Source organism: Littorina saxatilis, linkage group LG9, assembly GCF_037325665.1.
Source record: "Littorina saxatilis isolate snail1 linkage group LG9, US_GU_Lsax_2.0, whole genome shotgun sequence".
NCBI lineage: Eukaryota > Metazoa > Mollusca > Gastropoda > Littorinimorpha > Littorinidae > Littorina > Littorina saxatilis.
This window is the reverse complement of record NC_090253.1, coordinates 39,404,232-39,476,320: the sequence shown is the minus strand read 5'-3', so window position 1 is coordinate 39,476,320 and position 72,089 is coordinate 39,404,232. Positions and strand designations below refer to the sequence as shown.

General features: G+C 41.2%; 1 protein-coding gene and 3 long non-coding RNA genes across 4 annotated transcripts; 1 reads left to right on the top strand and 3 right to left on the bottom strand.

Annotated features, from left to right (window-relative positions):
• Positions 1-4,594: 4,594 nt before the first annotated feature.
• Positions 4,595-6,925, bottom strand: LOC138976037 (uncharacterized). Its single transcript, XR_011458851.1, has 2 exons — positions 6,511-6,925; positions 4,595-5,985 (listed from the first exon to the last, which is right to left on the bottom strand). It is a non-coding gene; the product is annotated as an uncharacterized lncRNA (long non-coding RNA).
• LOC138976038 (uncharacterized) lies at positions 6,804-9,469 on the top strand. Its single transcript, XR_011458852.1, has 3 exons — positions 6,804-6,943; positions 7,514-7,616; positions 8,782-9,469. It is a non-coding gene; the product is annotated as an uncharacterized lncRNA (long non-coding RNA).
• A 17,625-nt stretch (positions 9,470-27,094) lies between these two features.
• Positions 27,095-62,229, bottom strand: LOC138976036 (rasGAP-activating-like protein 1). The gene is made up of 18 exons (XM_070348828.1): positions 61,937-62,229; positions 50,638-50,705; positions 49,882-50,017; positions 48,981-49,062; positions 48,028-48,168; positions 46,232-46,332; positions 44,977-45,094; positions 43,127-43,283; positions 37,948-38,012; positions 36,846-36,955; positions 35,822-36,011; positions 34,965-35,102; positions 34,252-34,393; positions 33,204-33,379; positions 31,086-31,223; positions 29,943-30,078; positions 29,326-29,446; positions 27,095-28,077 (listed from the first exon to the last, which is right to left on the bottom strand). The coding sequence occupies exons 1-18, from the start codon at positions 61,990-61,992 to the stop codon at positions 27,909-27,911; spliced, it is 2,244 nt and encodes a 747-aa protein (XP_070204929.1). The 5' UTR covers positions 61,993-62,229; the 3' UTR covers positions 27,095-27,908.
• On the bottom strand, positions 41,049-43,053 carry LOC138976035 (uncharacterized). Its single transcript, XR_011458850.1, has 3 exons — positions 42,874-43,053; positions 41,591-41,727; positions 41,049-41,203 (listed from the first exon to the last, which is right to left on the bottom strand). It is a non-coding gene; the product is annotated as an uncharacterized lncRNA (long non-coding RNA).
• Positions 62,230-72,089: the final 9,860 nt, after the last annotated feature.

Sequence of the window (72,089 nt, the reverse complement as noted above, 5' to 3'; positions counted from 1 at the left end):
GGAGCAGTAAATCCGGGTGGAGCCGGAAAGCACCAGACGAGACCGCGAAACGCGGAAGCGCCGAATGCGAGGACGGAGGCCGGAAGCCCGAATGCCCTAAAAGGCAACGTCCGGTCAACCCCGGAAACGACCACAGCGGGTGCGTACGTCAGAGGACCTATGCTTCCAGCGAGTGCCGGAAGCGCAGCGCCAGAAACGGCTACCGCCATTGCTCCGCCACACAATGGTCTTCGAGGAAGCCAGGGTGTGACTGAACAGAGGACGAATGCCCGGGGGGCAACGTCCGGTCAACCCCGGAAACGACCACAGCGGGTGCGTACGTCAGAGGACCTATGCTTCCAGCGAGTGCCGGAAGCGCAGCGCCAGAAACGGCTACCGCCATTGCTCCGCCACACAATGGTCTTCGAGGAAGCCAGGGTGTGACTGAACAGAGGACGAATGCCCGGGGGGCAACGTCCGGTCAACCCCGGAAACGACCACAGCGGGTGCGTACGTCAGAGGACCTATGCTTCCAGCGAGTGCCGGAAGCGCAGCGCCGGAAACGGCTACCGCCACTGCTCCGCCACACAATGGTCTTCGAGGAAACCAGGGTGCGACTGAACAGAGGACGAATGCCCGGGGGGCAACGTCCGGTCAACCCCGGAAACGACCACAGCGGGTGCGCACATCGGGGGACTTGGTCAACCCCGGAAACGACCACAGCGGGTGCGTACATCGGGGGACCTATGCTTCCGGCGAGTGCCGGAAGCGCAGCAGTCGGAAACGGCTAGACAACTCCGGAAACGACCCCAGCGGGTGCGTACGTCGGAGAAGTAGCCGGAACCAACTGCCGCCATTGCTCAGCCACACAATGGTCTTCAGTGAAGCCAGGGTGCGACTGAACAGGGGTTTGCGGGTCGTGAACCCGCCGAAAAGAGCTGTGTCCCAGCAGGGACTGTCCGACGGCCTCACGAGGGCCTGTGGACCAGCTCGACTTACTTGAATCGCCAACCACAGCGGTAGAAGACGAAGAAGCAAAACATCCGCCCTAGACAACGTCTCGGCCGGAAGCGTCAAAGAAGCCAACAAGGTGACGTCGCCCACAGACAGCGGGACCAACGGAAGACGCAGGCTTGGAACGCGAAAATTTCTTCACAAAGATAAGCAGACACCTGCAACACCTGATCTGCTAACGGCAGAGAAGGCGAGGAGAAGAAACAGGACATACAACAGTATATAACTGCCCCACAAAGTGTTTGTTCGAGGCAGAAAGAGTAACGAACAAAACATAACAAACATGTTAAATCCGAAACCACGACCAGTCCTACGGACTGGTAGATACCTGCTAAAGCCTAGCCAAGTAAACCACTGTCAGCAAAGCTGATACACAAAATGGCGGCCAAGCGATAAGTTACTGGACAAAATTTAGAAGTCCAAAACGGACGAAAATTAAGCAATAACAAAAATTCCTGTCAAAGTAATGACGAAATATGAAATGGCTTACCAACTAACAAAGCAGAAGGCAAAAACGCAGGTAAAGTAAGGAGAACCTCACCATAACATAGGCCTAGCCACATAAAAAAGCTGTCAGGAAAGCTGAGCAACCGAAAGTGGCGGCCACAAGATAAGTTACTGAAACGCATTTAGGAGTCCAAACGGACAAAAAGTCAGCAACTATAGATAAATTCCTGTCAAACCAAAGACAAGAAGGAACAAGCTTACCAACTAAACAAAGCAGCAAGCAAGTAAGAAGGTAAAATTACGTTTACCTCCAAAATACATCGGCCTAGCCACAAAAATCTGTCAACTCATGCTGACAACAAAAATGGCGGCCAACAGTAGTCACTGAAATATCACAGGTCCAAACACGGACGAAAATCAGCAACTACAACAAATTTCCTGTCAAAATAATGACCAAAATGGAAAGAGCTCACCAACTACGAAGCAGGAGGCAAGATAGACGGTAACGTGGCCGGTGGGTGTCAAAACAACACCAAACAGCGCAGCCACAGGGGAGCCCAAAAATCAACAACCTGCTCCCTCGAAAGCTGTAAGGTCGAATGATATGAGCCACGTGTTCAGTAGCAGTAGTGACATGGCATGCACGATGGGAGGTAACTCCCCGGGTGTATGGTCATTACCATGGCTACGTTTACACTTTTGTGGTTGGGGTTGCTTCCCTTAGACGGTTAGCCTTTTCAGAACCTAGCATCTCCGATTGTGTCAATGCTACATGTGATTCGGAGTAGGAATATGTAATTTAATTGGTGTTTAACGTCGTTTTCAACCACGAAGGTTATATCGCGACGGGGAAAGGGGGAGATGTGATAGAGCCACTTGTCAATTGTTTCTTGTTCACAAAAGCACTAATCAAAAATTTGCTCCAGGGGCTTGCAACGTAGTACAATATAATTTACCTTACTGGGAGAATGCAAGTTTCCAGTACAAAGGACTTAACATTTCTTACATACTGCTTGACTAAAATCTTTACAAAAATGGACTATATTCTATACAAGAAACACTTAACAAGGGAAAAAGGAGAAACAGAATCCGTTAGTCGCCTCTTACGACATGCTGGGGAGCATCGGGTAAATTCTTCCCCCTAACCCGCGGGGGGCCTCTCCCAGCTCATGAGAAATTAATACTTGAACAAATGAGACAGAAAGACCAACAAAATAGTTCACAATCACATTCAAAGAAATTACAGATCCTCTAGTTTTGGGGTGACTTAAATCAATCTCTTGGCAGGGCCTTCAAAATACTTCACATTCAAAGAAATTACATATCCTCTGATTGCCTTAATTTCACACAGGAAGCAGACTCTTTTCTACCCATTGCGGCTAAATTACATACATTTTGGGGTGACTTGAATCATTCTCGCGGCAGGGGAAAAAAATCAAACTTGTTCAAGTTAAAGTCAAGCCTCACAATTTTAGTACTGTAGTTATTAACATGTATCACAATTTTTCACAGCATAATAACACTCAAAGAATTCAGACATCACATATATACCAGCGGTGACATTTTCGTCGAGAAGAAGAATCTTTAAGACTTAGGCCAAAAAAAAAAAAAGGTCTGTTTACGGTAACATAGGCCAAAAAAATAGGGTCGGTAGGTCGGGATTTTTTTTTTATTATTTTTTTTTCTCTCCAAAAAACCATATTTTTACGTTATTTTGCTTTTTTTTCCTTTTCTTTTTTTTCCCCAAATGCCAAAAAAAAGTCTAGGGTCGCGCGAAAAAAATAGAGTCGGTCAGGTTACCGTAAACAGACTATTTTTTTTTTCCTTAAAAGTGAAGGGGTGGGTGCATAAAGCAGAGGCAGGAGATGATATTCGTTAATGTGTACCACGAAGGACAATATTTGTCAGTTTAACAAGAGAAGATTGATGCATATTTTATCGGGGTTAATTATTGCAGCTGCACAAAACAAAACACAAAACGCTCACAAACAAAGATGGAAAAAGACACTTCTGGTGGAAACAGGGAGGTCATAGGTCATGTTTCTGTGATGAATACACAAATTCTTTAACAGAAGAGTGTTTAAAAACTGCACCAAAAGCTAAGAAGGGACCCAGCCAGCACCCCGATATCGGTCCGATATCGGACCGATATCGGATACGATATCGGGTCGATATCGGATTCCGATATCGGTCCGATATCGGATTGCAAATCGGGTCGATATCGGACCGATATCGGATTACGACATTGGTCCGATATTGGTCCGATACTGGTCCGATATAGAGAATCGGTATCGGCCTCATATCAGATCCCGATATCGGCGCGATATCAAATCCCGATGTCAGATTGCAAATTGGGTTGATAACGGGTCAATATCGGATTACGACATTGGTCCGATATTGGTCCGATATTTAGAGAATCGATATCAGATCCCGATAGCGGACCGATATCGGATTGCAAATTCGGTCGATATCGGACCGATATCGGATTACGACATCGGACCGATATCGACCCGATATCGGTCCGATATAGAGAATCGGTATCGGCCTCATATCAGATCCCGATATCGGCGCGATATCAAATCCCGATGTCAGATTGCAAATTGGGTTGATACCGGGTCGATATCGGATTACGACATTGGTCCGATATCGGTCCGATATCGGTACGATATAGAGAATCGATATCGGATCCCGATATCAGATCCCGATATCAGATTGCAAATCAGGTCGATATCAGTTTGATATCGGATCCCGATATTGGACCGATATCGGATCCCGATATCGGACCGATATCGGATTGCAAATCGGGACGATATCGGGTCGATATCGGATTCCGACATTGGACTATTATTGGTCCGATATCGGTACGATATAGAGAATTGATATCGGCCTAACATCGGGAACCAATAATGGACCGATATCGGGAACCGATAAGGGTGGTGCCCTTCTATGGTGCCCTGGTGGTGCCCTTCCGTCAATTCCTTTAAGTTTCAGCTTTGCAACCATACTTCCCCCGGAACCTGAAAACTTTGGTTTCCTGGAAGCTGCCCGCAGAGTCGATGAAGCAAAACCAGCGAATAGTTGGCATTAATTATCTGATCATCTTTGAACCTCTGACTTTACTTCTTGACTAATGAAAACATGCTTCATGCTTGGCAATTGCTTTCGCACTTGTTCGTCTTTGACCTGCACTAAAACTTGCTGTAATCCGTAAATATTAGATTTCTGGCCCAAGAACAGAAGAAAATTTAAAAGGAGACAGAAATGATAAGATGAAGTAGTTGATAAACATTGTCACACAAGTACAAATGAAAGTGAGTCAATAAACATTGTCACACAAGTACAAATGAAAGTGAGTCAAAGGCAGAATGAGAATAATTTAATAACCAACTGTATCATTGAAAACACATAAGTTACCAATCCAACATAAACAAATTACAACTATCAATTAAAATTCAACAGTTAATACAATTAATAACTGACCTTGTGATAAGATAACTCATCCACTCTGCTGCCAAAGGACGGGCTTGAACCCATGACTCACAGCATTGCAGAGCAGACCACTATAACCAATGGGTCCCCACCGAATAATTATGGAGTGTCACGATTCATGTGACCCATCAAAGTCAAAGTATTTAATTCCATAAGGCGATAGCCCCCTTGGAATAAGGAAATAACAATAACTTCACAAAACGCATGAATCAAATTAACACAAAGGAGACGGGAAAATCGTCGCAAACGGATAACCAGTTATGAAATCAATTATAACTAAATAAGTCTTTCGATTTGCAACAAACAACGGACTGGTCACGCAACGGTTCTGTCCAGTCATGATAATCAAAACAAATGATTGTTACGCTCCAATTCTTCACAAGGGTGGGGAACGGGAAATGTTCAGACCATCTCTTTTATCCTCACGGTGCTTTCCTCGCTCATCCTCTGAAACATATCAGCTAGGTTAGACCATTGATGTTCTTTGTCTCCGTCATATCTGGCATCGTCTGTCACCTTCCGCCTATCAGCGTCACTCGCAACAACATCACTCCGCACCATACAGCCTGAATCTGACACTGTCAGCTGCGATTGAAAGTTGGAGACACACAACGTAGCACCACCGACGCACTTTTTCATGGCCGCCTTTGTCGAACATCAAAAACGCAGTATCGCCATTGTTCAGTCGCCACAACAGTCGGTATTGAACGATGTCAGCCCATTCTCCGACATAATTGCACATAGCATTTGTTCCAAAACAGTAGGCCTAGGGAATCCTTGCAGAGGCATTATGTCATATATATATGTAGAGGCATTATATCATGTAGAGACAAAATGAAGAGAGAGTGAATCCGAGAGGCGTGTTCCTTGCTGGCTGTCAGCACATTAGCACTAATTTTATTTACCATCTTCATCTTAGTCCTCGTCCTCGTTTTCTGTGTTGATCTTCGACATCCTCCCACCATGTAGACGATCCGACAATCCTGTCAACCACTTCGCAAGCACCTGTTCGAATTGCTTGTTGTCGGTTTGAATATGGCGCTTCCTCACGGCCAGCTGCAGTAAAAAGATTAACCGTTATGAGTATGACGCAACAAGATGATCATATAAAATGTTGACATTGTATGAACATGTTTGTGCTTTCATAAGGAGACATGCTGTCTGCAAAACCTCCCTCACCTTTCATTTGTTCTTCACCATTTCTTCCATCACTGGCAGATTTATTTGTCTACATTCAATGTGTGTGTGTGTGTGTGTGTGTGTGTGTGTGTGTGTGTGTGTGTGTGTGTGTAGAGAGGTATTTTTATAAATCTGAAAGAATAAAAACTGTTTATTATGCACAACAGAACCATAAAAGGATTCTTAGTTAAAATCACCATTTTATTTTTACAACAACAATAAAGAAAATCAGCAACCACCTAAACACACACAGTGACACAAACACATACAGTGACACACACACACACCTAAGAAACAAACACACTTTTTAGTCTCATATATTCCAAGAGAAAAAAATACATCAAGTCTCAATAATTAGCAATTTTACTATCTTCCAAGTTCATAGGCATAGGCGATACTCACTCAACGTTTTACGTGATGCATGATGATCGACTGTTTGGAACACTCTTGAAACCAGTCCAGTTCTGTCTTCCTCCTTCTGTCTTAGTATTGGACTGTCCAGTCAGGATCGTTTCTGATGTTGTATAACATAGTGCTCTAGCAACTGCCTGTTTTCAATCTTCCCAACGCATTTCGCCATTTGTTTACTCAGTAACTGCCGGACAAGTAATTCTGAGTGACCTCCCGTGATCGCCAAGGGACATTACTCTCGGACTTTTCTCTGTCGAATCGAACTCAAGAAAGTTTGTACTGTATTTTTACCGTTTTTAACACTCCTGCAACTTCAAAGCCAGTGTGTCTGCTGATATAAGATAACATGCTGCACTTCAGCATATATCAGGACTACACAATACAGATCTTATGACGCTGAGCGAATGGCAAATGGAACTTTCAGGTAATGTTACTTCACTGTGTGACTTGTGTTGTAAATTTTTTCATAATCATATATTCATAAGTTCAGAATCCGTTGGCATTGTGATTGTTGACTTATTTTTGATACGAGTCACCAATATCAAAGCAATATCATGCATAACGATTGGAAAGGTGAATTTATCTCTCTTTCTCTTTCTTTCCTGCCTTCTGTCTTTCTAGATTGATTTCTAGTTTCTTGCTCTGTCTGTCTTTCTCAGTTTCAGTCTCTCTGTCTGTTTCTCTCTCCCTGTCTGTCTGTCTGTCTCTCTCTCTCTCTCTCTCTCTCTCTCTCTCTCTCTCTCTCTCTGATATTTTATTTCTCTCTGTCAATCTGATAATTGCCACACATTTTCACACTGTGTGTGACACACATTTGTTCAATCTCACAGCTTCTGGTCTAATCATTATCCATTACTGTACAGTAACAAACATTTATAAGAGATCTCAGAGAGTTATTTTCGAAAATCGTCTTTTCAAAGACACTTAAAACAAGTTTTGATTGACCACTATTCTCTACTGTAATGCAACTCACACATCAATGCTTTCATTGCAGGGTGGGAGGAATTACCATGAGGATACCAGAAAGCATTCACACTACAGGGATGTAAACTACAAGTTACAACCCTGACAAGTGACATTCTGGCTTTTGAGGCCAAGTAAGTGTGTGTATGTGTGTGTATGTGTGTGTGTGTGTGTGTGTTTGCAGGTAAAATCCACGTTAACGCTTGATGAATGTTCCAGCAGTCATATTATATTTATAACTGAAAATCATTTATGAGACTGAGAGAAGGCAGTGTTGTTGTCAGGCTTCGGTCTGGGGTCATTAATACATGCTTATGACGCATTGTTCTAAATCTTGGCTGGTCAACCATCACATCAATTTCGACATAAAGAACTATAAGAGGTCTTCTGACAAAACAATTTGTTGTAGCCGGGACATCTGGACCTATACATATTTTTAGTCCAGGTCCAACTGACATATTATTGTCTTACTCTTACTCAGTCTTAGTCTTGGAAAAAACTTCGGGAAGGTGTTCTGTGTGTGTTGGGGGGAGGGGGGGGGGGGTTGTTATCCATGCCAGGCAGCATTGACTAAGAGCATTTCATTCAAACACAGAAGAATCAGGGTTCGTACAGAGTCCTTGAACCCTGGAAAACTCCTTGAAAATTGGAAAACCTTTTCCAGGCCTTGAAAAGTGCTTGAAAATAGAGTTTTGTTAAATAGTCATTGAAAAGTACTTGATTTTTCCAAATTGTTGCCTATACATTTCGTCAGCAGCTTGTCTTATTTAAAACAAAATGCAACCCCCTTTTTTTTCGTCAAATACAGTACACACATTTTGGGAGAATAAAAGATCGAGTGAAAACGAAAGCAGACGAACTAACTATTACTAGTCACCCGTAGTTGCTTCCCTTCCCGGAAGTTGGCAAGGGAAACAACTACGGAATGACTAATAGTTTGCAGACTTGAAAAACTGAAGGTAAGCTTGGTGCTTTGCATTAATTTGGGGAAAATCATGTCCTTGAAAAGCATTTTTTGGTCCTGGAAATGTCCTTGAAAACTCATTGAATTGTATCAGCTCTGCCCTGCAGGAACCCTGAAAATGCTATCAAAGTTAGCATATATATATATATATACACACAAGTAAATTCAACAAATATTGGCATAATGCAAAGACAATGTAAACCTTATTTACCTTCAGTTCTATATTTAGCAAAGAGCATTAACAAAGAAGACATAATTATAGTGTTTACACTGAAGTTCTCAAATCACACTGAATTCTTTATGTTTTAAGATTGTTGCATTCTCTGTCTTTGCAGATGTCATAGCATTTGGAGCAGATCTTCAAAGTCTCCTATTGCAGACATGCCATCGTCTGCACTGGTTGTATCAACAACTTTTTCCAAGGCTGGTGCTGCAGATTTAACAAGTATATATATCGTCTGCTGCAAACTCAACATTAACAACTTCTCTGTCTGCTCCTGCTTCGAATTCAACAATTCTTGTTGTCTGGTGCTGCTGCAAAGTGAATGACTTCTTCGTTTGCTGCTGCAGGTTTAACAAGCATATCGTCTGCTGCAAATTCAACAACTTCTTTGTCTGCAGATGACGCTACAAATTCAACAACTTCTGTGTCTGCTCCTGCTTCAAATTCAACAATTCTTTTTATCTGCTGCTGCAAAGTGAATGACTTCTTCCTCTGCTGGTGGTGTTGCAAATAACCTCATCTTTCCTTGTGTCTCTGGCATCATTCGGATACATGTACAAGATACCTAGCTGTGCGAAGACTATTTTTTTTAAACCCAAAAGATAGAATAGAATTGGTAAATTTCTAGGTACAGAACCTAAAAGTGGGATACATGTATCCAAACTCACTTCCAGAAACTTTAGAACTGATTCAACTTCCGACATTTTTATCATGGTTTTATGGTGTGTGTTTTTTTAAATGTACAGTATATATATCATGGAAATGATGAATAAATGTTTAGAACATATTCTCACAACATATTTCTAATGGTTTTATTTATTTGTCTTTTGTTTTGTTTCATGTTAGCATGCACACTTCCTTCTTCTTCTTCTTCTGGATTCGTGGGATGAAACTCCCACGTACACTCGTGTTTTTGCACGAGTGGAATTTTACGTGTATGACCGTTTTTATGTGTGGTTCTTTTTATGTTTGCACTCAACATAAAAAACACACGTGTGAATAACTTGAATCTAACCATTATATTGTGCTTTTTATTTGGTAAAATTGACATTAGCCGTAAACGAAAATTAACTTTAATTTAACTAAGTTTATATTATGGTTTTGTTTTAATGAACGTTAATTTAATGTTAATTTAACGTTAAATTAACGTAAAAACTAAACGTTTATCTCATGAGCAAACTTGGAATCCAATATCGGACCGATATCGGGCAGATATGGGATATCTTGGTCTGAGGGAGAAAAAAAATTCTAATAAAAAGTTTAATTATAGTTTTATTTTGGTTCTTTGTATCGGACCTATATCCAATATTGGCCCAATGTCGTAATCCTATATCGACCCGATTTGAAATCCGATATCGGGATCCGATATCGACCCGATATCGTATCCCGATATCGGTCCGATATCGGGGTGCTGGCTGGATATCTCGGACCAAGATATCCGATATCTGCCTGATATCGGTCGGATATTGGATTCCAAGTTTGCTCATCAGATTAACGTTAAATTAACGTCAACTTTATTGGCCCAATGTCGGAATCCAATATCGGTCCGATATCGACCCGATATCGTATCCGATATTGGTCTGATATCGTGCCAATATTGGTGTGATGGATGGGATTGTATTGGCGATGATGTGAAAACTTGGAATCCAATATCGGACCGATATGAGAATATCTTGGTCCGAGGAAAAAAAAAAAAATCTCAATAAAAAATTTAATTATAGTTTTATTTTGGTTCTTTTTATTTTTGCACTCAACGTAAAAAAACACATGTTTAAATAACGTTAATCTAACCATTATATTATGCTTTTTATTTGGTAAAACTGACATTAGCCGTAAACAAAATTAACTTTAATTTAACGTTATATCCGATATCGGTCCGATATCGGTCCGATATCGGATTCCAAGTTTGCTCATCAGATTAACATTAAATTAATGTTAACTTAATTAACGTAAAAAGTTAACATTAATTTAACGTTAATCTGATGAGCAAACTTGGAATCCGATATCGGTCCGATATCGGTCCGATATCGGATTCCAAGTTTGCTCATCAGATTAACATTGAATTAATGTTAACTTAATTAACGTAAAAAGTTAACATTAATTTAATGTTAATCTGATGAGCAAACTTGGAATCCGATATCGGTCCGATATCGGATTTGACCGGATATCTCGGACCAAGATATCCGATATCGGTCCGATATCGGTCCGATATCGGATTCCAAGTTTGCTCATCAGATTAACATTAAATTAATGTTAACTTAATTAACGTAAAAAGTTAACATTAATTTAACGTTAATCTGATGAGCAAACTTGGAATCCAATATCGGACCGATATCGGACCGATATCGGATATCTTGGTCCGAGATATCCGGTCAAATCCGATATCGGACCGATATCGACCCGATATCGTGTGCTGACTGGGGAGTCAAGACAAGAGAAGATAAGGTACAATTCACAATAGACGATGTTTGGAAATAACTCTGTCGGGTTTGTATGGGTTGTCAAAGAGTGAATACCTTTTTTCGGGGACAAATAAATCCACACACGCTCCTTGTCCACGTGTTTCAGACAAACCCCTCTCTATAGTGATTGGCCCAGGGGCGGGGATGTAGCTCAGTCGGTAGCGCGCTGGATTTGTATCCAGTTGGCCGCTGTCAGCGTGAGTTCGTCCCCACGTTCGGCGAGAGATTTATTTCTCTGAGTCAACTTTGTGTGCAGACTCTCCTCGGTGTCCGAACACCCCCGTGTGTACACGCAAGCACAAGACCAAGTGCGCACGAAAAAGATCCTGTAATCCATGTCAGAGTTCGGTGGGTTATAGAAACACGAAAATAACCAGCATGCTTCCCCCGAAAGCGGCGTATGGCTGCCTAAATGGCGGGGTAAAAACGGTCATACACGTAAAATTCCACTCGTGCAAAAAACACACGTAGTGTACGTGGGAGTTTCAGCCCACGAACGCAGAAGAAGAAGAAGTGATTGACCCGAGCAGTGTTTTTCCCTGTAAAAGCAAGGGTATTTAGTCTTTCACAACCCATGCAAACCCGACAGAGTTATTTGTTTGTTTGTTTGTTTGTTTATTTGTTGCTTAACGTCCAGCCGACTACGCAGAGCCATATCAGGACGAGGAAGGGGGGGATGAAGGGGGCCACTTGTCAAGCGATTCCTGTTTACAAATGCACTAACCCATTACTTGTGTCCCAGCAGGCTTTAGTAAAACTAAATTAATACCTACTGGAAGATTACCAGTTTCCAGTGTGTTAAAATAGGCTTAACCTATCTACTGCTGGACTTACATCAGAACACTAACAGATTAAACTATACATGAATCGCGAGACAAGCGGCAAGAGAAGAGATTTTTGGAAAAAATACAGGTGAATGAGCAAGAAGGCAGAAAAAAGAAAAGAATTCATGAAGAAAAAGAGAGCATGACAGGAAAGAGGAACCAAAAATCTACCTAACAGCAAACTAGAAAGCTCCTGCGGTTCCAAAAACAGGAGGGGCTTTTAATTTCATAACCGCAGTGCCCCACTGCGGGAGACAGAGTTATTTTCGGAATCTGTCTATTGTCACTTTGTAAAATGAAAGGCGCCACGTGCGAAGCTGTTTCTCTCCAACCACCACTTCCCCTACCCCCCATCCAATAGACCTTTTTTTGAAATAACTCTGTCCGGTTTGAATGGGTTTTGGAAGAGTGGCCTTTTCTTGCAAAACCTCTGCCAAATATTGGAGGGGCCAATCACTAGCAATTAAGGGGTGTGTGTGAAACACGTGGATGGGAGCTCCCACACTCCCGTCACAAGTCAAGTGATTGGCCCCTCCAATGTTTGGCAGAGGTTTTGCAAGAAAAGGTCACTCTTCCACAACCTCTACAAACCCGATCGACAGCGTTATTTTCGGAATTCGTCTATTATCTGACTACACAAGATTAAAACTGTACAAGAGAGCAAAATATGCAATAAACAAGAAATTCCTACGAGGTAGGAAAAACACCCCCGTCAAAGGGAAATAACCTTCTCAGTTGGTGGCAGTGACTGAGTGAGAATGGTTATTTCCCTTTGACCATTAAGATGTTCCTCTATAAGTCCTTGTATAATTTTAATCCACCAATAACTCCCTAACCGTGTGTTTGACTGGTCCCAATTTTTGTAAGGACTGTCTCAGGAATGTATAGAACCTGTTCACCAAGTTTGGTGACGATCGGTCCGTTCATTCTTGAGATCTATATGCGAACACAAACAAACAAACAAACACATCGAGCGAAACCTATACACACCCCTATACCGGGGGTGTAAAAAGATGCACACATTATCAGTTCCATACAAAAAAGTAAGAGGAATAAGATACAAAGTGCACTGACAAATATACTTTGTGCTACATGTATTCTGTAAAACACCCTTAAATTCTGTGAGCGCAAGAGAAAACAATAGTGATGGTGAACTCTCAAGGCATGAACGGTGAAGACAAGTTGACATTTAAAGATGCCAATCCTTCCCATGTAAACCATCATGCAAGCCACCACATATCTGGTCAGACTTTTAGATGGGATATAAACATGTCCCTCAGCTTAGTATACAGCCTGAAAAGCTACAGCCTGGCTGCTTCGAGTGCAGTCAGTTGAAACATCAATAACAATTAATTTTGTTACATACCTTTGTCAATCTGCGAAATAATATCAGCCAAAATAAATTAATAAATAAGTAAATAAATAAATAAATAAGTAAATAAACAAATAAGTAAATAAATAAATAAGTAAATAAATAAATAAATAAATAAATAAATAAAAATAAATAAATAAATATCAATAATAAAAGAATTCCACTCTGAACAGGAAGCAGCCCGACTTTTTAGCGCAAAGATGCTCTTATGGCACATAAACTTTTGAGTGGATCTGAGAGGATTCTTCTTCTTCTGCGTTCGTGGGCTGAAACTCCCACGTACACTCGTGTTTTTTGCACGAGTGGAATTTTACGTGTATGACCGTTTCTTACCCTGCCATTAAGGCAGCCATACGCCGTTTTCGGAGGAAGCATGCTGGGTATTTTCGTGTTTCTATAACCCACCGAACTCTGACATGGATTACATGATCTTTTTCGTGCGCACTTGGTCTTGTGCTTGCGTGTACACACGGGGGTGTTCGGACACCGAGGAGAGTCTGCACACAAAGTTGACTGAGAAATAAATCTCTCGCCGAACGTGGGGACGAACTCACGCTGACAGCGGCCAACTGGATACAAATCCAGCGCGCTACCGACTGAGCTACAGCCCCGCCCTGAGGGGATTCAAAATATCCTCCCCATGGGAATTAGGAAGGAATTATCTTCAATGTCAGAAACAAGGACAGAGTGATTTGCACACAGCAGAACTGTTACAGGCATAGACAAAGATGAATCAATTACATGAATATATATTCCGAACATGTATTTACATATTCCGTAATTATTTAAATATCAACGTTACATCACCAGCACAGTTTAATGATACAAATAATAAACAAATCAGGAATGTTTGCCGTTTTAAGACGACAGGCAATTTAACTCAATCAATGAAGTCTTCACAGAATAGAATGATCCATGGCAAAAACCAAAAACATATAGTGTAACATGAAAACTATTCTACAAATGGTGCAGCGCTTATTGAAAAATAAATTCAACATGAATTAAGTTTGATATACATGTACCAACATAAAAAATGCAGTCATGTTCATAATAGGCGACTTGTCCTATCGGCCTGCGCCGCCAAGTCGCGCGATAAATCTGCGTTAACTTGCGTGGCCTTGCGAGATCTGCCGCAAAATGCGGGCATGTTTTGATAGCTCTGTGAGAGGTTGCGTGTCAGTGCGGACACTTCGCCTTGAAAAGTGTGAATTTTCACTGTGAACAGTGTGCTGCAGCAATGATAGCCGCAAGAATAATCCTAAAGTTCGTTCAAAGTACCGGTACCCAAGCATGGCCGGTGCACAAAGGAAAGGCAATCGAGCTTAAATTTTTTTTTTAACACAAGCCAGAGAACACCAGCGCTTGTGAGAGCAAAACGTTTGCCCGCAGGGAAGTGAACCTTCCTTATCTTTCGCACCGGAGAGCTATTCAAGCGGGGTATTGTGCAAGTTGGCTATTGATTGACCAAGGGATTATGGACCAGGTTAATTATGATACACTTTAATTGCAAATGTAAGAGAAATTTTCACTTCCAAAAAATGATCTTGGCATAATAGTTTTATTACAGATTATAAGGATTACATTGAAACTTGGAGCAAAAGTGCCAAAGAATCACAGACTAAAAACAGAATTGCTCATTGACAGATAAATGCTGGAGCAAATATTAGTTGGAAAAGATACATGTAGCAGGAATAAACCTTCAATGAATTAAAGTATATATATCAGAGTTACAAAGAAGGACTCTAAAGCTTGTTTTCTTTTGTCCTGAACAAACAGGTACGCTAGGCTCATACAGTTGAATATGTTTAGATGTACGTCGGACTATCTGTCCAAATAAAACGTTATAACAAGATAGAATCTTAAACACAATGAGGCAGTCAAAGTTATAACAAGATTATAGTTAAAAACAAAGATAGTGCTATTAGTTTTGGGAACAGAAGTAGATTCACAAAAGATGAAAGTACATGTAAAAGTGTAAGGGAGAAAGAGAGGAAGAAAATGGTGTAAGGAACTGGACAGTCAAAGATAGTGTAGGTGGCTCAAATAAAACATTGAAATTGATATGATTAACTCATTCGCTGCGCGTCGGAACTGGAATTCCGACACCTGTGTTTAGCGTTGGCTGCGTGCCGGCACTTGAGTTCCGACGGATATCACGAATTTTTAACGGTGTAAACGGTCCTGCTGACCAAGGGAAACAACCCCTGCAATGAACTTCTATCTGTCTACAGTGGTACCATTCACTGTAAACAGTTCCTTCCCTTAAATTGTTGGGATTAATAAAAATTTTGTTGACGGTGTGCGACCCACGTGTTTTGACTTTTCCAAGATGGCGGATCGTTCTGCTGAGACGTAGTAACTTGAAAAGAGTGCTAGAACGTGTTATTCAGTACGGTTCTGATCTTGACCTCAGTGATGATGATAGTGGAGATGATATTTTAGATTCTGGTGACGATTTTGTGCCAATGGACGATCATTTGGGTGATGATTCGGGCAATGCAAGTGTCGATCATGACATTGTGTATGATGAACCCATGACGTAGAAAGTTTTTTTGTTTTGCTTCAAATTGGATATTTTGCGTGGATATGAAGACAACAAAAGGTATGTACTTTCAAATGTTTCATATATTTTCTAAAAGAGTAAGTTTCAAACTTTGCAAAAACATAAGGTATGTAAGGTTATCTTGTGTTGTTGATTTTTAATATTTTTTTCAAAATGGCTCTAAATCGCGCGTTGGCAGGGAACACAGGGGAAATTTAGCTGCGCAGCGAATGAGTTAAAGACAAACAAACAGACAGACAGGCAGGCAGGCAGGCTAGACAGCAGACAGACAGAGACTGTGCTAAAACATGAAACACAACCCATAAATGCATAAATTGTACCAAAGAATACCATGGCAGTGTAGTGACACATCATAATTGATTGGCTTATTGAAGGTAAATGATAAAGCTGAACAGTGTCTCTTAATGTGAGCAGAACCAAACAGATATGCATTGATTGCTGAAAGCATAAAACGCAAATAAAAATGCAATTATATATTCACAATAAAATCTCCCTTTCAGGCATGAGACAGCGTGTCATAATTTAACTCGGGGTAACAAACAAACATGCTTTGCGTATACAGTAGAATCCGCTTAATAAACACACGGTTAATAAGGACAGCCGCTTTTAAAATACACTTTAGTCCGGTACGGATTTATCACTATATGGCCCATGTAATAATCCTTCGGTTAATAAATACAAAAATCCGGTTAATAAAAACAGTTTGTTGGCGAAATTGGGTATTTTTTCCGTGCTGGGACGCTCACTTAACACAAATTTGACAATGTATTGTCAAACACGAAGCGATATCTACTCACCCGACAGACGATGCAAGCATTTGCTGAAGCTTAGTAAGCTAAGTTCAGCGAAAATTGTGATTTAGGGGGGAAACGAGATCACGAGAATTAGATCACGTTTGCATTCTCTCATTGCATTCTCTCCTACACACGTATAAAGCTCGCAGTTTTGAACATGGCGTCCAAGGGCACAAAGAGAAAAAGAACAGAAATGACGGTGCAAGACAAGGTTCAACTTCTTGATCGCTTCATGCATAGTCTGACAGCAAAGAGTGTTCGGGAAGCTGCAACTTTTTTGGACGCCTCGCATTCGTTTCTGTACCAATCGATAAACAAGAAGGGCAAAGCCCATACGACTCACATGCTTTACACATTTTTCCTACCAAAATACATGTGACCTTGACCAGGTCATCCAAGGTCATGCAACACAAAGCTGTTAATTCAAGACATAGGAAGTACAATGGTGCTTATTGGCTCTTTCTACCATGAGATATGGTCACTTTTAGTGGTTCACTACCTTATTTTGGTCACATTTCATAAGGGTCAAAGTGACCTTGACCTTGATCATATGTGACCGAATGTGTCTCATGATGAAAGCATAACATGTGCCCCACATAATTTTTAAGTTTGAAACAGTTATCTTCCATAGTTCAGGGTCAAGGTCACTTCAAAATATGTATACAATCCAACTTTGAAGAGCTCCTGTGACCTTGACCTTGAAGCAAGGTAAACCAAACTGGTATCAAAAGATGGGGCTTACCTTGCCCTATATATCATATATAGGTGAGGTATTGAATCTCAAAAACTTCAGAGAAAATGGGAAAAATATGAAAAATAGCTGTTTTTTAGGCAACATTTATGGCCCCTGCGACCTTGACCTTGAAGCAAGGTCAAGATGCTATGTATGTTTTTTGGGGCCTTGTCATCATACACCATCTTGCCAAATTTGGTACTGATAGACTGAATAGTGTCCAAGAAATATCCAACGTTAAAGTTTTCCGGACGGACGGACGGACGGACGACTCGGGTGAGTACATAGACTCACTTTTGCTTCGCATGTGAGTCAAAAATGAAAAGGAAATTCTGGCTTCGGTTGCAGAAGGGTCCACACCAAAGCAACAAATAAGACAAAGAAGTGGGAAAGACAAAGAGACTGAAGATGGTTTGCGAAAGTTTATTGTCCACTTGCAATCACGCAACGCACCCGTCAGCGGTCCCATCTTGTGTCAAAAAGCTGAAGCCATTGCTACAGAGCTGGGACATACAGACTTCAAAGCAACGGAAGGCTGGTTCAGTCGCTGGAAGAAGCGAAATGGTCTGACGTATCAGAAGCAGGTGGGGGAAGCTAGCAGCGCCGACACAATTGCTGCTGCAAAATGAAAAGACGAAGAGATGTAAGATATCCTTTCCTCGACCTACTCTTCCAACTGCATCTACAATGCTGATGAAACTGGCATTTATTTCGGAGCACTCCCTGACAGCACGTATGTCTTTGCAGAACAAAAACGCAACATCAGAGGCTTCAAGACAGCGAAAGACAGAATAACCGCGCTCGTCTGTTGCAATCTAGCTGGGGATAAAGAAAAGCTCCTTCATAATCGCTTCCTTCACAGGAGGAAATTCTTTTACTTTCTGTTTGATTTTTTTTTTTAAATTCGGTTAATAAAAACTTCGGTTAATAAATACAAATTTGCCCAGTCCCGATGTGTTTTTATTAAGCGGAGTCTACTGTATAACCACGAGTAAACACGTGTATACAAAATTCACGAAAGTATTATCTTTTTTTGTCTCACAATCAAGTAATGTATATTTCCAGCAAAAGCAGAAAAAACAACAGAATTTGCTGGGAGGGGGGGGGGGGGGGGGGGAAAGGGGGACTGCTGCTGTGTGTCAAGTGACTAGGTGGACACACTCCACTTCAGTATCAAGTCTGTAATGATTAGGCCAAACAAAAATATATGTTGGTTTAACCCTTTCGCTGCCAACCAAAACTTGCGTATGTGCATTCCTGACTGCCAGGGAATATTGGAGTTCGGGGAGTAATAATTCACAACAAATTCTAGTTCCAAACTGGCAGTAGGTAGGTAAGTAAAACCTATGTTATTTTTAAGGGAAATTGAACCAAGAATCTGTTTTTAGTGTCTAATCATGGAAATAATAATTAGTTTGGCTTATAATGATGTTTAAATATGAACTTTTGAAAAATCAGTCCGGCGCATCTTCCGGTGCCTGTGGATCAAACACAGGTGGCTGTTTTGCTCGCTCCAAGAAAGGATTATAATCACTATCATCTACCTGTTTCCAACGAATCGTCCGAAAGAAGATCTCCCCCTTCCCCTGTCAGTATCCATAATCATTTGCACCCCCTGTAGCGTCAGTGCGGCTTTGTTTTTCCCTACTACGTCCCGGTCGACTTCCACCGTTAGCCATTTTGACGAGTCGAGATTTCTCTCCCCAATCCTGTCGCCAAGGCCGAAAATAGCCTTCAGACGCAAAACCGCGTCACCATTTCTGTTTATTCATGAGAATGAGGTATCCTACCAAGCCATTGGCTGCTATTTTTGTGTCAGCAGTGACATCGCACTTCTGGAAAATCCCGGAACGGTGAAGACGGGTAAACCCGTCTTAAGGCGCTGCGGCTGCACAAGCGCAGGACGGGTATACCCGTCCTAAGGCAGGCAAGTGGTTAAGTTAACCCGACTGACCCTACTTTTTCCCGCCAACCTTTTTTCATTTCTAAAAAAAACCCACACATTTTGCGAACTATACCAAGACTAAGAGGAGTGACCTTTAAAATCGACTAAATTTATAAAAAACAAGAAGAGCAAATGCTCGATCGAGTCACTTTCGCAGTTCTGAATATTATATGAGGCATCAGATGGACAGGAAGAAATTGCTATTCACAACACAATACAGATGTAAATAATTTGATGTAAAGAATAATCCTATAAAGTTTGAATCAAATCCGATGAATAGTTTCAGAGATATGATATTTCAATTTTTTTCCTTCAAGACATACCTGTGACCTTGAAAAAGGTCAAAGGTCACCAAAGCAGACGTCAAAGTGTAGAGGTCACTGGGAGTCACGTTCACATAAAATTTGAGCCCGGTCACTTTTATAGTTTCCGAGAAAAGCCCAACGTTAAGTTGTGTGTTGCCGAACAGAAAAGGCTAGTTATCTCCCTTGTTTTTCTGATAACGTTCGTAAAAGGCTACAGATGTAAATACTTTGATGTAAAGAATAATCCTACAAAGTTTCAATCACATCCGATGAACTTTGTCAAAGATATAAAATGTCTAATTTTTCCTTTGACGCTGACCTGTGACCTTGAAAAAGGTCAAAGGTCAACGAAACCATCGTTAAAGTGTAGAGGTCATTGGAGGTCACGACTAAACAAAATATGAGCCCGATCGCTTTGATAGTTTCCGAGAAAAGTCCAACGTTAAGGTGGTGTCTACGGACGGCCGGCCGGCCGGCCGGCCGGACAGACTAACACTGACCGATTACATAGAGTCACTTTTTCTCAAGTGACTCAAAAATAAAAAAAAATTAAAAAAAAGACCTACCGATCCCATCTTTTTTGGTCACGTTACCCAAAATCAACATATATTTTTCTTTGGCCTTAAAGGTACAGTACATTCCTTCTTCTGTAGATCACCATCATGTACCCCATCACAGATCTGTCCAAGCTCTCACAAGCTTAGCAGGGGAGAGAGCTCAGTCAGTAACGGTGCTGGCTTGAAACCAGTTGTCGCTATCGGCATGGTTCGGCTAGGGATTAAAATTCCTGGAGTCGTCTTTGTGCAGACTGATTCATTGGTGCCCGAACACCCCCAAGTGGTGTACGCATGCACACAGTAAAGATCCCAAGATACATGTCACTTATGAAATTAATTCAACAACAAAATTCCCACTCAGCACAGAAAGCAGGTGGACTTAAAAATTTTGGTAACGGTATATGTACAAGGATCCTCTAATGTACTTAGAAATCAAACATATTGGCCACAGACGACAGCCGAATGACACCAGTTCTTCTTCTTCTTCTTCGTTCATGGGCTGAAACTACCACGTTCACTCATGTTTTGTGCACGATTGGATTTTTACGTGAATGACCGTTTTTACCCGCCGTTCAGGCAGACATACGCCGCTGGGTATTTTCTTGTTTCTACAACCCACCGAACTCTTTTCTTGGTCTTGTGCTTGCGTGTACACACGAAGGGGGATAAGGCACTAGCAGGTCTGCACATAAGTTGACCTGGGAGATCGGAAAAGTCTCCACCCTCAACCCACCAGGCGGCCGCGGCCAGGGTTTGAACTCACGACCTTCCGACTAGGAGGGCAATGTCTTATCCACAAGGCTATTGTGCCCGTCATAAAACACCGGTGAGTGTCAACTCTTTTCACAATTTTCAACTCTGTGTTCACAAAAATCTTTTCAGCAGAGCCGACGGAGGCAAACCCAGCGCAGACCTGGGAATCCCTGTTTTGCATTTAGAGTATTCTCAAACAAACTTGGCGTATTTTCAGACAATAAAGGTGTACTCCACACAACATTTCAACATCGATGATTCAAACATGCTTCGCATGCGTCCGTAGCACCGTTAATTAAGTTTACCAATACATCTAAAACAAATGCTTCTTTCAATGTGTAATGACAAAAGCTGTTATCATTGATCAAATGCAGAGTTATAAAGTTATTTTAATCACTAAAAGAAACAGAAGAAAAACACTCTTCGGAATTTTTCTCCTCGTATTTTTTTCCACTGACCGTACTGATCGTATTTTAGACAATCAAGCGTACAAAATACGGCAAAATCGTATGGATTTCCAGGTCTACCAGCGCCTTGTAGGTCACTGAAAATGCAAGGCACAGACTTCATGCAGCATCACGCGATGAAAGGAACAGCAATTACTGGATCCAACCTGCCTCAGAGGATAGCAATTTTGAAACTCAATTCAGGATTTGAAGTGTCTTAAGGTCCCAACGAAAGTGTAGCCAGCGAGCTGTGGTGATTGACATGATGGTCTATACAGGAAGGATAGTCATTTTAATTTTCTGAATTGCTAATGCACTTTTGCAGTCTGGAACCCATTTTTCACAGAGAAGATACTATGGCAGTGAAAGTGTTTGTAATTAAATAAGGCAATAACTTACATGCTGTTTAAAATGAAATCAGCACCAAAAAAACATTTCCTTTACATTTCAGTGCTGCTTACGACATAAAAACGATTACAAGTTTTCAATACCTTCCAGAGTACAGTGTGTGTGTGTGTGTGTGTGTGTGTGTGTGTGTGTGTGTATGTGTGTGTGTGTGTGTAGGTGTGTGTGCTTGTATATGTGTGTGTGTGTGTCTTTCTGTCTGTATCTGTATGTAAATTTTCAGTGTTACAATCAATGTAAATAAAACAGTGGCAGAAAAACAATCGAATCTTAAGCTGACATTTCCAACAAAATCCAAATAAAAATTGTTCTCATGGAAACAATTCACCAGAAAAACAAGAAAACGTCAAAAGCAGACATTCACCAGTATCTTTTTACACCTTTTCTAAAACAATAATCAAAGATGAAAAAAAGATAAGTTGGTAGAGTACCCAAAACTGGTGGAATGCATAATTTAACATCATATTGTACACTTAAACGCAGTAGCACAAAATCATAGTCCCACATCTTTGCTGTGCTTCTCAACTAAACCCTGAGACAATATACAGTAATTACAAATAAACAAAAGGAGAGATTCCTTTTGGAAATACCAGCAACACATATAAAAAATTTAAAATAAAAAATAAATAATATGTTGTACACATCAGCAACAGTAGAGCCATGCCATTGCTTAAAAATGCAAGAATTAAACCAGCAAACTAATGCAGTAACAATTATTGTCATTTCCCGTGCTGTGAGTTTAACAACAAGACTGGTTTCTTAAATCTCTTTGAAGTGAAAAGAGAAAAAATTAAAACGTTTAAACTACACTGATACCTCAGAGTTCTCACCCATCAACAGTTAGAAAAGTCTGCTTATCTGGAGGTCATTACTACATCATCATCAACAACAACAACAACAACAACAAATACAACAACATCAATTCAAACAAAATAACTTCAATTAAAGGCACAGTAAGCCTCCGGTAAACCATCACAGATACTGTCAGGCTTTTACACACAGTACAAACACCATTTCATTTAAACACTCACTGCTTGAGAACATTCTAGGTACCTTGTCTTGATGAAAAATGAATGATGATTTAAGAATGTTTGTGTAACAAGCTGTCAATTTATTATTTAGATTTCAAAAGTTAGGTCAGAAGCGCAAAAAAGCACCGTCCAATTGTCTGACAGACAATCCGAAAAAATTGATTCTTTGAAAATTGCTAGCTCTTTACGTAGGGCACCTAGGATGTTCCCGTTCGGTGAGCGTTCAAATGGAAGGGTGTTTGTACTGTGTGTAAAAAGCCGGACAGTACCTGTGATGGTTTACGGGAGGCTTACTGTGCCTTTAAGCTTGTGACATTAAAACCAAATACATGTATGTAAATATTTCAAAGGCAAAACATAAATTAAATGCGCTATGTTGAAACATTTTGAAATTTTTGAAGTATTTATCATGTTTTTCCCAACGGTGCGAGTTCTCGTCCTACACTGAAAACTTCACAACGGATAACAATATTAAAATGTTATGATTTTTAAAATCCGGCCTCAGAAAAATGTTTAATCACAAGTGCTAAATCACAGGGTTTGAAAACAAATGAACTACACTGATTAAAAAATGACATATCTGTTGGTGTTGTTTAAATAACAGTATCACAAACTCAGCTGCAACAACAAAAAAGAAAAACAAAGAAGAAAAAGAAAAGGAATTTAAAATAATGTTGGATAAGGTGAGCATGCATCGTATTAATACAAAATTTCAGTGAGCACAACATTATAGTCCAGTCAACAGCTTAAACAACTTCAAATTAAAGTCCTATTTGCTTTCTTTTTTTCTTTATTTGGTGTTTGTCGTTTTCAACCACGAAGGTTATATCGCGACGGGGGAAGGGGGGAGATGGGATAGAGCCACTTGTCAATTGTTTCTTGTTCACAAAAGCACTAATCAAAAAATTGCTCCAGGGGCTTGCAACGTAGTACAATATATGACCTTACTGGGAGAATGCAAGTTTCCAGTACAAAGGACTTAACATTTCTTACATACTGCTTGACTAAAATCTTTACAAACATTGACTATATTCTATACAAGAAACACTTAACAAGGGCAAAAGGAGAAACAGAATCCGTTAGTCGCCTCTTACGACATGCTGGGGAGCATCGGGTAAATTCTTCCCCCTAACCCGCGGGGGGGGTCCTATTTGCTACAATCTGCTTCTGCGCAGGTGAATTAAAGTACATCAAGTTGCTAAACTATTCATTTTTTCAGGCAGTAATGTGCATCGTTCAAAACAAAAACACAAAAAAAAAGATCGCCAAAATGAATTTCACAACAAACATCACAAATGTACAATGATTGAATTCAAATAGTAAAACAATTGACTCTTGGTTTGAAACTTAAAAATGCATATCATGAAATCAATACTCCTTTCCAAAACAGTGGTTACACTTTTTTTTCAACCTGAATTAGAAACAAGCACAGTCAATCTACAAATAATACAAGAGCAAATCTTAATCATCTAAGTCACAAGAGTAATACTAAAATTGCACATCTCTAAAAGAATGAGAGCATGTGGAATATAAAATCTTTGGACAGTTGAATGTTAAAGCCATGAAGAATTTTAGGAAGGGTAAGAGGGTCTAAAAACTGTACATTTTGAATATCCATTGAACCATGTAGTCTCAAGCTGCACGTACACATAGTTTGTTGATGATAAAAGTAACAAAGATGTAATTTGCTACATCATCTTTAAGAAATCCGAACAATGATCTCACAACACAGTGAACAGAATATGTTATACATGTACATTATCATAGGCAGTACACGGTGAATCTCACTGAATTTGTCTGACTGCAAAGGAATTCCAGATTAGTGTTTTAAAATGTTCGAAGTAATTGCAGACTATTACATCCATTAAATGGATGACTAATACTTTGAAAACTCACACCATATACCAAGGTGAAGGTCACCTAATTAAAATAATCAAGAGACAGAGGAAGAGCAACAAATCCCCACTTAATCTTCAGTACCACCTGTTTCTTTCTTTCTTTATTTGGTGTTTAATGTCGTTTTCAACCACGAAGGTTATATCGCGACGGGGAAAGGGAGAAGATGAGATAGAGCCACTTGTCAATTGTTTCTTGTTCACAAAAGCACTAATCAAAAATTTGCTCCAGGGGCTTGCAACGTAGTACAATATATGACCTTACTGGGAGAATGCAAGTTTCCAGTACAAAGGACTTAACATTTCTTACATACTGCTTGACTAAAATCTTTACAAAAATTGACTATATTCTATACAAGAAACACTTAACAAGGGTAAAAGGAGAAACAGAATCCGTTAGTCGCCTCTTACGACATGCTGGGGAGCATCGGGTAAATTCTTTCTCGTCCCAACCAATATGGGACTCCCCCTAACCCGCGGGGGGTACCACCTGTTTCAAACTTAATACTTCTTCTTCTTCGTTCATGGGCTGAAACTCCCACGTTCACTCATGTTTTTGCACAAGTGGGTATTTACATGTATGACTATTAAACAATACAATAATAGACCAGTTATTTGCCCAAGTAAGAAAGATTTACAAAGGAAAAAAAAAATTGTAGATAAAGATAGCATTGAACAGGTATTGCAGATTTTACATCTTGCAGACAAAACGTGTGTGCAGGAAGACAGCGGTGATAGGATATAACAAGAACAGGTTAAAGAATATTACATGTCCTGTGTCACAGCAAAAAATCATGTGTCAAAACAGTTCTCCCGTTACTTTTACACCAGGGGAGATAAATCTTCATTGCACAAAAATTGGCAAATTGCGAGAGGAACAAGTATATGTTCCTTAATACCCATCTTTCCCAAAACAGGGGAATTTTATCTGCTGATGGGGTCTACTTCAAGCAGTTCTTTATCTACAATGGGCCTCCCACAGTGTGCCTCTGGTGTATTTTGGCATAGACATAATTGGCACTGCTGACACAGGGGTGGCCAAATTGTCCGCCCGAACACCAGGGGCAAGTAAAAATTCTGTCAGGCTCGGGCTAGTAGATACCACTAATAGAAACTAGCCTGGCTGGCCAGTGAACATTCTGGTCCAATGCAACACTTTTGGTTGTAATATCAAGTTTCAAAGCCATGTAAACACGGCAGATACAGCAACTGTGGTATCTACCGGGCCAGCGACATTTCTGGCGGGCTAGTAACCTTTTTGAAATTACTCGGCTGGTCGGTGAGTTAACTTTGTGAGATTTGGCCATCCCTGTGAATCGATCTCGCCTGGCAGCTGGTGATTTTTAGGACTGGAAGTTTGAGCTGGTCAAGGAAGGCGACTAATCTCTTGTGGTGGTTCAACTTTTTCCAGAAAAAAACCTGACAGAATATCTCTGTGCAATAACAGCTGCTAAAGAAGCAGACTTGAACATGCTAAAACATAGCCGCATGACTGTCGATTAGAGCAATTAACGCTCATTGTGTAAAAGAAAAGTGCAGCGACGCACCCTGATGTAGCGCCCATTACGGGTAGAAGTGTTCAAAGTAGAACCCATCAGCAACACTTCACCGATAATTAAATCTTGACTGCAGGATGAGATTCTTCACGAGTATTAAAACAAAAACGTCCCACTGAAGACACAATATGGTTTGCATCACTCTACACAGTTCAACACATGCAAATGTCAGTGGCCAAGACATCAAAAATATTACCAGAATTTGAGGACGTCAGAACAGCATTCTTTTTGAATGGCATATGCAGATGGCATTTTTGTTTTTAAATGCTGTGTGCCATCAGGACAGATGTAAAAGGTGACATAAATTTGAGAGACTATGGCCTCTTGGCCAACAAGACTAGCTGATGTTAAAACAGTACAGTGGAACCCCCCTTTTAAGACCTTCAAAAATCTGAGAAATCTGTGTGGTCATTACCATGGTTCCGTTTACACTTTTTTGTGGTGGGGTTGCTTCCCTTTAAAATTGTTTAAGACGGGTAGCCTTCTCAGACCTTAGTATCTCAGACTGTGTCAATGCTTTATGTGATTCGGGGGGGGGGGGGGGGGGGGGGGGGAATATGTAATTTAATGTAATTTTGAAAACAATCTGAAGATATTTGACATGAAGAACTGAGGACTTCGAAGCTGTTAAACAGCTTTCCAAGTTTTTGTCTGAATATTACCTTTAAAACAAAAGTAAAAGAGCCCCCAACAGAAGCAGATCCAACTACTTCTCTGAACATGAAATACAGCTGTTAAAATTGACTCTCTAATCCTGTCCGGGCGGAGGTCACACACGAAACCTGTCCGGCCGGAGGTCACACATGAAGAGCAAAGAGAGAAAAAAAATCCGTCATTTCTAACCATTCCTGCTATCCCATCCCTTAAGACAAACAATTCATGATAACCTGAAAGGGAGAAAAACCGAGATTAACATTCGTTGATATAGGAATTCTGCCAACATGGCAAGCTGCAGAACTGATCTATTACCAAGACCCTAAGACAGCAGAGTTGATTTTTACATTTCCACCAAACCGGAATTCGCTGCAAGAATTTGTTGAAGGCTGACAGGCAATGCCAATGGTCTCCACAGAACATGAGAAAATAGCAAAATGAAGTCGATTGTCTAAAAACAGAGTTTATATTGTCAATATTCGTTGAAGGTTTAGTGATAAAAATGGCAATTTGGTGACACAACACGCAGGTGAACGGGCACACTCTCAATAACAACGGGACGCAGAAGAAGCATCTGGTCTCCATGACAGCAGGATACAGAAGGAAAAAAACTCTGGTCTCCATGGCGACAGCACACAGGAGAACACTAGACCTACTCTCCACGACAGCAGGATGCAGAAGAAAAGAGCCAGTCTTCACGCCAACAGATTCAGGAGAAGCCACTGGTCTACATGCAGATGGGATTCAGAAGAAAAAAACTATGGTCTCCAAGGCGACAGCACACAGGAGAACACTCTCCACTCCACTCTCCACGACAGCAGGATGCAGGAGAAAAGAGCCACTCTTCACGCCAACAGATTCAGGAGAAGCCTCTGGTCCCCATGTAGACGAGATTCAGGAGAACAGACAGCACCCTCAATAGCAACAAGACTGAGGGGTTACTGTTAGGCGTCCTTGAAGGTTTCATGGGACATGTCCAGCTGGTCTACAACGTCCAGGATACGGGAGACAACTCTGAGCTGCTGGGAGAGTTGTTGGTTCTTGTCGTCGGCCCCCTCTGCGGCACTTTGTTCCGTCTGTGCCAGCTGCTTGCGTAGTTCATGCTGCCGCTTCCTGCAACACATAATTACTTAATGTTTTATTTTGCAGGCATTTTCAGTGAAACATGCCATACAGTGGGGAAAAAAACCTTTCAAGACCTTCACAAATCTGAGAAAAATCAGATCCAAAAAGGAGGGAGTCCTAAAATGGAGGTAAATTTAGAGAACTTATGAACAGACAGTCTGAAAAAGGCAAGGTCTTAAAACGGTGGAAGTCTGAAATTGGAAGGAGCGAGGTCTTAAAAGGGGGATTGCACTGTAACTTTGATGTGCAGCAGGAGTGCTTGCATTAAAATACTTTGAATGATGCAGCAAGGTCCACCTATCACACTGGGGCATCTAGAGAATGCTTTCGGTTTAGATTTGACCTTCATTTGTTTCATGGGGTGGGGAAATAGCTCAGTCAGAAGCGGTGCTTGCTTCAAATCCAGTTGTCATTAGCAGCGTGGGTTTGATCCCCAAGTTTACAGAAAAAGTTTCAGGGCTCGGAAGCATGAATACACCTGCATGCAGGGACCCAAAAAATGGGTAGCGCCGTACACTGTATGGCAGCTTGCTTTCCCCAGTGAGAAAGCAGCCCGAATTTCCATGCGGGTCACCTCACAGGACTAGATGAACTCTTACCCTTATCTTTATGATCCATAGCCATAAAAAAAAAGTGTTTATGTTTGATATGTACCGGTAGTCTTTTAAAGTTTTGTCTTGAAGCACCCTAACGTATGCTACATCATTACAGAAATGAGCTTTAGACTATATAACTCAAAAGGGTAAGACAAGACTAACTTGAGTGCATCATGACAGTTGCGTATATAAGAGTAGATGATGTAAGAAGAAGGCAGTAACGTGCCGAAATAGTGATTATAGATATAAACGTACCTAACCTGGTTACTGGCGTGTTTTCTTTTTTATTTAGATGTAAGAGTGGTTAGGAAATCTTTCTCAAATGTATCTGAACAAATCTTGTATTTAGGAGGGAATCAAACAACAAGAATGGTAAGTTCTTGGAACATTTAATTTATGACAAAAGAAAATATAACATGATTGTAATTGTAATTGTGATTGTGATTGTAATTGTGATTGTGATTGTAATTGTGATTGTGATTGTGATTGTAATTGTAATTGTGATGTTTTGTTTTGTCATAAATTACAAGTTCCAATAACTTACCATTCTTGGTTTTTGGTTCTGAATTTTGGAACGTTGGCAGTCTATCTGTTTTTGTTTTTAGGAGGGGATGAAAGGAGAGTGCACAGCATGTCTTACTTGAGAGTGTCGTGACTGTGGCGTAGCTGAGAGTAGATGATCTGAGCGTCCACAACCGGTTCCAGTGGGTCCTGCCAGTCACCGAGCACCACCCCATTGTACGTCTGACTGCACCCAGGGGCTGTCAACATTACGTGGAATTGAGGATGGATGGGCAACAACGAGGCTATGAAACTGCTGGCTCAACAGGCAAGAGAAGTGTCGGCTATTCCCTAAGCATGTGTTCTCTTTTGCACATGAAAATTCTGTGCCTGAATACCTGGAGAGACTCTGACAGACCGACATATCCTGATAAAAATAATACAAACAGACAAAGACAAATATGACAGAGTGAAAGACTCATACACATGTGCATGGTCACACACTCAAGACAGCCACACACACACACACACATACACTCATTTGCACGCAGGTAAGCACACACACACACACACAAACACACACACACAATCTTCGATATCCACATTCTTCAGAACTGCTTAGTCATAACATGAAACTCTTATCTTTGATGCCTTGATGGTCATTTAAGCTTCACACAGATCACTATAGCAGCATCCTTTGTCACACTCCTTCCCAAAATATATACATGCATGTGAGGAAGTCCACAAACTACTGACCCCAGTCCTGGTCCCTGCGACAACAGTTATACTTGTCTCCCTTGAAGACGCCAGGGTGGAAGGAGTCGATGCGACAAGAGTTGTACTTGCACGTCTTGCGAATGGCAGAAATCCAGCCCTGCACGGAGTTCACGTCCTGAATGGAACACACAGGGATCACGATAAATTAGCAATATATATATATAAACATATTTTTTACAAGTAAAAGGACAATTTCTGAGAATACTCACCTCAATTTAACTAATAGGAGTTACCTTACTTACTTGTGCTAGACTGCGCAGCGTCCCTTTGTTACCGGATTGTAAACAAGGCTGCTAACTCTAGATTTCTGTCAGTATACCATTAGGGGAGTATAGTCTCCCCCTTGTCTGGTAGTACCTCTCCACGCATGTGCAAATGCCAAAACTAGCCAGTTTCAATTCGAAAATCTAGCAACATCATGCAAAACTATTTCTCAGAGATTCATCTTGTACAGCATATTATTTAATTGTGCATCAAGCACCAGTTCAATGTTTTCAATGTTGCAAGGCGTCTTAATGAAAAGGTTGCAAACCTGTCTGCACTAATCAAATGACAAGTTACCTTCGAAAGAAGTTTTTGCTAAGTGACCTCACTTCAATGCTTTCAAGTCACCTACCACACCTTGATGAAGTTGATGTGTACAACAACAAAAACCATGTTGTTTAATGTAATCAACATTAAGCTGTAGTATTAAAGGCACAGTAAGCCTCCCGTAAACCATCACAGATACTGTCAGGCTTTTACACACAGTACAAACACTCTTTTGTTTGAACACTCACCGATTGAGAACATCCTAGGTGACCTACGTATACAGCGAGTCGCATTAAAATCACAAACTGACTACTAAATTGTGAAAAAAAGGAAAGTGGACCACACGGGTTCACGATGTGTGTGGTTTACCCGATCTAAATAGCCATTTAAACGAACTGTGTCATTTAATGCTATTAAATGCTATTGCAAGTGTGTTCGGTAAGGTTAGAACTGCTTTTTTCATGAGAAGATTTAAATCGTTCTGTAAACCATTTTAGACATACTAGGGCTTTAAGCTGTAGTGAGGCTAAGGAACTCAAGACAACAAGCTTACAGTTAAACACTTGTGAAGAGTTACAGTTTTACACCTACTTTTGCCTGGAAGTAGATGATACCGGTACCATCGTCAGGAGTCTTGTGAATGATCTGCGCCATGTTGGACTTGCCCAGGGCACCGTAGTCTAGCGGTTCCACAGCACAGATATTCTCCACCATCACCATCGTTTGCTCCTGAACAAAAAAACACAATGAATAGCTTTCTTTCTTTCTTTCTTTATTTGGTGTTTAACGTCGTTTTCAACCACGAAGGTTATATCGCGATGGGGAAAGGGGGGAGAACAATGAATAGCAAACCAACAAGGTCAAGGAGAAGGTCAAGACAAAGCTATAAACTTTTGACCTCCAGTTAAGCAGACAATCGTGTACCCAAGCGTCTTGTTCTTGTCTTGGGTATAGCGCGACTCTTGTTGCTGACAGCTTTCCACTGGGAGGCAGCTACCCAGCAATGGGATAACAAAGTAATGAAAAAGAAAAACAAGTCGAGTTAGGCAAAATTAAAACATTTAGTCAATGTGTTGACTAATGAAACTGAACACACTGCATTTTTTTCATCAACACAGTAGGTTCACTGATTCCCTGGGATCGTGAAAGCGATGACAGGTTGTAAGTAGGTATCTTTCAATTAGCCCGTGGAAATTGTGCGAGCGGCCGGCTGTTGGGTGAAATGAAATCCCATTGTCCAGACTAATTAGTCAAAGATTGTTTGACCAGACAGGGGCGGGGATGTAGCTCAGTCAGTAGCGCGCTGGATTTGTATCCAGTTGGCCACTGTCAGCGTGAGTTCGTCCCCACGTTCGGCGAGAGATTTATTTCTCAGAGTCAACTTTGTGTGCAGACTCTCCTCGGTGTTCGAACACCCCCGTGTGTACACGCAAGCACAAGACCAAGTGCGCACGAAAAAGATCCTGTAATCCATGTCAGAGTTCGGTGGGTTATAGAAACACGAAAATACCCAGCATGCTTCCTCCGAAAACGGCGTATGGCTGCCTAAATGGCGGGGTAAAAAACTGTCATACACGTAAAATTCCACTCGTGCAAAAACCACGAGTGTACGTGGGAGTTTCAGCCCACTAACGCAGAAGAAGAAGAAGAAGTTTGACCAGAATTTCAATCAATTTTATCAAAACATGAGGGTGTGACAGTGCCACCTCAACTTTTGTAAAAACCCGGATATGACAGCATCAGAGACATTTATCAAAAAAACGTCTGGCATTATCATTTTCAGGAACTCGCATGTAAAGTTTCATGAAGATCGGTCCAGTAGTTTTTGGGGAAATATCTCTACACACACACATACATATACACACACACACACACAGACACATACACAACAACCACCCTCGTCTCAATTCCCAGTCTACAGGGTGTACCACAAAAAGAGGGACAAAAAGAAACTGTAATAGTTTCTACAAATACAAGAATTTTCGCAAGATTTTTTTCACCAGATGTGGACAACATCTCAAATTTTTATTATACCAAAGCATTTCGAAATCGAAGAACATTTGGTTGCTCTTGTCAGTAATTGATGACATGTTCAATCCAGGCCCCGCGCTGCTGGATGACGTGGGCCACAAAAAGAGGGACAAAATCAAACTCTCATATTTTCTAAGAAAATAATTGTTTCTTTCTGATTTTCAGGTGATATATCCAGAAGACCTGTAAGTTTTATCTGACAGAAGAATGGACCCCTACGATCACTTTTCCGTCGAAGAGAGGACCAAGATTGTGGAACTGTATTTCGCCTACTCTGGTTCAAAGACAGTTTCGACGCGAACACCCTGGAAAGAAAATACCACATCGTCATACTATCACACGCTTGGTTGATAAGTTCAGAAACACTGGTAGTGTGGTTAACAACAACAAAGGACATTCTGGTCAGAAAGAAACAATTATTTTCTTAGAAAATATGAGAGTTTGATTTTGTCCCTCTTTTTGTGGCCCACCCTGTATATGTTGAAACATTTAGTTCCCCCGAAAGCAACGTATGGCTCCCTGAATGGCAGGGTAAAATCGGTCATGTAACACGTAAAAACCCACTCTTGCAAAAACATGAGTAAACGTGGGAGTTTCAGCCTATGAACTAAAAAGAAGAAGAAACACTGAGTCAAAACTTGACTAAATGTAAAAAAAAAAGAAGAACTGAACACTCACGTTGCTGTCGTCGGGCGACTTGCTGTAGCTGAGCATGGCCCGGGTAAGACAGAAGTAGCACTTCTTGAGAACGATGGGGCGGAAGAGGCGGTGACAGTGGTAGTGGCACAGGTACAGGCGCCCCTGCATCAGCACCGTGTCGTTGCTCTGCTGGCGCACCAGGGAACGGTGGGAGACTGGCAGAAAATAGATGTGAAGAACGTTACTAATACTGTACAGTGGGACCCCTCTTTGATGACCTCTAGAAATATGAGAATATCAGGTCTTAAAAAGGAGGGAGTATTAAAAACAGGGGTAAATTTACAGAGGTCATTAAATAAACAGAACATCTGAGAAAAGAGGGTCTTAAAAGGGAGGGAGTCTTCAATTTGGGGGGGGGGGGGGGCGGGGGGGGGGAGGGGGGGGGCTTAAAACGGGGGTTCCATTGTACCAAAGACAGAGTTACAAAAATAGGAGGGGTTCAGAAAAAAAAAGAAGTTCATCACGACTTCCAGTGTTCATTCCCACTGTACATTTCCATCATTTTATCAGTATGGTCAAGTGGTCAGTCCTACAGGTTCTTGTTGGAAGTATTCCTCTTGTCTATGATGGGTCAATGCCAGTTTACAACACACCAAAGCTCAACCACTGACATCTTACCCTTCAACTTTATCCACTGACTTTTTCTTCTGCATAAATGCAATTCATGACTTTCATCCATCATTCTCTCCTTTATTCATTTAATCAGTCAGATGGGACACAGTTAGCGTTATCAACTGTACCCTCCCTCCCCCACCCAGACCCAATTACCCCCAAAACCTGACAAGAGTAATAGTCAAGTAAAAAAAATAGTAATCTGATGACCAAAATAGTAACCCAACATAAGCAACACAAACCTGATTAAGTAATTTGAAGCACATTTGAAAATATGGACTCAAATGGAGTATTTTTTATTTTTTTATTTTTTTATTTTTTCAAAATCCTAAAAAATAGTAATTAATAACTCCAAAATAGTAAGGGTAAACAGGTCTGCACCACCCCAACCCCCTCCCCTAAAACTATTGCCTACCATCTTCCACGTTGACAGAGATGAGTTCCTCCAGAAAATTCCTGATGGCAGAGATCTTGGAGGTCATGAAGGGAATCAGTGGCTCCATCCAGCCTTCTTTGCACCCCTTGGGTACCATCAGGTTGCCTAGACTCTGCGTCACCTGCAATGAGTTGCATCGGATTCAATGCGCTTTTTCTTAGCAAAGTCGCTTTCTTTGGCCTTTGCAACGGATCATATCGAGACAGAGCGCTTCAAGATAGCCACAAAAAAAAGGAGAGGATGATGCGCGATGTGAAAGAAATTTTCAATACTGTAGCTAGCAGACAATTTGGTCAATGACATTGTCACACAGAACGTTGTTATGATGAGAACGATAGCTGGGGTGGTCTCTAAACCTTCAAAAGCAGTGGATCCATCACACCAAGGAGACCGCGACACGCTGCAGCAGTTCAAATACCCAAAACAGTGCTTGCATAAGCTGCTCACGTGGCGCTTTACGCACTCTTTTCTGCACTGCCCCAAGAAACGGAATTTTGAAAAGCGCACTGCGATTGCTTTGGTTTGCACCACCTGAAGTTTCAGGGGCTGCATCCTGCTCTCCTTCAAAAACAACTGAGATAACCTCAAAATAATTATTTTTTGTTCATGGAAAGGCGGACACTGCTGATTGCATGCTAAGACTCACTGATGACGCTGGTGAGTCAAAAATTCACCAAAAGCAAACACCTTACCTTGGCCATGATGGTGAGCGTGCGGTTAATCTTGCGGTTGGGGTGAAGGTCAAACAGGGAGAACAGTTTGGGCGACAGTATGGCAGGGGCGAAGAATCTCAGGAAGATGAAACCGCTGACAGCCAGGTAGGGGGTATCCTGCAAAACAGTTATAAAGGTGCATACGCTCTTTGTCTACAAAAACAGGCTGACAAACAGACAGACAGACAAGCACACACACCCACACGCATGCACACATGCACATGCACATGGGTGCGTATGCGCACACACATACACAAGTGCATGCAGGCACAAGTACACCTATACACAAACATATTCTGGCAGACTGACAACAACAGAAAAAGACACAGACACACACAGACACACACAGACACGCAACCATGCACACATCCAGAAACGGACACAAATACAGACACACACGCTGCAAAATTCAATTGAATCAGCAACCACAATCAACAACATCATCCCTTCATGCTTAACACCCTTAACATCATCATCAACAACAACAACAACAACAACAACGCAACAACAACAACACAACAACAACAACAACAACAAAAACAACAACAAAACCACAATAACAACAATAACAAGGATGACAATGGTGATGACAACTGCAACAACAACCACAACAACCTTAGTGCATGGCACACTAACAACAACAACAACAACAACAACAACAACATTAGTGCACTGCACACTAACAACAACAACCCACTTCACAACAAAAAACTTAGTACACTGCACACTACAACCACATCAACCCAACAACAACAACAACAACACCAACACCACTACCACCAACAACAAAAAAAAAACTTAGTGCAGTACTGCACACCACAACCACATCCACCCACCTCATGCGTTTTGTGCGGCCACTTGAGCCTGGCCTTGAGGTAGATGTTCCTCAAGACGATGCGCAGCGCCAGAGGGCAGGAATGCACGGAGTGAACGATGTTGTCCACAACGTCTTCCATGTACCCCTCCAGCGCCTCCAGGCTGGTGTGAATGAAACTCTCCTCCGACTCCCTGTGAAGGCTGTGGCGTCTGGTGACGGAGAGAAAATGAGTCATGAGTCACAAAGGAACCGATCAAATGATGATGATAAATGTTGTTTAATGCCCTCACGGTTAAACCATCAGGGGCATGTTCCCGCAGATCAAATGATGCTGTCTACACCCTTATATACAGCATGCAACTCAAATAATGACGCATCAAGGAATACAACTCTCCTCCGACTCCCTGTGAAGGCTGTGACGTCTGCAGTGATAGAGAGAAAATGACAGTCATGAGTCACAAAGGAACAGATCAAATGATGCTGTCCACAGTACATTTTTCAAAAGAATAAGACATAATATCAAGCGGATATCGCATAACATACACATAAGAGTCAGTTATTCGCTGGTTTTAACTGGTCCTCCACATTTTATTGCTGGCTCGATGTAACCGGGTATCACTAGAGCGGGGCACAACTCTTCCACAACGCTTGGACATCCTGACAGAGTTATTTGCGAACATCGCAGGGGGATTAGGCACTTGCAGGTCTGCGTACAAGTTGACCTGGGAGATCGAAAAAATCTTCCACTTTAACCCACTAGACGCAGCAACGATTCAAACCCTGAATCTTCCACACAGACGGTCAAAGTCCTAACCACTAGGCCATTGAGCCAATCATAAGGATTAATTCATTCTCTAACCTGGATGCATGGGTAACATGCTGTTACATTCATTGCTGTAACCAGGGACCTGTAACTGAAAATGTTACAGTGTTGTCTCAACCACATAGATGGTTGTGACGCCTTCAGGAAAAGTGCATGTTTCAAGCAATGACACCATTATATACACCTGTATTCACGACAAGAAATCCTCTCTTTCACCCACCTGCGAACACTGTTGAGTCGGCTAGGGTCCAGCTCCACCGTCTTTTTCTCGTTGAAGATTCGCTCGACGACAGGTTGAAGGGTCTCTTGAAGGTAAGGCACGCCAAGAATCTAAACAGGCACAATGAGGACAAAATAAATACATCCATTGATGTGTAAATAAATAAGAAAGTAAATATCGATAAATAAATAAATATACAGTCGAACCTGCCCTGGCGACCACCTCTCGATAATGTCCCCTTGCCCATTACGACCACCCCAAAGAATTCCTGGTGAGGTTGGTTGTTGTTTTTTACATAATATTTACCTGTCCATAGCAACCACCTGTCTATGAAGACCACTTTTAGATATACATATCATCTGAAAGCTTAGAAAACAAGCTTTCATGTGATGTTTGAATGAAAACAATACTCCCAAAAATGAAGACTCAGGAGCAGTTTGAAATACGGGTATTAATAGCGGCCATTTTGAGGAATTGCGTGTTAAACTTCATGGTTGGCCAACATAATTTAACCTAGAAGCTGGTTTAAAAATAGACACAGTGACCTTTTGAACGCTATACGACATGATGGGGTTCTGTAAAGGATATATGCTGTCATTCTTGTTGAAAAGTCGGTCAATTATAGCGTCCTTTGTCTTTATTTAGAGCATGGTAGGTTGATTAAATATCGATTTGCAGGCATTTATAAGCCACTGACATCCAAAAACAGGCAAATATGTGTGTAGAAGTGTCAAAACTATCCCAAAATGCCAATAACCCAATTCTCCCATAATTGACCTACATTGGTATATTCAATGTATCTCAAAAGAGGTTCCCGCGGGTTATCTACCATTTTGTCAGATCCGGTCACCTTTGATCTGTCCCTTGGGTGCTCGTTATAGAAAGGTTTGACTGTATAAATACAACAATAGACATAAAAAAATCAATCAATTAATCAATAAATGCAGGACTAAAATTGAAAAAGAAAAAAAAGAAAACCGCCTTCCCCTGAGAACCACTGTGATACACTTTTAAGACGTGAAGTTGCTTCATCACTGACATTTTTTTGATACTGATAGAGGCATACAGAGCACACTTTCACTGAACTACCGAACATACTCACCTTCATATACTGATCAACCGATTTTGTCCCCAGTGTGTTTCCTCTGAAGATTGTGTTTGGATCATCTGAAAAACAAGTCGCCAAAAGCATGATAAAATATTCAGTAAATTTGTACAAACATATGCATGCAGCAAAAGCTGCACTTGAAGCAATTACTTTTGTTCTGCAATCTATTTTATTCCACTGACATCATCTCATTCGTCCGCTCCACAACAATTAACTTACTTTTATATTTAACACCATTGACTTCTTTGTCGAGGTTATTGTAGGTTTTATTTAGGTCTACTATCCTTTTCTCATTAACAATACAAGGAACAGGCCAAATGCTGAAACAGTGTTGTGGAGAGGACTGGAGGTATAGTTATGTAAAGGCTTTACGAAACAGGTATGATTTGAGCTGTGTTTTAAAGGAAGAAAAGTGGAATTACAGATAGAATTTGGAAGTGTGTTCGCACGGTTGGAATCTGATGCCTAAAAGATCTGTCGCCAAAAGTTTTGGTCCTGGTCTTTGGGATGCGAAGGAGTTTTTCAGAAGAGGATCTGAAGGAACTGGATGGCTCATATATATAGATACTGTGGGAATTGGACAGATAGGGGGACAGTCAGAATTCTCTAAACATATGTACCCTAACACAGCCAGCTTATAGTCAATTCTTAACTTCACTAGAACCCAGTTCAGGATGGTAAGTAGGGGAGTGACATGGTCTTTCATTGACTTCTGAAGAATGAGCTTTGCAGCACTATTCTGAACTCTCTGTAAGCGATAAAATCTTCAATGGTGAGGCCAGCAAGCAATTCGTTGCAGTAGTCAAGTCGAGTCTGTATCAAAGAGAAACTAATGAAGCTGAACAGTGGCTTGGAGTGTCAGGAAAGATCTTACAGAGGAAATCTTATGTAATTTAAAGAATACACATTTACAGACATAACTAATGTGTTGTTGCATGAACAGAGCAGAGTCCAGGTACACACCTGGGTCCTTACGTAACGGTGGTTTGGGAAACAATCTGAGTGCTACCTATGGTCAGAGAAGTGCAGTCAGTCTGAATACCAGATGATCTGTATATAATAAATACAAAATAAAACAACAACTGTACAACAGCAAAATCAATCAATCTAAGTCAGATGTCAGCAAAACAATGGAGTATAGATCCAAGATCAAATTTCTTCACTTGCTCGCTATAGGCGGTCCCCCATTGAGCCCGAAGTTGACTTCGCAAAGACTTCGCCAAGTCTTTTTACCGAAAACGCAGTGCTAAAGCTCCATGGGACCAACTTCGCGAAGCCATAGACCTATATTAGATAGATAGGAAACTCCTTCACTGCGCCTGCGAGGATGGTCGCTTACCGCAGGAAAAGGTAACTGCGTATGCCACGAACTGTCCGCGGCGGTCCGCGGTAGTGTAATACCGTCCCTTGCAGAGCTCTTCTCTGCCGGAGATACAACTTAACCGATTCTGTTCGGCTTCCTGTTTACATTTTAGCGCTTGTTGTGGGATAAAGGATGTCGACAAAAGAGGATTTTCTGAAGTGGGACGACTTGCCACTGGAGTACATTTTTGGAGAATTTACGGAGGATGATGTGAAAGCGGTTCCGAACCTGAAAGTGACGAAATCGCAAGCGAAACGGTTCTTCCGTCTCCTGCAAGTGCAAAGCGTCAACGTTCGTCTGCTAAGAATTTCAAGTGTCCCGATTGCACCAACAGTTAATATAGTTATGCCTCTATCAGCGGTTTCAGAAGACATGTCACCAAGAAGCACAACAAGCCACATTTAAAAGGTAAGATTCCATATATATATATCTGCGCGTGTGTGTTTCATAACTATTATCATAATAATATAGTCTAACTGAAACACCTACCCTAATAAAATAAAAATGTAATTTATTATAGTATTACATGGAATACCAACATACCAATCACAGTAAAACCGTGTTATCAGTGGACCTTGAAGCCCAACATATTAATGCATCTCCTGAAAGCAGTGAAGTAGGAATTTGTGAATGGGGATTTCTGTTATAGTAGACATCTGTTTGGGAACCTGCATACTTACAAAACATGTTCATTTTAGTTTTTACATGATGAGCAGTAAACATGAATTGTGCTGTGTATCCTGATGTTGAAATTTACCTGACTGCATTCATTAAGTTGTACGTTATCATTCTCTGTTTCAGCCAGTGAGCATTGAATTGACAACGGTGACGCCCAGTCTGATGCAATTGCAGTTTTAGACGGACTGGTTGAGGGAGACTGCTGTGACGCTGAGAGGAACACCCGCCTAAGCAATGCAACCTTCAGAGACCTGCTCATCAACGCTATTAAAAGGATTGAAGAGGATGCCTATATTAATATCTTCAGAGAAATCATCTCTTACTGCCATAGCGCCAAGTATCGTCTCAAGAGATGGCAATGTGGATGAGATGATGAAACATTTAAGACTTTATAAGCTTCACTCATGCGTCAATAATAAAGATGCAGGGTGCACAGATGTAAACAAGGTACCATGAACTTATGAATGATATTCCTTAGGTTCAGGACTGAAGGTATTCATGTTCAGTCACTTTATGCAGCATGTGCATCTGGTAGACATAGCTTGAATCAGTATTCAGATAGCTAGCATGTTTTGGACATATTGGCAGTCCATACTGATCTCTTTCCTCAGTACTTTCAGTGTATGGGTACAGGTGAACTGATGTGTGGAGTGCAAGCATTTATATTTGGGAACTGAACTGGTTATGTTGTCCTGTCAAACTCTGTGAAAAGTCCAGAAGCAGAATAATGGTTTTCTTTTCCATTGTCATGTGCATTTTGTGGTACTGCAAATATTCTGATGCTTGTGTGAATTTTAAACTGTGCTCATATGCATAGTGACGTATACTTCATTCATTGTGACTGCATTCATCTGCCTGCTCTTTGGTTTTCTGTGTGTGAATAAATTAGTTTCCTGTCATACAGTGTTATCAAGTTTTGGTATGAAGGTGATGATGTGTGCTTTCTTTTCTATCACCTCTCCCTATTTTAGTGGGTTTTTTGTTTTGTTGCATACACAATAAATAAGAACAAAGCAAAGAATCAAAAATTTTCTGAGTAATTTTTATTAAACACAACACCTGTCATCAGTTAAACTAAGTTAATCTTTAAAATCTTCGGTTCCTGATGAATCGCGATCAACAGTTAGCTCCGCACACATCGGCCCAGGGCAGTCCTCAATCAGAAAATCACCCCACTCCCAAGGTTCTGCTGGAGCACCCTCGTCAAGCCTGACAAATAAAAAGAAAATATAGTCATTTAATCTAACTTGATATTTCCAACAACAAGTACATAAGTAGCCTTGGAAATGTGTTTATAGAAAGACTAGTAGGTCCTTTCAAGGCAAAAACTGAAAAAGGCTCTGCCTTGTGAACATTTATTTGGCCCTGTTGTCATTGTGTTATGTTATTATACATGTATGGCTTTGCTTTTAACTCTGTCTCACAGTTGGGAACAGGAGAAATATGTAGTTAGTCCCTCCTTTTTGCATTTCCCTTCACAAATCATAAATCCAGGCTAGAGTACTTGACATACCTAAATTCGGTCATCCCTTCTACATTCAAAACTGCTGACAATATAGTGTATTATTTTAAATTAAAATTATGAAAAATACTTACTGGATCTGAGTACAAAACTGCAACAACTTGTCTTCCTCAGTCTTCATATTCTTTTCTTCAGCATTCTTTCTGCATGCTGCACCCTGTTTGGATCTCGATCCTTTCCGAGGCATTCCAACACGTTTCCTCCGCCCCATCTGGAAGATCATTAAAATAATGACAACATAAACATATTACAAATGCCCCTACATAAATAACCAATTAAATGTGTTTCTGATTCCTTGTTGCAACACTCTTTGCAAACAATAATTATTATTATAAGTATAAAATTAACAGCTCACCACTAACAAAATTTAAAAAAAATGTATACGCTTTGACTTTAAGGTAACTGTAAATCTGTTAAATTATCATTATTATATGAAATTAAAGTCAGATAAGCAGCAGTACAGATATGACACATGTGCAGATGAATTGTACAGGAAAAACCCTTTCTTTTCATATATGACATGACATATTTTATTATTTATTTGACTCTTTGATTGTCGGTAGAGTCATGCAGCAATAGCTCTTAGACTAGGACTGAAATTCTGTTATCATCTGCAAATATGTCCAAATATCCCAACTTTAATGCAATGATTTAATTAAAGTAAGAAAAAGAAAGGAATAATGGATGCACCTTGCTTTCAAAAACATAATCATTAACACCATTACATTTTTTCTGAAATTTTCTGAATTTTTCTGTTGAAGATATTGATTGCAAAAGTTTTGGAAATTAGCAAAAAAAGATGCATTTTCGAGGCTTCCCTGCTGAAAACATTTTAATTCTGAGACTTGAGCAGACTTTTTAGTATACATCGTGGACTTCATGTTTACAAAGTTCGCCGCCATGCATTACTATCATAAACAAATTACAACACACACAGGGCAGCTTTAAAATCAAATGCTTCTTTTTATGTATTTTTCTTGACACAAAATGCAACTTTTGCACATCGGACTTTGAAACTTTTCGGCCCTGTTGAATAATTTCACGGGACACCGTTTTCAGTTTTACTTTCAACAATAACAACTAGCGTAAATCAGTTAAAATTTCAAAATTAGTTTTATTACTTACAAAGTTAGTGAATGCTTGCCCCTCTGCCGATCTTTAAAAAATCCACAATGAATGATTTCATCATGAAAATGGAACCATCGCGTGTTGGTGCATGAAAACGCCATTTTTTCTCAAAGCCGTGACCGGCGGCGTGACAGACTGCCAACTTTGATGCTAACTTACGTCGGTTTTCATGAGTTGAATGACAAAAAGAAAACAAAAACTTGGACTCCTGATAAATATAAACACTCACCTTGAACAAGAGATGTCGAATTCCAAGTGAAAACGCAGTAAACAGAAATAAACTGGACGGTAAATTCCCATGCGCAAAGTCTGTGACCTCTGGCACTAGTCAGCTGACGCGTCTCGCGCATCGCGGTAAGCACGCATTTCGCGTGAGGCGGGGGAGTTTCCTATCCCTCTAATATAGGTCCCTGGCGAAGCATACTTTGCTTAGTCAACTTCACCTAAATAAGGACAGGCTTTAGGACAGGTGCACGTCTCACCTGTTCTGTCCACGTCTCGCTGTACCAGTCTATCCAGGAACTCGATGACAGTGTCCTTGGCGAGGTAGAACCTGACCAGGGCAGCGGCCATGTGACTCAGTTCCATCATTCTCTCCTGCTCCAGCAGGTCCCATAGCAGACTGCCTAACTCTGGGTTCTGAAAACAAATATACAACACGTGTTAAAAAACACAAAAGAAATCTGTATTCACAAAGACAAGGACAGCACAATTTTGTCAACGTTTTTGCCTGTGAAGGCTTCTTCAGGGCTACATTGAAAAGTAAATCAAAAAGCAAAAGAAAAAGTCAACAGTAAAATGAAAAGGAGAGGAAAAGAATCAACTAAAACGAAGAAGGAATTAACTCAACAAATATCTGCACTTTTTATGTTGGAAGTAAATTAATCTCTAAGTAATAGATCAAACAGAAACGCAACCACATAAACACGTGCGTGCGTGTGTGCATGCTATTATACATAACTGTGAGCACCTGTGAGAAGTGGCAATTAAGTAGAGGTTACATGCCGAGTCTCAGTGATTATCAAAAATAATGGTCGAAGTTAGCGGATCATGAAAAATGCGAGCTTCAGCGAGCTTTTTCATGACCGCGAACTGAGACCATTATTTTTGATAATCACTGAGACGAGGTATGTAACCTCTTTATCCCTCCTTTCTTCAGTTATTCAAAGAAAAGAGGAGTTTTTGTGCGAAAGTTTGATCGAATCATATTCACCCAACCAGTCTACCTGCGCAGGCTATCGATTAATGCGCGGTTGTATAGTTCCGTGCAAATCATTCAATTTTGTTAACACTTCTTGTCAGTTTCCATGTTTTGAACTAAAATCAAGTACACAGTTATGTTGTCATTCTGCTGTGGCGGTAAAGGCAGATAGTGTGTGTTCTGTTCATGTTTTGGTATCGCCAGAGACATATGCCTCTGGTATCGCTCAGAAAATGTTCTTTCCTCGAATGTGACTAGCAGACGAAGTTTTACACCCGTGTTCCAACGCTAAAAACTGTATGAAGTTTAGTTTTCTGGGGCAAAATAGTGTATGAAACCGCTGCATGTTCTTCAAGTTGATTAAATGTTTGCAATTGATTGCGTGTGATCTGTTTATAAAATGAAATATTGTTGAAAACTGACCGTCGGATTGCAGTCTTGCCGATGCAGCCGAAATCTGGAAGGGGAACTACTCGTGTCGCTAGACAAAGTATGAGAGTTACTTTTCCTTGGAATCTTGCTAGCGATAAACGATTGTGCACGGCAGATCTGAATTCAGAAAACAACCAAACTCATGGATTTTATATTGAGATTCATGTGTTCAAGCCTGTAGTTGCTGGTTTAAATGCGGTATGGTTGTATTGTTTGCTCCAGAAAGGTATATTTTGTACATTAGAGTGTTCTGAACTTTTGAGTCGCAAAAAGTAGATCCACAATGTGTACAGTCTCTACCCATGAGCTATCGAGGATTCAGGCCCGTTGTTGGGTAAGTGATTTTGGTTGTTGGGTAAGTTACCGAAAAATAACTAGCCCTACAAGTTTACAGAGAGAAAGAAGCAGAGGGGGGGATAATAAGTGTTCATTATCATAGTTATCATAGCATAAATAAATCCCTGCGCCTTGAATATGTGCGCGATATAAATTGCATAAAATAAAAATAAAGAAATAAAAAAAATAAAATCCCTGCGCTTAGAACTGTACCCACGGAATACGCGCGATATAAGCCTCATATTGATTGATTGATTGATTTTTATTATTATTAACGATAATCAGCAAAAAATGTTTGCAATGAAAAAATACAAAACACAGTCTAGAGAAGAGAAAAGGCCTGCTGGGACAGCCAGTAAATACTTTTTGTTCATTGGGGGCATCAAGGAAGAGCGTTTCAATGGGCTCGTAACAGGAAGATGGCAGCACCGTCTCCTCTAGCAGCTGTAGCTTCAGACGAATCTTGCCACGCTCCACACGACTGGAACAATAAAACATGATTAAGTTTGAATCAGCAACTCTACTATAGTATAATCTGCACAATGTTCTTGACACCAGTAGTTAGTTAGGTTTCTCTTTTGCGTTTTGTTGCACTGATTAGCCACTTGATGTTGCGATAGTGTGCTCAGGAAAACAGCCTTAGCTATTTTCTCTCAGAGTGTAACTAACTCAATATTTGCACATTAAAAAAACTCACTTTTGAACGTCAAAACATTTCACTCGACTTGGCAATTATGCGTCCGTATTGACACCCAAACTAAATAACTCCAAAGTAGTTCACCTTTGTTAACATTATCACAGTTAAGTTTGATCACTGAATTAGTTAAATTTGAGCTAAATGTTGTCAGTTCCAAAGAAAAACTGGACGAATTTGCCACAGGAACAAAACACGAAGAAAGAAACAACAACATGTCATTCCTCCTCGCCTCTGGAAAATTACTTGTAACGTCACCACCAGGGTAGACGGGCGCTGTGGCGGGGTGGTAAGACGTCGGCCTCTTAATCGGAAGGTCGAGGGTTCAAATCCCGGCCGCGGTTAAGTGTGGAGATTTTTCCGATCTCCCAGGTCAACTTATGTGCAGACCTGCTAGTGGCTTATCCCCCTTCCTGTGTACACGCAAACACAAGACCAAGTGCGCACGAAAAAGATCCTGTAATCCATGTCAGAGTTTGGTGGGTTATAGAAACACAAAAATACCCAGCATGCTTCCTCCGAAAGCGGCGTATGACTGCCTACATGGCAGGGTAAAAACGGTCATACACGTAAAATTCCACTCGTGCAAAAACATGAGTTTCAGCCCACGAACGCAGAAGAAGAAGAAGACCACCAGGGTGTGCTTGCATGTGTCAGGGTTATTCTTTTACCCCTTGATCTTCATTACATGACATACACACATGTGTAGATATGAAATAGTTATCAAATGGCTGGTCTCTCTCAGAATTGTAAGATAAGAATCCCCCGAAAACGGTGTATGGCTGCCTAAATGGCAGGGTAAAAACGGTCATACACGTAAAAACCAACTCGTGCAAAGAACAAGTGTACCGTGGGAGTTTCAGCCCATGAACAAACAAAAAAAGAAGTCAGATAAGGATAAAAAGTCTTCAAATCGATCCTAACCTTCCTCTTCTGACAGAGAGAGCGTCAAAGTGCGGTCGTCTGGCCACAGCATGCCATTTCCTCACAGTGCCGTGTGTCACGTCGTCCGCACTGAGGTGGATCTGAAAACGGGAGGGAAATTAAATACAGTGGAACTGAGACCCCCCAATTTAAAACTCCCTCCCTTCTAAGACCGTTTTCTCAGATTTTCTGTTCACAACCTCTCTAAATTTACTCCCATTTTAAAGGTCCTTGTGTACGGTACATTTTTATACCAAAATCGCCATTTGACCATTAAAATGCAGAGTCTATTATCTACAATTATCAACAATACACCCCCTTTCGATCAGGAAAGACGAAGCCAGTGTAGCCGTTTGAAAATTCATTGTAGTATTCCAGCGTAGTACTCATAGTAGGATATCCTTATTTGGAAAATGCCAAGCGCAAAACTCCTCTCAAATCCCGTGCATTTCGTGCGTTTAAAAAAAAGCGTGGACAGCGCTCCAGTGTCAAACTGTTGCTGCACTTGTTTGGGCGTGGCTATAAGCATAGTGACATGAATTTGATTGGTCAGTATTTTTAGGCAAAGCACATGTTCTCAGCAAACAGAAAACAAAATATTGGAAGCGTGAGTCACGCTACCCCAAAATAAAATCTTTTTTTACATATATTTTTTTTCTATAACTTTTTTCCCCATGGTTCATTCATCATCTGACATAACTTTTTAGCGAAATCTAACCATAAGATTATTGAAAAAAAGCAAAAATGTAGACGACCACCTTTAAGACTCCCTCCATTTTAAAACCCAGTTTTCTCAGAATTTTGGAGGTCTTCCAAGGGGTGTTTCACTGTAACCTATATTTAATGTGTAACCTATTGTAACCTATATTTAATGTGTAACCTATATTTAATGTGTAACCTATATTTAATGTGAAACCTCATCTATATATGTGTGTGCTTTTTTTCTCATGAAGTCGTCACTATAGTCCTCCTCTTCTTGGCTGCATGGTGTTGACCACCATAAAAATGTCGTTCAAGCTTTGCCTGTTATACTCCTATCTTTCCTACCCTACCATTTCCATAGCACACTCATTTCACAGCCTATACCGTTTCTTTTACAAGGCTGATACTCATAAGGTCAACTGACCCATTAGCTGGTCAATATTAAACCAATACCATTGCATCCAGTTTTCGCAAAGTGCAGTATCTATTGCAATATATCTTTCCATCATTTCAGGTAACATGTACCTCACTGCTTTCAGTTTCATCTTCCCTTTACCTCCTCTTCACAAAAGCACGCTTTACCCTACATCCTACCTGCCTTCCCTTTGGCATGCAAATTAATCACAGCTGTGGCACCCCTCACTGCAAACTATGCAGGATAAGAATAAGGAGAACATTAATTTTCATGTAGTCCTGTGAGGTTACCCTCAAGGAAATCCAGGCTGCTTTCTCACTGGGGAAAGCGAGCTGCCATACAAGACTTGTACAGCACTACTCATTTTTTTAATTTTTTTTCTTCTGCATGCGTGTATTCATGTTTCCAAGCCCAGAGACTTTTGCTGTGAATTTGGGTTCTTTATCGTGCGCATGCGTGCACACGGGGGTGTTCGGACACCGAGGAGAGTCGGCACAGAGTTGAATAGGGAAAATAAACCCCTCACCGAACGTGGGGATCGAACCCACGCCGATAGCGACCTCAGGTTTTGAAACCAGCACCGCTACCTACTGAGCCATATCCCCGCCCCAAATGGTAAAACGTACGCCTACCCCTTACCATTTTCTGTCAAGATCGAGATACCTATCCCACGTCTCACCTGTCCCATAAAATCATCACTGCTTAGTTTGTCCTTGTCCCAGACGGACACTATGACGGACAGGTTGTTGTAGGTGGTATCCTCCGGCAACAGGAATTCCAGGGTCTCGTTCCACTCTGGAAACCTGGTCTTTTTCACATTCTGCACACAAGCATTAATAATGACTTATCTAATGCTTTGGACCCAACGGGAGTGCATAAAATGATTACACCGATGTTAGAAGAACCTAATTCAATTTTTAGGTGCTAGAATTCTAAGAACTTGCTTTCAATTCTGGAGTAAAACAAGGGAGTTTTTATTGTACTGATAATGCACTGACTTTGGACCATATAAAGTTTTGTCAAGTTCAAAGCATCTTCACAAGTCTCAAGGTTTGTCTGTGTAAACTAGCGTACCTGAAAGAAAATGTTTCAATTTTAGAGCTGAACACTTTCCTGGTCATTTACCCATCCTTCCCTGAGAAAACCACTGTAACGACACACCTATGCTACAATTTTGGTCTACCACAGATATATAAGGAGAAATATAAGAAACAAAATAAAGCCAATAGCAGGGCAAACGTTAAAGCATACATTATTTCCAGAACTCAAATTCTAGAAGTGGCATCTCGAAGATAGAAATAAAGATAAGATATGATACCAAGCATATGTTATATCCAGAACTCAAAAATCTAGAACTGGCATATCAAAGATCAATCAATCAATCAATATGAGGCTTATATCACGTGTATTCCATGGGTACAGTTCTAAGCGCAGGGATTTTTTTTGATTTTTTGAAATTTTTAATTTTTTTTTTTAATTTTTTTAATTTTTTTATGCGATTTATTTAGATAAAAATACAGATAAGATATGATACCAAGCATACGTTATATCCAGAACTCAAAATCTAGAACTGGCATCTCAAAGACAGAAATAACAGATTCTACAGGTTATGAAAATAAATAAACATCCTACCGATGTGGTCTTGGTCTCATCAAAGCAGGTGACACTGACGTAAGGGTCTGAGTATCCCGTCTTATCTTTTGGAGCCAGATCCCTGGTAAGAAGCAATTACAACAATAGCTGATTATTAGGCACACACACACACGCACACGCACACGCACACACACACACACACACACAACATTTTGTTTCCAATGACGAGACCCACAAAATTAGGGTAGGTAGGTCAGTATCTTTCTCAACCCTTTTTGGGGGGGATTGAAGTTTGTTTTTTATTTACACATGAGCATGTTGCGGTGGCTTCGGACCTACAGATGCCGTACACCAGCAGAATCTCTCCCTGTATCTCCATAATTAACCCCCCCCCCCCCCCCGCCTCCTTTCACCACTCTCTTGCCCCCTCACCCAAACACTCTGACAGACCTTCCTTTTAACACAGAAACAAAGAGATGTGATTGTCCGGTGGCTTCGGACATACGGATGCCGTACTCCAGCGCAATCTCTCCCTGTATCTTCATCAACATCCCCCCCTCACCACTCTCCCTGTCCCCCCCCCTCACCCCCCACCCCCTTCACCCAAAGCCCAAACACTCTGACAGACCTTCCCTCCAACACAGTGACCAAGAGACGTGATTGTCCGGTGGCCTCGGACGTACGGATGTCATAATCCAGCAGAATCTCTCCCTGTTCCTTCATCAACAACTCCCCCTCACCCCCCCGTCACCCAAAACACAAACACTCTGACAGACCTTCCCTCCAACACCGTAACAAAGAGATGTGATTGTCCGGCTATCCTCGGACGTACAGATGCCGTACTCCAGCAGAATCTCTCCCTGTTCCTTCATCAACAACTCACCCTCACCCCCTCACCCCCCCACCCCCCCTCCCCCAAAACACAAACACTCTGACAGACCTTCCCTCCAACACAGTAACAAAGAGACGTGATTGTCCGGTAGCCTCGGATGTACGGATGTCATACTCCAGCAGAATCTCTCCCTGTATCTCAAGGTCCTTGTTGGCCTTCTGCAGGGGGAACCAGTTTTCCAGACCTGTCATACACACACCAAAATCACAATATTATCATTCACTTAAGATCTTACAAGCTATTATAAACAAAGCTATAAGCTACTGTCAGCGTTTAAAACTCATGCACAGCCATTGTTTTCATAGTCGAGATACTGAAGTGAAAAGAAATAAAGGCTACACAAACTAGCAAACACCTAGTTAAGTTCGTTACTCTCTGCAAATTGGCCTCGTCAGTCACAAGCTTGCTTGGAGACGACATGGATCTACATACCCTTTCATAGTCTTTAGATCTTTGTTCATGAAGCCAAGCCATGATGATGAGGATGATGATCTTTGCACAACTCTCAAGGTACACGAAGACAGACTGTTACATCCTTTACTGCTATGATCTTTTGAAACAGAGCAAGCAAAGCCTAAGCTAAATCTTTATTTTCTCATCATTATCTATCAATTTGTTCACTTTAAAGACTCACAGATCAAAGAACTTTGATTTGTTTTCTATTGTCATTCAATGAACAGTTCATAAATTAAATCCTCTTGTTTTATACTATTCTTGATTTGGAAACGTCAGCAGTCTATCTCTTTTGCACTTTTTATAACCCAACAGAATAGCTAATTTCAGTTCTTCATTAGAAAAACGTACCTTTGGCGTTACGCTCATCGTTCATCATCGCCTTTGTGACAGACACCGTACCAATGATGTCATCTCCGCTGTACAAATACAAAAGAAAAAACCCAACTCAATCAGCTAATTAGGACAATTCCAGTTACAGTGGAACCCCTAGTTTAGACCTCTGAATTTACAACTTCCTCCTTTCTAAGACCTTGGTTTTTCAAATTTTTTTTCATAGTTTCTGTACATTTCTGAGATTTTTGGAGATCTTAAAAGGGGGGTTCCACTGTAAAACCTTCCTTGTGCCACAAACATGAGTCAACATTTTCTGTATCACTGTCCATTGCCAAGGATGTATACATTCAGGAAACGTATAATATGTGTGGCCTTACTCATCATTCTCTTAAAATAAAGAGTAAGGCCTAAAAAAAAAATAGGTGTGGTTACGGTAACCCGACCTACCCTATTTTTAGGGGCTGACCCTATAACTTTTTATTACATTTGTCAACAAACAAAAAACAAAAACAAAAAAGTGCAGAAAACGCAATGAAAGCGACAGCGCTCGAGTCGCACACTTATTTCCCTGTCAAGTAGGTTTAATTTGTACACATTAGAAAAAAAAAGTAAAATAAAAAAAAGTGATTGCCTTCCTTCCTACCCTATTTTTTTGGGCTATGTTACCTTAACCACACCTATTTTTTGTGTGTGCCTAATAGATAAGTTCACACAAAACGCCTTGAACGCTTCACTAGAAACCCCTACCTTCCATACACCCTTGTCTGAAACACAATAGTGTAACATTCCAAAGAGGTAATTTGAAACATTTAACCCCTTCACTGCCCACCCCGTATGTAATACGTGGTCATTTTCGGTTTGTCCTACGCCCATAACCGTATCTCATACGTAGGATTTGTGTCAACAACATTTCAGGACATTTCTGAAAACTAAATGGGAGGTAACCACTGTCCAAGTACTTGTAGGGGTTCTAAACACAGTTCTTTCCCATAGACCGTTCGGATAATGCTGTTATACTGTGGCAGTGAAGGGGTTAAGCGACATCAACGAATGAGTCAATGACGTTTCAAAAAGCTTCAGAAAAATGCTAAATATTCCGCCTTTCTACCAAAAGTATATATCCCAACCTAAAAAAGTAATTAATACTGTAGACATTTAAACAATAATAACCATGTTTCTTTGAAAAGTGTCGCAAAAAACAGTGACAAACATGTAAGAAAAAAGATAATAGGATTACCCAAAATTAACAAACAAAACAAAATCTATAATTTGTAACCTCAACAATGAAACAAACAGACAAACCAACAAGTCGCGTAAGGCGATAATACAACATTTAGTCAAGCTCAGTCGAACTCACAGAATGAAACTGAACGCATTGCATTTTTTCCGCAAGACCGTACAGTCGTAGCATCGTCTGTCCACCGCTCGTGGCAAAGGCAGTGAAATTAACAATACAGAAAAGCACGGTAGCGGTTGCGCTGAGGAGGATAGCCCGCTTTTCTATATCTCTATTCTTTTTAACTCTCTGAACATGTTTTTAATCCAAACATATCATATCTATATGTTTTTCGAATCAGGAACGGACAAGGAATAAGATGACATTGTTTTTAAATCGATTTCGGAAATTTAATTTTAATCATAATTTTTATATTTTTAATTTTCAGAGCTTGTTTTTAATCCGAATATAACATAATTATATGTTTTTGGAATCAGAAAATGATGAAGAATATGATAAACGTATTTTTGGATCGTTTTATAAAAAAATAATTTTAATTACAATTTTCAGATTTTTAATGACCAAAGTCATTAATTAAATTTTAAGCCTCCAAGCCGAAATGCAATACCAAAGTCCGGCCTTCGTCGAAGATTGCTTTGCCAAAATTTCAATCAATTTGATTGAAAAATGAGGGTGTGACGGTGGCCAGTGCCGCCTCAACTTTTGCAAAAAGCCGGATATGACGTCATCAGACATTTATCGAAAAAATAAAAAAAACGTCCGGGGATATCATTCCCAGGAACTCTCATGTCAAATTTCATGAAGATCGGTCCAGTAGTTTAGTCTGAATCGCTCTACACACACACACAGACAGACAGACACACACATACACCACGACCCTCGTCTCGATTCCCCCCTCTATGTTAAAACATTTAGTCAAAACTTGACTAAATGTAAAAACAAAGAAACAAAAAGGGTCCAAACAAAAATACAATTGCATCAACATGAATAGCGCCAGTCACAAAAATAATAATGAAAATACAATGTAATAACATTGAAAGTTCAACTGATACAACTCTTGGCAAACTTAAATTACCAACTTATAATAATACACACACAAAAACTCCAAACTGTGAACAATAGACGCATTTCGGAAATAACTCTGTCGGGTTTGTATGGGTTGTGGAAGAGTGAGTACCCTTGCTTTTGCGCAGACAAACATTGCCATGTGCTTCCTGTACTACACATGTTTGAGACGCGCCCTCTCGCTAGTGACTAGCCTGTAATGTGGAAAAGTTTCCCCGCGTGACACTATTTCCCACGTGACATTATAGGCCAAATGATGTAGTCACTAGCGAGAGGGTACTGTGTCTCGAACACGTGTACAGGAAGTACATGGCAATGTTTGTCTGCGCAAATGCAAGGGTACTCACTCTTTCAGAACCAATGCAACAAACCTGACAAGAGTTATTTCCGAAAATCATCTATTCCGAATCCATTCTTACGGCATGCAATATCAACCCAAACCTCCTTGCACTCATGCAAATAGATCCAATGTTTTATTTGCAATGATCAGCTGCCACAAGTGTACATATACAGTGTAGCGTTTTCCACCCCTTCAAGCGCAATTCTATTCCTTTTTGCAGCCATATATCTAACCCAACCTGTGAGTGATCGGGAAACGTCTATAAAATCCACAAACTACAAAAGACTGTCTTCTTTCCTCACAAAATCTGTTTTCATGCATGTAGACATACACACACACACACACACACACACACACACACACCAGGGGCGGACGAGGGGGGGGGGCACAGGGGGCACGTGCCCCCCCCCCCCGAAAAAAAAGAAAAAAAAAGAAGAAGAAAAAAAAAAAAGAAGAAGAAAAAAAAAAGATTTTTCTATGCTGATTCTATGACTATTTCTAAGTTCAAATGGCACCAGATGGCACCATTTTGCTTCTTTGGGCAAAAAAATTTTCCGGGGGGGCATGCCCCCAGACCCCCCTAGCAAATTCGGGCCCATCACATTCACTTTCGATTCAAAGTGCCCCCCCCCCCCCCCTTACAAAGCAACTGATCCGCCCCTGCACACACTTCTTCCCCCTACCAGCAGTATTCACTAATAGTATTTTGAAAATGTTCAAGATGAAAAATTAAAAGAAATTTGAAATAAAAAACCACAACCAGTAGCAAAACTTTCATTTAACTTTTTTTCACACAAAAAGGAGAAACAATTCTTCTAACCCCTTCAAAGCACAAGATAAATAAAAAGTTTACAACAAAAAATATGATTGCACATGTAAATCAAAATCTACTGTCATTTTAACTACATTACCCCAAATAAATGACCTAACCAAAATCTAAACAAGAAATAAGCTGGACAACAAATTCTCACAACTCCTGCTAATTTGGTTGATCTAGCTACCACAGCGACTATTTGTTCCGACATGTATATCATATGATTATTGCGGTGGTGGTTTTTTTAGGGACTGGAGCTTGAGACTGATATTTTCAAGATTTGTAAAATAACTCAAAATCAAACAAAGACCTTGATGTGCAAGCTACATAAACACATAAAATATGTGGCATAGCTAAAACAAACTCAACACAGTGAAATCCATTTCTGGCACACCATTTCACTAGAAAATTCTGTTTAGAGATGAACCAATTCCGTGGCAGTTTATGACTCTCACACTTTAGAGATACAGTGGAACCCCCCTTTTAAGACTTCCAAAAATCTGCGAAAATCAGGCCTTTAAAAAAGAGGGAGTCTTAAAATCGGGGTAAATTTACAGAGGTTATGAACAGAAAATCAGAGAAAACAAGGTTTTAAAAAGGAGGGAGTCTTAAAATGGGGGTAAATTTACAGAGGGTATGAACAGGAATTCTGAGAAAACAGGATCTTAAAAAGGAGGGAGTCTTAAAATCGGGGTAAATTTACAGAGGTTATGAACAGAAAATCAGAGAAAACAAGGTTTTAAAAAGGAGGGAGTCTTAAAATGGGGGTAAATTTACAGAGGTTGTGAACAGAAGTTCTGAGAAAACAAGGTCTTAAATCGGGGGAGTCTTAAAAGGGGGGTTCCACTGCAAAGTTATGTTGAAAAGGTTTATTCGAAACAGGATTCCACTGTGTTGGCCTTGTAGGATTATATTTGTGCAAGATTTTTTTTGTACAAGCCAAATGACAGGTCTACAACAACAAAACAAACACAATCTAATACACATGCTACTTTCATTAAAAAAAAAATTACTGTGTTACATAAAGTGTAACAGGTGCTTGCAGTGTGCTGGGTTGTGACATATGGATATTTATAACTCAAAGAAATCTGAGGGAGTAGCAGCTTGACATACAGTGGAACCCCCCCTTATAGGACCTCCAAAAGTCTGAGAAAATCAGGTCTTAACGATGGAAGGGCGCTGGTTTTGTGCGACGCTTAGTTTTCGAGATAGGCGTGACTGACGAAGAACAGGACGTCACATTCCAAATAAAAACGACTATGTTGCAGGTTGAAGCCGCGCGAAACAGTTGAGAAGCAGACGATCTCTGAGAAACTTTGCATAATGGCCTGATAGAGTGTCTTCCCTTTGTTCGTCTAGTGATAACGTTATTTTGTATGATAACGATTCACTTGCAAAATAAAGTATACAATTTGGTGTTTCAGTGGTAAATGTAGATAGAAATGTGTAATAAAGACAAAGCAAACAAATAAAGATGTTTTTCTTGTGAAAATGTTGCGTTGTGCGGATGTTTGGGTGGTCACGTGATGTACACAAAGTGAAGTGCGGGATGTACTAGCTCTGCTCTGAGCTGTAACACTGGCAAGTTCAAAACATGAAACAACGATTTCGTTATGCGAGTTGCCACCGGGGATGTATGTTTTTTCAAATGGTTGTAAAATAAATCTTCTACATGTATTTATCATCGTACTCCGGCCCTGTTCTTTTTTTCGTCACGCCTAAAACCGTTATTTCTTTTGAGCGTTCTAAACAGGAGTCTTAAAATGGGGGTAAATTTACAGAGGTTATAAACAGAAAGTCTGAGAAAGCAGGGTCTTTAAACGGAGGAAGTCTTAACAGGGGGGTTCCACTGTATGTGAACATTTAACATGCATGAATAATAAATTCTAAATGTGCAAACTGCTTAGGATTTACAACTTAAATAAGAAGAGAAATGTAAAACTAACCAGAATCAAAGAGGAAAAAGTGACCAGCACCCAAATTCACCTCGATTTAAAAATAAAATGTACGTGTCAAAGAAAGGACCAAAGAAATGATAATTCAATAGGTTAGACTTTAAGATGATCGAGAAACCCAAAGGAAAGAAATGTAGAGACAAATGTTGTACTTGTGTCTTAAAGCATATAGTTCTTTAATGAAATTAGTTACTTTAACAATTAACAAAACAGACCAACATATAAAACACATGCTTGAAACTTTCTGTTATAAACAACAATCAAATTAGTCCTTTTCATTACCTGCGACCCGTATACTAAACAACAATCAATTTACATGTAGTTCCAGAAAACCCTACTCAAACTGACTAACACATTTTTTCATCATCTACATACTTACCATTATATGGTTCTTACTGCCATTTTTTGGCACTGTTAGCCACTGGTAACAAGCTGATGAAATTCAAACAAATCTCCACATAAACCTTGTTATTGGTATAACAAATCTCACCTTACTCAACTCTCACCAAATACTCTCTCATGTTTAAAGAAAAGAAGCCATATGCTATATTTAAGAGTGGAATTAAATCAACTTTTGCTTGCCTCTCACTAATTCATCAATGTAAACTTTTTTCTCTCACTATTTCTAAAGAGGAAAAGACTATACAAGGTGATTTTCTCTACAAGCAGATACAGTATATAAGATCAGCAACAAATTCAAATAAAAACAGAAAAGAAAGAGAACTTGTCCAGAAGCTATGCATTATAAGAACAACCTACCTGCTGCAAACAAGAAGCAGAAATAATTGTTAGTTTCCTCAAAACATGGCGGAAATCTTGCTGATTTTGAAGCTTTGGAGCACTTTTACAATACATGTAACATTTTGATCAGATTTCCCATGTTTCCCATTCAGGTTTTTAGTATATTTGCAAACTTCATGTTCACACAAAAATCACAAGGAATTTATCTGTCTCATTCAATTATTTAATTCCTGACTTGTGATGACATGGAGTTAAAGACTATGTCACCTTTTCTTGCAATTTTTGTTTTAAACACCTCACATCAAGGCATGTCATGATTACATAATTACCATACTTTGGAAAGAGTACTTTCGCCCACATTCAAATCATAATCTTCCTCATCTGACAGAATCAGATCTGAACAACAATTTACTCTATATTTCTCAACTTGCAACACAGTGTTTTTAAGAACACAAAAATGCAAATGTGCGAGTTATTGGGATAGTGGTGACACACAACAATATAGACACAAGAAGTGTGAATTTTCAAAACGATTCTCATAATGTTGTGAATAAAAAGTGTTGTGCAACATTACAAGAAGGATAAAACCAAAAGACTTCATTGTTAAGCTTTCAACACAGGAGCTTGTATCAAAGCGCCGGTCAATCATTATTTACTCCTTCATCCCTATAGTTTCCTTACTACTACTATTCACTACTGAATAGTAGTAGTAAGGGTAAGCATGCAGGAGTAAATAATGATCGACCGGCGGTTGGATACAAGCTCCTGTGGCTTTCAATAGCACATCTATGAAGAGTGAAGAAAAATCTATGCCTTTTATGTTGGCACTGTGCATAGCAGAATTTCTCATGAAAAAAGGCACAAAGCTGTTCTAAAAAACAGGTTTAATAGTTTTAAATCTAATTTTTCTATATCATCTCGTCACACATGCTAAATTCAAAGTCGGAAGTTTGAAAAAGAACATTAGTTTTGCAGACGTGTACAAATAACTACTTTAAAAGACAAGACGTTTCCATAGAAAGGAAAACATACTGGAACAAATTACTTTCCGCCTTAAAAGAAGAAAATTCAACAATAGAAGCCAACTGTTCATCTTTTTATCATCATTATGTTGTGTATCTGGTTTCCCCACTTTAAAGATCTGGAGCAATTCCATAAACTACTACTATTCTTGGTTTTTGATTCTGTCACTGTCAGTCTGTCTGTCTCTGTATCCGAGACGATGCGTGTTGATAAGCTTTACGCTGACTGTCAAAGTCTCTCTTAACCTTTTAACTACCAAGTTTATTGTTCTGTAGAATCCCTCAGCTCCCAAGTTATTTTGAGCAGAGACGGTCAAAAACGGGTATGCGTGTTTAAATTATTATTACTCAGTTTCTCTTTGTCAGATTGATAAAAAAAAATTGGTATGTTATTGGATAGGGATCAAACTTCAAAGAGTGTGTGTTCTTCTTCTTGGTGGTATGTATGTCGCAGTGTTATCATGATTTATGTACCTGTTTACCTGTCAATAAAGTTGAAACAATTACGCTTACTTGTTGCTCCGGTATATCATCCGTTTCGCTGTCACTTGTTGATATTCATTGAACAATCAAAGTAGGTCAGATCAGCAGTGTTCACAGAAATGCTGATGTCGAAGCCAGAATCTTCTAATTGATGTCTATTTTCGTGGAGATAATCAAGCATAGTCATGAAATCAGGATCACTGTCATCTGAATCCATGTCGGCACCAAGCGCCCAAAAGATTTGGTGAAAAAAGATCGATTGTAACTCTCACAGAGATCGAAAGCACATGGGGAAAAAACAAGGCGGAAGTGAGACAATCCCACAATGCATTTGCAACCGTCTTATTACTACTGCTCGCGCACAACAACCGCAAACAACCGAAACAGACGCTACACCGGCGAGGGGCGGTATCGGGCGGTATGGGAATAGCGGCAATGGCGGAAGACGGGCGGTATCGGGCGGTATGGTAGTTAAAAGGTTAATACCTGGGTATATAAGTCAGTCCTTAAGGGATGGTGCTGGGATTTTTTTTCTTTTCCAATTTTGCCAAAACAGCCTTAAAAGATTTGGCTTATTTAATTTTGTTAAGGCTGATTTGTGTCAAGAACCTTGTTACAGTTAAATCTGCCATGGCGACCACCTCTCGATAACAGCCACCTGCCCACAGCGACCACTCCGCAGGATCTCCTTCTTCTTCTTCATTCATGGGCTTAGAATCCCACGTTCACTCATGTTTTCAGCAAAGCACGAGTGGAATTTTACGTGTATGACCGTTTTTACCCCGCCATTCAGGCAGCATACGCCGATTTCGAGGGAGGCATGCTGGGTATGTTTGTGTTTCTATAACCCACCGAACTCTGACATGGATTACAGGATCTTTTCCGTGCGCACTTAGTCTTGTGCTTGCGTGTACACACGAAGGGGGTTAAGTCACTAGCAGGTCTGCACATAAGTTGACCTGGGAGATCGGAAAAGTCTCCACTCTTAACCCACCAGGCGGCAGCGACCGGGATTCGAACTCACGACCTCCCGATTAGGAGGCCGACGTCTTACCACCACGCCACTGCGCCCGTCGCAGCAGGATCTCCCGATGAGGTTTGTTTTCAGATTTCAGGGTGGGACTGAAAAATGTCATGAATCTTCAAGAATTTTAAGGGGGGGTCCTGGGGTCCGGGGGGACCCAGACGCTAAAGGATTAATATAATTAACAACAACAAAAACGTCACCACAGACATTACGAATCCGGATTTCCGGCATATACCGGAAGAATCCCACCCATGGATTTCTATATATACTGTTCAAAAAAAGAAACGCATAGTTGCTACTTGCCAAATTTGTTTTATTTTTCGAAAAAATTAACAGAAAATCCAATATTTAGATTATTTGTTTGAAATTTGGTATGGACACAGTTGAATGCACACACAGTTCATTTGCATCTTCAAATCAATCAGTCAATCAATACGATTGGGTGCCGAGGCTGTCAAGTCAGTAGGGGGTGTGACTGCCTTGAGCAGCAACAACTGCCCGGCACCTTCTGGGCATGGACTGGATCAGATGCCGGATATCTTGCTGTGGGATGGTGTCCCACTCCTCCTGAAGTGCCTGCAATAGATCGCGGTGATTTGCCGGCGCTTCTTCTCCCCTGCGCACACGTCTGTCCAATTCATTCCAGAGGTGTTCTATCGGGTTCATGTCTGGCGACATGGATGGCCAGGGAAGCACCTGGACATGGTGGTCGGTGAGGAACTGGGTGGTGAGTCGTGCTGTGTGCGGGCGAGCGTTGTCCTGCTGGAATATGGCATCCTGGTCAGCCAGAAGAGGAAGGGCATGTGGGCGCAGAATTTCCTCCACGTATCGCTGGGCAGTTATGCGCCCTTGGACGTGCACCAGGGTGCTCCTTCCAGCGGTATTGATCGCCCCCCACACCATGACGCCTCCACCACCATGAACGGGTGCCTCATCCACACAGTTGGGCGCGTAACGTTCGTTTACTCTCCGGTAGACCCTCCTCCGACCATCATGTCGCTGGAGCAGGAAGTAGGACTCGTCGCTGAACCACACGTGTCTCCAGTGATTCCGGACGGTCCAGCGAAGGTGCTGGTTGCCCCACTGCACTCGGTTCTGGCGATGGCGGCGGGTGAGGACAGCTCCTCTGTGAGGTCTGCGAGCTCTCAAACCAGCTTCATGCAGGCGGTTCCGCACGGTCTGGTCCGATAATCGGTGTGGCCCGGGGAGAGCCTGGACAGAAGATGAGGCCGACAGGAAACGATTCCGGAGGTGGCGGAGCCGTATGAAGCGGTCGTGAGCAGCAGCTGTCGCCCTTGGTCTTCCCGCTCGTGGCAAGTCAGCAACGGAGCCAGTGGCTTGAAACCTGACCCACAGTCTACTGATGGTGCTCTGGGACACGTGGAAGTGCCTGGCGATTGCACTTTGACTTTGGCCTGCTTGTAAACGACCCAATGCAATTTGGCGGTCTTCTCTGCTCAATCGGGCCATCTTTCGTCGCTGAATTGTCGTCTGATTTCTTTGTGGCGAACAATCCGCTTTTATGGGTTTTGGAAGACATGGTGAGAGCTCAATATTCCCCGAGTTTCACGAGATTACACTGAAGCATGACGAGTGGTCATGCCAAATGAGCAATTTTGACATTGTAGCCACTGATAACGCATGCGTCACGTGCAGAGCTCACTTGTGGCAATGGACGAAAGGTCGACGACCAGATAAACATTTTCTGCAGTTTGGTGGATATCCTTGTAGCCATATAACTAAATTAACCAAATATTACAAGCTATGCGTTTCTTTTTTTGAACAGTATATATAATTCTCATTTCCATAATTAATGACCAGCCTCTTTCTATAATGACCACTTATGATCTGTCCCTTTGGTAGTTGTTATAGACAGGTTTGACTGTACGAAATCTGAAGCGGTGAAACACAAGGCAGACAGGGGCATGGTCTGGTTGTAAGGACGTTGGCCTTCCTTGTGGAAGGTTCGGGGTTCAAATCCTGGCCGTTCCTGGTGGGTTAAGGGTGAAGATTTTGTCCAATCTCCCAGGTCAACTCATGTGCAGACCTGCTACTGCTAGTGCCTTAGCTCTCTTTGTGTGCACACGCAAGCACAAGACCAGGTAAGCAAGAAAAAGATCCTGTAACCCATGTCAGAGTTTAGTGGGTTATGAAAACAGGAAAACTCTCGATCAGCATACATCCCCTGGAATCGGAGTATGGCTGCCAAAAGGGCGGAGAAAAATAGTCATTCACGTGAAAAGCCCTGACTCATGTCTATGAGTGTACATGGAAGTTGCATCCCATAAACGCAGAATAATAAGACGAAGAAGCACAAACCAAAAACCTAGGCATCACCCTGTCTCCCACTGTTGAAAGTTTGGTAGCTCCGCCAAAATGACGGCATCATTTTCAGCGGTTTCAAAGAAGTTTTGACGTCTGCTAACTGTGGAGGCCAATTAACAACACCCCTGCTCGTTACATTTACATTATGACACATTCTCCTTGTTTTTCCTGCATTTCTGAGCTCCCATTCCACAGTCTCATGAGGTTTACAATAACTCTCTCAAAGCGATGCCCTACTTTTTGCTTCTTTATTCCCAAATATTGATTATTTTGCCAGGCAGCTTAATGCCAGCTTAGAGTGTTACCTGACTTTGTCGGCATCGTAGATATAAAGGCTGAGGTTGTGGAAGCCGCTGGGCATGTGCAGAATAAATTCCTCTCCCCACAGCGGGTCCAGGGTTTTGTACACCGTTGCAGTCCTGAAAACACCAAGGGTAACATTTAGAGTATTATGTATCTCCACCTGTCTGATATTAAAAAAAAAATACTACTCAAAGAACAAAAAATCATCGACAACAACACAAAACCTAAAACGGGTCATTACTTAGACTCTTCTGACTGCTCAGGTGAGTCAAAAACAGACAGGTGAATGAATGAATAAATGCATGAATGAATAATTCTGACACGGTATGTGTCAAGAATAAGCTGTGCACCCCGCTGTGCCTGTTTTGTCATATCAATAAAAGTTGCAGTATTACTCAGACATTTTTCTTCTCAGAAACAGATGCATGAATCAATGAATTAACAACTGAATGAATTAATGAATGAACCAAGAGATCTATGAATGAACAAACAAACAAACAAACAAAAGAAGGAATTCATGAATCAATTAATGAATGAGTCATTGGCTGGATCCAGGGGATCCAGGGGTTATAATTCCTACAATGCAGCTGGAATAACATTAAAACAAACTGTACCTATAGTTACAATCACAATAATTTATAAACATCTCCCTCAATACCAACAGACAGAAGAATGACTGACTAAACGAGTGAGAGAGTGAACAAACAAATGAATGAAGGAATTGAAGAGAACAAGAAGAGAGGGAAGGAGGGAAGGAAGGAAGGAAGGAAGGAAGGAAGGAAGGAAGGAAGGAAGGAAGGAAGGAAGGAAGGAAGGATCAAACTTACCACAGACATATCATTATCAAGTCTAGTACACCATTACATCCCCCCCCCCTCCCTCTCTCTCTCTGCTTCACATACAGTGGAACACCTCTTTTAACACTTTCTACCCCACCTATGTTGACCAAGGTTGTTTTTTTTAGCCGAGACCAGCTGTGGTGCAGCAGGTCACTCAGAATTGTGGTAACTGTGTAGAAACTTTGTAGCAACACGATGGAATGCAGGCATTAGATCAACGTTACAGGAAGCGACTGTGTGTACGGATATATTCGTACCAGGTCAGATAGAGCCATATGAGTGGGTACGGATATATCCGTACCTGGGAGACAATTTCTAAGACCCTGTTTTCTAAAAATTGACTGTACATAATCTCTGTTCACTTACCCCATTTTTAAGACTCCTTCCTTTTTAAGACCTGATTTTCTCAGTTCTTTTAAGGTTTGAAAAGGAGAGGGGGGGGAGGGTTCAACTGCATATAGAAATTCATACTTCAATTACATACACACAAAAACCCAGAAATGATGCACATTCACCTCAAAAGTTATTTCTAAAAAGAAAGATACTGAGAAAGAAAGCAACTTGCCTGGCAATGATAACATTGTCCACTTTGATGACACAGTAGGGGTCACTCTTCCCATTGCTGAAATGAAAGAGCAAATAACAATAAAAGTAAGTCTGTGCAGGTGAAATTTAAATACAGTGGAACCCCCCTTTTAAGACCCCCCAATTTAAGACTTCCTCCTTTTTAAGACCTTGTTTTCCCAGACTTTCTGTTCATAATCTCTGTAAATTTACCCCCATTTTAAGACTCCCTCCTTTTTAAGACCCGATTTTCTCAGATTTTTGGATGTGCTCGCAACTTAAAAGCCAGACTGGTTCCATTAGCACTCAGTAGTTTACCGCCCTTTTCTGTATAGTTTCATGCATGATCATGATTTTAACAAGTCAAGTCAAGTAAAGTCAAGTCAATATATTTTTTTTAAACTAGGGTTACATGAATTCTAAAATATAAATTAAAAAATTGCAATAAACACGACAAAAAAGATATGTAATAATGAGACACAACACTTCAAAGAAACGCGACGGGACAACAAATCTATCAGTCTGAAACTGACATGTATACAAAATACTTTTATCCTTGTCCTTCTTCCATCAACAAATATTAAAAATATTAGCATTCAATGATGAAACAAATTGTGAAAACATGCATGCATGGAAGTTTATTTTTGCATCTGAATTATCAATTAACCACCAGTATGTCAAACGTAAGGATTGTAAAGTCTACACTGCCTATATTTAGACCACACACACACAAAAAGACAAGTGTTTAATTGCAAGCACATGCAGATATCAAGCATCCAGTATTGCAAAATCTAGGCATTATATATTTTCCTGTTTTAAGAATTCGATCTTGCGAAATACATATATATATATATAGCTCCATCACCCACAGTGCAAATTGTGTAGGCTGATTCAGTCAAGTAGTTTCACATAACGCCTGAGTCAGAGCTGTCCACTTTACCTCAAGTGGATAACAGGAACTATCACAGTCACATTCAGCAAAGTTCACTTTCCTCTAAGTCTAATCCTGGGCCAAAGGAAAATTTGAATGCCAAGTGGGGCAATTATCAGTTTGATCGGATCAGTTAGCGAGTTACGATATATGACTGTGAAAATGCAAAAAAATGATAATGTTTGCATGAAATGTGAATTGTTTAGCACAGTAAACTTTGTCTTAGGCTGTGAAACTTGCAAGAATACTGGCTGACATAATGTTACGTTGCAATTAAGCGCCCACGAGTACAAAACTTGCATTACAAGTTGCAAGCATGCAACCTTACATAGAAATGATGTAGCGTATTTTACGTGCAACTGCTCACAAAAAGACATAATACAGGCGTAAATATGTAACGTTTGGCATTCGGATATTTTCCCGTGATCTCAATGGGCCCTTTAAATTGAAATACCATTGAACAACCAGGCTCCGTGTGTCCAATGAACGTTAACAGACATCGAGAAAACAGAACGCCCTGCTTTCAGTTCAGATCGAAAAATGTTGTCCTCGATTTTGAAGGAGTTTCAAAAATATACTTACAAATCCTTGGCCAAAAGATTCTTGGCCTCGGCGACCCTCAAGTATAGTGTCGTCTGCCTTGAAATCATCTCTGTAGACTTGCGTACAGTCTGTCTTTACATGATGTTGACAAGACTGCCTCTACAGCTCTTGTTTTGCTGCCATATTGCGAAGGGGCTGTACTCTGTACGATATCCTGTTTTGAATCCCCGATAGCTCAGTGCCCGCTTCACAGACACACTGAGTTCCCTGAGTTATGCATGTCTGTAGAGCTCAAGCACGTAAACGGCCAAACATTTTCTTCATCATTTTCTGATTCCAAAAACATATAAATATGTTATATTCCGATTAAAAACAAGCTCTGAAAATTTGAAATATGAAAATTATGATTAAAATTAAATGTCCGAAACTATGATCGATTTAAAAACAATTTAGGCACAGTGCGCCTCCCGTAAACCATCACAGATACTGTCAGGCTTTTACACACAGTACAAACACCCTTCCATTTGAACGCTCACCAAACGGGAACATCCTAGGTGCCCTACGTAAAGAGCGAGCAATTTTCAAAGAATTAATTTTGCGGATTGTCTCAGTAGACAATCGGACCGTGGTGCGTTTTGGCGCTGGACCTAACTTTTAAAATCTAAATAATAAATTGACAGCTTGTTACACAAACATTCTTAAATCATAAAAGAATTCTTTTTTCGTCAAGACAAGATCAGTACAATTCGAAGTTTTGAAAGTTTGAAAAAAGAAACGCCCGGAAGCACTGGGGTCACGCAAGGTCGTGGTTCTCGTAGCAGACGGCGACGGTTTATGCCTATCGCCAGTTCCTCTGAACAGTCAAAAGCCATCGCGAGAGTTCTTGTGAACCACAGCCGTTTGTTTCGTGCATAGTCAGAGGTACATAATAACGTGCAATTGCACATAAGCTCACAGCGAGTCGCATTCAAATTACAAACTGACGACTGCATTGTGAAAAAGGGAAACTGGATCACACGGGTTTACGATGGCTCAGGGGTAAGATAAACCACGCAAAAAAAATTCTTTGAAAATTGCTCGCTCTTTACGGAGGGCACCTAGGATGTTCTCAAGCGGTGAGTGTTTAAATGAAAGGGTGTTTGTACTGTGTGTAAAAGCCTGACAGTATCTGTGATGGTTTACGGGAGGCTTACTGTGCCTGTAAAAGTTCGTTTATGAAATGCTCACTCAAAACGATTAGCCGATTTTGTCGATTTGTTAAAAGTCGATATTTTAATCACAAAGGTGACATTGTACTCTGCATTGCCTCCTCAGTGTGTCCAAAAATATATAGTATTATGTTTCAGTGATTGAGTGCCGGATCCTGAGCCTGGGGCTCGTCGGTGCTTGAGCCCCCAGGCTCAGGATCCGGCTCACCGGACCTCCAGCCACGCCCATGAAAACATGCAGTGCCAGTTTCATTCTGTGAGTTCGACAGCTAGACTAAATGTAGTGATTTTGCCTCACGCGACTCAGTGTTGTCTTTCTGTCTGTCTGTGCATGCGATAGATCCATTTTAATGATGGCATTCTCATCGGCAGAATAAAAACTAAACTCGGTAAGATTATTCCCGAAATACTCCGAGTTATTTTAACAGTCCGTTTCACATAACACAAAATCTAACCATACCCGTATCTATCCACCCGTTTAAAGCAGAGCCCACGGCGGTGCTACGACCCCGCAAAGCTGCTCCAACCCATAAGGGGCAGATTATACCTGCGCAGAGTCAGCGGCACAGACGACGCACTGCAGATTATCCCAGCCCGCTACACGTTGCGTGAAAAGAAAACAGGCCAAGTACTCGTCATAATCCCTATCGCAGCATCAATAATATGCATCAGTGCCAGGGCCGGACTACCGGGGGGGTTATGGGGGTTGCGCAACCCCGCCCCCCCCTAGCCTGAACATGTACCTTACTTATTTAAAACATTTTTTATTATTGCTTATTTTATGCCGTTTCATGCAAGGAGCGACCATTTTCTTATCTCAGAATATGACCTACCCATCAGCTTCAGGGGGCTTCGCCCCCTGACCCCCACAAGGGGCTCTGCCCCATGACCCCGCCCAGGGGCGGACGAGGGGGGGGGGGGGGGGGGGGGGTTCTGAGGTTTCCGGACCCACTTTATAAATATAAAAATATTGAATGAGGTATGCATTTCTTTATTTTACATTGAGTTTCAATTTTGGGGGTTATAATCAGTGACAAAATCTGCTTCCTGAAACTGGTAATGATCATCCTCAGAATGCACCAGATTGCACCATTTTGCATCCTTCTTCTTCTTCTGCGTTCGTGGGCTGAAACTCCCTCGTACACTCGTGTTTTTTGCACGAGTGGAATTTTACGTGTATGACCGTTTTTTACCCCGCCATTTAGGCAGCCATACGCCGTTTTCGGAGGATGCATCCTTTTTTTCAAAATTTTCCGGGGGGGCATGCCCCCAAACCCCCCTAGCAAGCTAGGCGCTTCGCGCCGTCGGCTCGGCTTCGCGCCTTCACACCCATATCTTCACAATATCCTTTTGAACCCTCCCCCCCCCCATAAAATGAACTGATCCGCCCCTGCCGCCAGGGGGGATATCCCCCTGGACCACCTCTAGCAACCCCCCCCCCCCCCCTTCCTCTTAGCCTAGTCCGGCCCTGAGTGCGTCGTCTGTGTCGCTGACTCTGCGCAGGTATATTCTGCCCCTAATGGTATTTCGAGTCGGGTGCGATACCATCGGGTGTGAGGGTACCCACCCGGCTTTGTTGCGGATCGAGTGCTGTGCATGGGGTAACGGATAGAAAACAACTTAATCGCTGGAGCGTTTCAGTGTGGTGTTTTCCGGCAGTGCCACCCGAGTTGTGGATTTTGTACGGATTGGGTAACTTTCTCTTTGTGTGTTTATTAATCACAAAGATACACACACTTGAGAAAGGAAGATAAACGTGAGTTGTTTGTGAGGAAGACTCGTGTAGGCTACTCGCGCAAGTGGAACACTTTTCTTTGCGGTGTTGAGCTTGTTTCTGTTCTTGTTGTGAAAGAACAGGGACGTGATTGTATGGCGTTTGTTCCGTTTTCAAAGAGTTCTGTGTTAAACGACATCTTTGACTGAGCATCTGGATCATTTCGGGAACAACTGGGTTTTATGTGTATCGGCAGAAAGGAAACGAGATGGAGTATTCGTAAAGAATGGTAAGTTGCTCTCTTCCTTTCTTTCTTTCTCGCGCTCACTCGTTCACTATCTCTCTTTGTCTGTCTGTCTGTCTGTCTGTCTGTCTGTCTCTCTCTCTCTCTCTCTCTCTCTCTCTCTCTCTCTCTCTCTCTCTCTCTCTCTCTCTCTCTCTCTCTCTTTCTCTCTCTGTCTTTCTCTCTCACTCTCTCTCTCTCTCTTTCTCTCGTACACTATGGCAACAATCCCAACAAAATCTTTACTTCCATCCCCATTTTGAAATATCGCAACAACAGACTTCCAGATCTATAACACGATCATATGTGTTCTCTGTTTGCATGTCTGTCCAGTGTCCTGTCCCCCCATAAAGCATATCAACTCTACCTGTCCCAAGATAGGCCAATTGGTTCTAAGAGGACGTTAAAACTAATTATCATCATCTTTCTCTCTCTCTTTCTCTTTCTCTTTATTCAGTGTTGTTTTTGTTCTCTCTTTGTTATTGAGTTACCCCTCAATGGGCGAGGCCTGATGAGAAAAAAGCATGTTTGCATAGCTTATTCTGTCACCCTCGAACAATAAAGTTCAATTCAATTCAATTCAATTCAATTCAATTCAATTCAATTCTCTCTCTCTCTCTCTCTCTCTCTCTCTCTCTCTCTCTCTCTCTCTCTCTCTCTCTCTCTCTCTCTTAACAAACCTGAAAGGAAAGAACGTGAGCATAATAATGCGGGGCAATTTACAATTTTGAAACCCTAATGACGTGAATTTACCAATGTGTGTGTTGATGTTGAACTCAATTTTGTCTCTCCCGCTTTTGCTTTTAAATTTATTTGTCTGTCGGCGTTTTAATGTTCCCGTCAATTATATCGGACTTTTTAAGGTTTTACTTCTTTGTTTCTTTTGTTAGATACCAAAACAATTAAATAGCCGGGGAAAGAAAATAAAGAAGGAAGGGTTTTCTTCTTCTTCTTCTTCTTCTTCTTCTTCTTCTTCTTCTTCTTCTTCTTCTTCTTCTTCTTCTTCTTCTTCTTCTTCTTCTTCTTCTGTGTTCCTAGGGAAGGGTTTTCTATCATGCCATTATAATCAGCAAAACTTGCACTGTCCTGAAGCCCTGATCGATTTACATTGCCTACATTCAACACTCTATCAAACGCTGCATAAATCTCTTCTGTTAAAGCCAGCGGGACACTGGATATGACCAGTGAAGTGCGGTTATCAGAGACGTTGTTAGGCACCCGGTATAACAGACAATAAGTACCCGCTTGACTTACACACGTTCTACTTCTAGAATATAGTGGCAGAAGAATGCGTTGAGGATTTCAAAAATTGGAGATGTAAATGAAGGACGTCTTACAGTCAGTGACGATGAGGTTGTGCATGACGGTCCACGCACTTTAGTTGCTTGTTATTTTTTTCTTCTTCTCTCTCTCATTAAGGTACGGTAGCTCTCTGTCTCTGTCTGTGTGTCTATCTGTGTGTCTGTGTGTCTGTCTGTGTGTCTATCTGTGTGTCTGTCTGTGTGTCTGTCTGTGTGTCTGTATGTGTGTTTGTCTGTCTGTCTGTCTGTCTGTCTGTCTGTCTATCTGTCTGTCTGTGTGTGTGTCTGGCTGGCTGGCTGGCTATATGTTTATTTATTTTTTATTTTTTTTATTATTCTCTTTATTTATATAGCGCCTTATCCGAAGTTCAAAGCGCTTTACTTGTATGCGTGTCTATGTGTGTGCCTGTGTGTATGTCTGTCTATCTGTCTGTCAGTATGTCTGTCTGTCTATCTGTCTGTCTGTCTGTCTGTCTGTCTGTCTCTTTGTCTGTCTCTTTGTCTGTCTGTCTGCCTCTGTCTCTCCCCCCTCCCCCCTCAAATTATATTTTTTGTTTTGGACGATTTTTTCTTCTTTTAATCATGTACATGCAGGTACGGTGAGTCTGTCTCTGTCTTTGACACCGATCTTTAACCCCTTTCGATCAGTATACACTTGTGACAGGGGAGGCTACCGCTCCTTTCACAGCAGACTCTGCACCCGAGTTGTTGGCCTTTAAGTCAACACCGGTGGATTGTGGAATTCTGTTTGTGATGGGGTTTGGTGGTTTCCGATTGTCTGTATGTTCATGGAAACCTTCGGGTTTGCATAACAGTTTTTATAAGGCTAAGAAATTGGCCCTATCATTTTCAATCCTGTTTGATTGCACTTAGCCTCCCGGGGTGATCGTAGTGTTACGGCACTCGGTTACACACTCTTCAAAAAAAAGTTAAGGATCGGTTGAAAAAACGGATCTAATTACAGTATAAAAAATGCCAAAAAATTAAAAATCGACATAATAATTAAAAGATTAATGTGTTTGAATTAACAAATGAACAATGAGTCTTGACCTAGAATTTTGTTTGGCAGGCAGAGTTATTTCCCTTTGTGGGACTTCTCAAAAGCTTCTGCATTTTGGAAGAAAAAGGGTGTTTTTTTATAGCCCCATGAAATTTGCGGAACGCATGCCAGGGCAAAAGGTTGTGATGCACGTGCTACAACAGGGTCCTGGCTATGAACATCGCTCACCAGCTTGTGTTTAAAGGTTGACACGCTGACACAATTATGCACAGAAGCAACATGCCCCCACGAAGAAAACTGAGCGATTTGGATAGAGGAAGGGCAATAGGATGGCTACAAGACGGTGTTGTTGCCAGGCAGGTGGCCCAGAGGCTTGCAGTGGCTCCCTCTGTCATCATCAGACTAAAACAGAGATTCCACGCAACTGGAAGAGTGCAGGAGCGACAACGTTCTGGTCGGCCCAGAGTCACCACACAAAGAGAGGATCGCTTCATTCAGAGGCAGGCCATGGAACAAAGAATGGCTACGGCAAACAATATTAGGCAACGCCAACAAGCTATCACCAACACTGTTGTTAGTGGTCAGACGATCCGAAACCGCTTGCACAACTTTGGCTTGCGTGCAAGGCGTCCAGTCTGAGGAACAACCCTGACTGCTAATCACCGAGCAGCTCGCCGAGCCTGGTGCACTCAACATGTGAGGTGGCAACGTCAGCAGTGGGCTCAGGTGCTGTTAACAGATGAGTCCCGCTTTTGCTTGGAACCTGCTGATGGTCGCATCCGAGTGTGGAGGCGTCGCGGAGAGCGCTTCTGAGAAGGCACTGTTCTGAAACGACAGCGTTTTGGCGGAGGCTCCGTGATGGTCTGGGGAGGGATCAGCACACGTCTAAGGACACCTCTGTACCATGTAGTGGGCAACTTGACCGGTGTCCGCTACCAGAATGAAATCCTGCAACCCCTGGTCGTTCCAGCCCTCCAAGCAGTCGGCCCTCGTGCGATTCTTCAGGATGACAACGCACCTCCCCATCGCTCTGCAGTTGTAAACACCTTCATTCGCCAGGCCAGGATCAACAGGATACTGTGGCCAGCCAACAGCCCGGACCTGAACCCTATAGAGCACATGTGGGACGAGCTTTGTCGTCGGGTACAGCAACATCACCCTCCTCCTGCCAATCTGGGTCAACTGCTGCAATGGCTCCGGTCTTGTCTGTTTTGTGTGGCGTGCTTGTAAAAAAGTGATCCTTAACTTTTTTTGAAGAGTGTATGTGGCAATATGAGTCTTCTGAATGAACCATGCCCACGATCTTCCACTTGTTCGTCACGAGTGGACATCATAGTGCTTTTAGGGTCGTAACGACTCACGAGTGGACATCATAGTGCTTTTAGGGTCGTAACGACTCCTCGAGTGGTCTCACGCGCACCCTGACAACCTACTAGAGGCACGAACGGTATATCAGGCTGTTACTATCGCAAAAGGGGTCTAAGTCGACCTCAAGTGGGTGCGTTCCCTGTGGGTGCACTTCCTGTAGGTGTTTATTCTGTATACAGGGAATGCACCCGGATGGATTTCCTGTAGGAAGCTTCTAAAAGAGGTGTTCCCACGGGAGAAACAGGTCCAACGAAAATACACGTGTTTCTTCAAACAGCATTAACGAAAACACAAATCAGCCATAAAGCTTATTTCAGCCCAGTCAATCACAACAACCATCCTTGTTTTTTTCACCAGCTCTGTAATATTTCCGATTGCAAGACTACGGTAGTGAGCCCGGCGCC

Excerpts from the sequence above, each read along its gene's own strand:
- LOC138976036 (XM_070348828.1), bottom strand. The coding sequence starts at position 61,992 with ATGCCCAGCGGCTTCCACAACCTCAGCCTTTATATCTACGATGCCGAC. Across the intron at positions 36,012-36,845 it reads CGACTCAACAGTGTTCGCAG|ACGCCACAGCCTTCACAGGG; the intron begins GTGGGTGAAAGA and ends CTCCGTCACCAG. Across the intron at positions 34,394-34,964 it reads CGCTCACCATCATGGCCAAG|GTGACGCAGAGTCTAGGCAA; the intron begins GTAAGGTGTTTG and ends AACTCATTGCAG.